This window comes from Mercenaria mercenaria, chromosome 17, assembly GCF_021730395.1.
Source record: "Mercenaria mercenaria strain notata chromosome 17, MADL_Memer_1, whole genome shotgun sequence".
Classification (NCBI taxonomy): Eukaryota; Metazoa; Mollusca; class Bivalvia; order Venerida; family Veneridae; genus Mercenaria; species Mercenaria mercenaria.
Window position 1 is genome coordinate 71,989,715 of NC_069377.1, and position 68,831 is coordinate 72,058,545.

The following is a 68,831-nucleotide window of genomic DNA, read 5'->3' on the forward strand; positions in this document are numbered from 1 at the left end:
TTTCGTATCTTTCAAACATGAATCACTGCTGGAAGGTGAATAAGCCCAGACAATTGTCTTAAGTCGAACAGCGCGGAGAACGTACAAGTAGACGGGAGATTCGAACATACAGCCGTGGAGAACGTTCTAATAGTCGAGAGATTGGAACATATTGCCTCTGGTCGAAGAGTGTGGAGAACGTTCTAACAGTCGAGAGGTTGGAACATACAGCCTCTGGTAGAACAGCGCTTAGAACGTTCTAATAGTCGAGAGATTGGAACATACAGCCTCTGGTAGAACAGCGCGGAGAACGTTCTAATAGTCGAGAGATTGGAACATACAGCCTCTGGTAGAACAGCGCGAAGAACGCTCTAATAGTCGAGAGATTGGAGCATACAGCCTCTGGTCGAAGAGCATGGAGAACGTTCTAATAGTCGAGAAATTGGAACATACAGCCTCTGGTAGAACAGCGCGGAGAACGTTCTAATAGTCGAGAGATTGGAACATATTGCCTCTGGTCGAAGAGCATGGAGAACGTTCTAATAGTCGAGAGGTTGGAACATACAGCTTCTGGTAGAACAGCGCGGAGAACGTTCTAATAGTCGAGAGATTGGAACATACAGCCTCTGGTAGAACAGCGCGAAGAACGTTCTAATAGTCGATAGATTGGAACATACAGCCTCTGGTAGAACAGCGCGAAGAACGTTCTAATAGTCGAGAGATTGGAACATATTGCCTCTGGTCGAAGAGCATAAAGAGCATACGAATAGTCGAGAAATTGGAACATACAATGTAGTCGAACAGCCTCTGAGAACGTACAAATAGTCGAGGGATTGGAGATCAGATAACATAGATTGGATTGGAACGCGGAGATAGTACGATTGGTAGAGGGATTGGAACGCGGAGATAGTACGATTGGTAGAGGGATTGGAACGCGGAGATATTACGATAGGTAGAGGGATTGGAACGCGGAGATAGTACGATTGGTAGAGGGATTGGAACGCGGAGATAGTACGATTGGTAGAGGGATTGGAACGCGGAGATATTACGATAGGTAGAGGGATTGGAACGCGGAGATAGTGCGATTGGTAGAGGGATTGGAACGCGGAGATAGTACGAGTATTCGAGATATTGGTAAATACAGTCTCTGTGCATTTTATATTTGTTTAAAATGAAAACAGTACAAACAGCGATACATCTACAACTTGGTTATTGCATAAACAATGTAAAATAAAAGAAGTAAAAGTAAAAAAAGAAAATAAATAAAGAAAATATTTACTTACGAAAACATCGAACTCGTATAGTGACAACAGGGCATAGTAGCTCGGTATTCTAGCATATCTAATTAACTGCTCCCTCCCGCAGCCGTAGTTGTGAGCAGTTATTTCTAGAAAGATACTGACAATAATTGTCAGACCAGTAAACAAAATCATGATTTTGTCCATTTTATGGTTTAATTAAAATGAAAAAAAAAGCGCGTTGTATGTTTGCTGCTAACTGTGGTAAAGATTCAATTTCATTTATTTAAGCCCCCCAGGCAGCCGCATTTTCGATGAAACAGCAAACAAACCTAACAAATCCAGGAAGTGTAACGCATGGTTCCTAGCTTTGCACTAGTGTTGAAACTTTTCGTCACGTATGCAAATTTGAGTATACATATAGAATGTAATGATGACATATACTCCGTTTCTTGATGATTTTTCGGAACAGACTTCAAGATAAATCAGATTTATATCACTTTGTCACAGTAAAAATAACAAACCGTCCAAATGCAAAACAATATTATCTTCTCGCAAGTTTACTTGCCTATTCGATATACCGCTAAATCTTGACAAACTGAACGAAAATGTCAAAAATATGTATTTCTTTGGTGGGATACGACATTTTTCAGGTTTGCTCTATTTTCTAACCAAAGAACAGCTTGGTGCTCCAGTGCAGTAGAGATGTATGTGGCTGATACGACATTTTTGGCAGTTAAATCAATAAAAGATATAAGATTAATGTAAACATGTTTAATTGCTTGCCCTTTAAAACCTTTAAAACATTCATTTTGTTACACTATTAGGTAAAATGTTGACATTTTCCTTTAAACAATATCTTCTAAACCGCCAGGCCAATTTTGATGCAACTTTACAGGGATGTTCCTTGGATGGTTTTCTTTAAAAAGTATTCAAAAAATTGAATTCCGTACAGAACTCTGGTTGCCATGGCAACCGAAAGGAAAACCTTTTAAAATATTCTTGTCCAAAATAACAGGTCCTATGGCTTTGATATCTGGTATCTAGCATCATCTAGTGCTCCACTACAAATTATCCCCCTAGGGCCAAATATGGCCCTGGGGGTCACATGGTTTATATAGACTCACATAGGAAAAAGCTTTGAAAATCGTCTTGTACAAAACCACATGACCAATAAAATAATCTCTTTTTGTCGGTTTCATTTTATATTTCAAACGTATTTCCGGTCGCCAGAGAGCGAACCGAAAACGCGTATTGCTGTATTTTTGTGGTAACGTTTCAAGCTTGTTTGGAAGTGTCAAAAATATTATACTTATGTATACATTGTATATCGAAAGACGGTCGAAAAATATTTCATAAGTCTAATGATATCATGTATACATCTTATACTGAAAAAACGGAGTGGTGCTTTTATGATAACTATAAATGCAAGTCGTCCATGAGATATGCCTTATTTTCAAACGTAAATCAGGTATAATATGTTATTATAAAAATGCAGTCAATTTACCTACTTGTATATATAATAATAATGAAGCAACGTCTTCGTTCTTGGAAACGAGGCGCAGCCGATAGAAACACCAGATGGCACACATAAATACGACTGTAGTTCAAATCATGGAACGATTTATTTTCAAATTTCATAAATCATTTTAGTTCTTTGCATTACATGTCAAAGTCATGAAGGACAAATTTAGCGCGTCGCTGTTTCCTCTTTTTTTCATTGACCTTTCCTTTTGTAAAGGATGCATAGTAGTGTATAGTCAAACAGGGTATGAACCATATTAAAGAGAAATGCAAAATCAAGGAGTAAATGTCTATTGAAACGCAAATTGAAGGAAAGACATAAAAAACGGCAAATGTTAGATTCGAATCCACATCCAAAAAGTTGAATTTAAGGTCGTTCAGCACGTTTGATAAAAGCGGTCCATTGAGTATTGGCGTAACGTCATTTATCCGGATAACGTAGAATAAAATCTGCATTCGGTAAACGGCACGAATATCATTTTGTGCTGTCATTTTTATATACCGAATTTTCTAAGTATAGTCTGAAGTTTTTATCAGTCCAGGCCCACTTTTCACGAAAAGACTTGAGAACATTTTGTAATTATTTAGTTAAATCTGTTATTATAAAATCGTGCTTTTGCTTAAGTTATTGTTATTTTATGTTGATTTTTTCTATAAGAATGTATTAATAGCTAAATTATACTATGTTAGTAGTATTTGCAGTACTTTTTTCAGTAACTCAAATATGATATAAGCATGATACTCCATATGGGAAAATTAGACCCATCGTGAAAGTAACCGCAAAAGCAAATAATAAAATTGGCCAGGTAAATCGGCCGTCGAGACTTTTCAGCATTTTTCGGTCTACTCCGTTATGTACCGTTATATAACATTGATGATCATATGAATTAAACAAATACTACAAAGGTTCATTTATATTATAATGCTTGCAACGATAAATGAGAATCAATCGGATCCTAAATATTATTTGGTGGACATTGTAACGGTTTTCTAAACAAACCGTGACATTACTATCACAGCGGAAAATCACCTTGCAAAAATAATTTCTACTATCTTACGATCAGATATGAGCTCGCAATTATAATACTTTATTTGATTATCATGATAATAAATAGTTTTGTGCGAAATCAAATAACTATGGATGCACATTTATAATCAAGTCGTTAGCCGTGACACTGTCTTCAATTTCTATACTAGCTTAGTTTAAACATATTTTATTTCATTCAATCAAATAACATAGTCATTGTGCAAAATACATTTATGAAATTTTGGATCAGAAAACAAGCAAGTAAATGCTTATATTAATTCCTTTCCATGATGGAGTTGGCCTAATTATCATTGCACTTATTCGACCGGAAAGTAAATGTCAGTGTAAATTAGTAAGAGTAGTAATTAATTGGAACTTGGTTAGAATCTTATACCAGTTCGAAGATCGAAATTCAACTTCATAGCTTGCCAGATTTCGATCACAAGCTACCCCTAAACTAAAGACTGAATTTCAAATTTTCAAAATGTATAATTTTAAAATAGCATTTAAATTCGAGCCAGATCATTGATCGAAAATTCATGATATTCCAAAAGCCGACCTGGTATTGAATTAATTAACAGCCTGTTCAGAGATTGAAAGTCGAATATCAAGCTTGCATTGAATGTCGAGCCAGCTCGAAAATCCTACAGCTGATTTTTAATTTAGTACTGAAACTGAGATCTGCTCAAGATCACAATTCCAAGTAGATCAGATATTCGGAAGTTCAAATTTTCGAAATGCTAGAAATTCTCGAAAGAATTTTTCGAAATTCAACGTCATTCATTTGTAAGTATTTCGATCTTTTAACTTGCAAAAATATGCCGCCTCAAAATTCGACGTCTTGAAACTTTTAACTTCTTTCGCCTTGCTGGCTAAAATTTATTTCAAGCTCGATTTCAGTTCCTTAGATTTCCATTTTTGACAGACTCAGTTCAATGCTGGCTCGAATTTTTCACTGAAAATTTTAGTTCCGAGCTTTCATTCAGATCCAAAGTCGAAGCATTCTCAAATTATCCTTTTGAAAATTTGAATTTCGATCCTCAAGCTGTTTAAAATTAACTATTAACTGTAAACAAAATCAGATTATGGAGCGTCCACTAATTTCTAAATCCGTACAGTCAGTGTTTACCGTTACAGATCATAATTAGATTCCGTAAGAATTGACGGAAATATACGAAAATGTTCGAGTCTTGCCGATAACGAAAAAAATACCTATACTCATCTACAAAACATTTTCTTCTTCACATAGAAAAGTGAAGTTAATATGAAACAATAGCTAAATGAATATAGAATACCAAGCCGTTTGCAATGGTCTTAAACTTTAAAAGGGCAAATATTAAACCGTTTATTCTGTTTCAAACAGAAGTAATTTCAACAAATTATCCGTATTTTACTACATACCAAATTGTAGATAGACATAAAGTATACCCTAAAAAGACCATTTTCTTTGAAATTAATTTTAAAAATTTAATATTCATTAGACAGACAATATATTGAATATTATCAAATCGTTTTCAAAACTGAAATACCTATAATACTTTTTCCATAAATATAAATAAAGTACAGGACTCCTTCTTCACGCTATATAGAATATTTTCACCTGTGCGAAAATATCGATGGGTCATATTTAACGAACTTAAGTATTTGCTTAAGTATATTTCTTATTTCTATACTTCGTTTTCTGTAGAATTCAGAATTGTTGTGTTTTGATCTCTGAAATAGTCATATACGGCTCTGATATAGATGAAAAAGTCAACACTGAAGACGCATGGAGGGCAAAAACAACCATTTGAAATAACAGACTTTGCTAAGAAATAACTTAATCTTTTTCGTGAAATTGGGGCCTGTCTATAAGTCAGTATGGTGTATGGTCCTCAATAAAATATCTTACCAATATATATTTTTACTAAGAATTACAGTTAGGAGTAACCTACTAAACCAAAACGTTTTTCTGCATTTTATACACAATTTCCTGTTCATATGTATTTGATATCTGTCTTAAATAATTTTCATAACCATTTTTAGCTCACATGTCACATAGTGACAAGGTGAGCTTTTGTGATCGCGCAGCGTCCGTCGTCCGTGCGAAAACTTTTGCTTGTGACTACTCTAGAGGTCACGTTTTTCGTGGGATCTTTATGAAAGTTGTCCAGAATGTTCATCTTGATGATATCTAGGTCAGGTTCGACACTGGGTCAACTGCGGTCAAAAACTAGGTCAGTAGGTCTAAAAATAGAAAAACCTTGTGACCTCTCTAGAGGCCGTACTTTTCAATGGATCTTCATGAAAATTGGTCAGAATGTTTACCTTGATGATATCTAGGTCAAGTTTGAAACTGGATTACGTGCCATTAAAAACTAGGTCAGTAGGTCAAATAATAAAAAACCTTGTGACCTCTCTAGAGGCCATATTTTTCATGGGATCTGTATGAAAGTTGGTCAAAATGTACATCTTGATGATATCTAGGATAAGTTTGAAACTGAGTCAACTGCGGTCAAAAACTAGGTCAGTAGGTCTAAAAATAGAAAAACCTTGTGACCTCTCTAGAGGCCATACTTTTCAATGGACCTTCATGAAAGTAGGTCAGAATGTTCATCTTGATGATATCTAGGTCAAGTTCGAAACTTGGTCACGTGTTATCAATAACTAGGTCAGTAGGTCAAATAATAAAATAAACCTTGTGACCTGTCTAGAGGCTATATTTTTCATTGGATCTGTATGAAAGTTGGTCTGAATGTTCATCTTGATAATATCTAAATAAGTTTGAAACTGGGTCAACTGCAGTCAAAAACTAGGTCAGTAGGTCTAAAAATAGAAAAACCTTGTGACCTCTCTAGAGGCCATATTTTTCAATAGATCTTCATGAAAATTGGTTAGAATTTTTATCTTGATGATATCTAGGTCAGATTCAACACTAGGTCACATGAGCTCAAAACCTAGGTCACAATGTCAAATAATAGAAAAAACGATGTCATGCTCGGTTTAAAACTGGGTCATGTGAGGACAGGTGAGCGATTCAGGACCATCATGGTCCTCTTGTTGTATAGTTAAGATACCCCACTGTTATTGCACATATAAAATTACCCGGCTTCTACAGATTGCAAGCTAACTTACTCCTAGTCCACATACGGCAAGGTAACTTACTCTGAGACTACAGATTGCATGGTAACTTACCGCAAGGCAACTTACTCCAAGTCAACAGGTTGCATGGTAACTTATTCCGAGTCTACAGATTGCAAGGTCATGAACTCTGATTTGCATATTGCAAGGTAACTTACCCCAAGTCTACAGATCGCATGGTAACTTACTCCGGGTCTACAGATTGCATGGTAACTTACATTGATTTGCAGATTGCAAGGTAACTTACTCCAAGTCTACAGGTTGCAGGTAACTTATTCCAAGTCTGCAGTATGCATGGTAACTTACTCCGAGTCTACATATTGCAAGGTAACTTACTTCAAGACAACAGATTGCAGAGTAGTCTATAGATTGCAACCGAGTCTACAAATTACAAGGTAACTTACTTTGAATCTACAGATTGCAATGTAACTTACTCCTAATATACAGATTGCAAATAACTTTCTCTGAGTCTACAAATTTCAAAACTTACTCCGATTTACAGATTGCAAAGAACATTACTCCTAGTCTACAGATTAGAAGAAAATATACTTTGAATTACAGACTGCAAGGTAATTTACTCCGGGTTTATAAAGTACATTATAACTTTCTCCGTGTCTGTATATTTCACGGTAACTTACTCCGTGTCTACATATTTGCATGGTAACTTACTCCGCGTCTTCATATTGCATGTCAACTTACTCCACATCTGCATATTGCACGGTAACTTACTCCGCGTCTAAATATTGCATGAAAACTTAATCCGCAGTGTAACTTACTCCGCGTCTGCATATTGCATAACAACTTACTCCGAGTCTACAGATTGAATGTACAATGAGATTCCCGGTATTCTCGTGGAAGTCGAATGTAAGACAAAATCACCGTTGGCACCATACACAATCATCTTTACATATTCCTCTAAAGTATATGAAAACTGTATTTTTTGTTAAAAACTTAAATAATTCAGTCTATAATTCTTTTTTGTTCTATTGCTTTTGTTAAGTTTAAAGTCATAAATTAGATACGTTTACATGACGATTTTCCACAATGTCTTGAAAAGAAGACCACGCTGTCGCATCTAGGTAAAAACATCGACTTTGCGCACACCAGCTGAAAAGCTGCCTTGTATGAAAGAACAGGGTTTGAAGTTTGAACCCACGTACTTAGGGACAAGTAACTCAAAGCCAATACATTTATCACTTGCCTTTAAAAATAGAAATTGTAAGAAAACGAATAGAAGAGATTTTATTCGTCTACGCAACGCTTTTAAAGAAAAAGAATACGTTACGTAAGAACAATTTCTGCATGCAACTGACATCTTCCCAATATGAATGAGAGGTGGAAAGCGAATAAGCACAAACAATTGTCTTAAGTCGAACAGCGCGAACAACATATGAATAGCAGAAGGATGAGAACGTACGAATAGTTAAGGACCTCTGGTCAAACAACGTAGAGAACGTAGAATAGTCAAGGGATTGGAACGGGGAGAACATGCGAGTGATCGAGGGATGGAACGTGGGAAACGTAGAGTAGTCGAGGGATTGGAACGTGGAGAACATGCGAGTGGTCAAGGGATGGAGCGTGGAGAACATAAGAGTAGTCGAGGGATTTGAACGTGGAGAACATAGAAGTGGTCGATGGATTGTGCGTAAAGAACATAGAATAGTCGAGGGATTGGAATGTGGAGAACATGCGAGTGGTCAAGGGATGGAGCGTAAAGAACATAGACTAGTCGAGGAATTGGAACGTAGAGAACATGCGAGTGGTCAAGGGATGGAGCGTAGAGAACATAGAATAGTCGAGGAATTGGAATGTGGAGAACATGCGAGTGGTCAAGGGATGGAGCGTAGAGAACATAGAATAGTCGAGGGATTGGAATGTGGAGAACATGTGAGTGGTCAAGAGATGGAGCGTAGAGAACATAGAATAGTCGAGGAATTGGAACGTAGAGAACATGCGAGTGGTCAAGAGATGGAGCGTAAAGAACATAGACTAGTCGAGGAATTGAAACGTAGAGAACATGCGAGTGGTCAAGGGATGGAGCGTAGAGAACATAGAATAGTCGAGGAATTGGAATGTGGAGAACATGCGAGTGGTCAAGGGATGGAGCGTAGAGAACATAGAATAGTCGAGGGATTGGAATGTGGAGAACATGCGAGTGGTCAAGAGATGGAGCGTAGAGAACATAGAATAGTCGAGGGATTGGAATGTGGAGAACATGCGAGTGGTCAAGGGATGGAGCGTGGAGAACATAAGAGTAGTCGAGGGATTTGAACGTGGAGAACATAGAAGTGGTCGATGGATTGTGCGTAAAGAACATAGACTAGTCGAGGAATTGGAACATAGAGAACATGCGAGTGGTCAAGGGATGGAGCGTAGAGAACATAGAATAGTCGAGGGATTGGAATGTGGAGAACATGCGAGTGGTCAAGGGATGGAGCGTAGAGAACATAGAATAGTCGAGGGATTGGAATGTGGAGAACATGTGAGTGGTCAAGAGATGGAGCGTAGAGAACATAGAATAGTCGAGGAATTGGAACGTAGAGAACATGCGAGTGGTCAAGAGATGGAGCGTAGAGAACATAGAATAGTCGAGGGATTGGAATGTGGAGAACATGCGAGTGGTCAAGAGATGGAGCGTAGAGAACATAGAATAGTCGAGGGATTGGAATGTGGAGAACATGCGAGTGGTCAAGGGATGGAGCGTAGAGAACATAGAATAGTCGAGGGATTGGAATGTGGAGGACATGTGAGTGGTCAAGAGATGGAGCGTAGAGAACATAGAATAGTCGAGGAATTGGAACGTAGAGAACATGCGAGTGGTCAAGAGATGGAGCGTAGAGAACATAGAATAGTCGAGGGATTGGAATGTGGAGAACATGCGAGTGGTCAAGAGATGGAGCGTAGAGAACATAGAATAGTCGAGGAATTGGAACGTAGAGAACATGCGAGTGGTCAAGAGATGGAGCGTAGAGAACAAAGAATAGTCGAGGGATTGGAATGTGGAGAACATGCGAGTGGTCAAGAGATGGAGCGTAGAGAACATAGAATAGTCGAGGGATTGGAATGTGGAGAACATGCGAGTGGTCAAGGGATGGAGCGTAGAGAACATAGAATAGTCGAGGGATTGGAATGTGGAGGACATGTGAGTGGTCAAGAGATGGAGCGTAGAGAACATAGAATAGTCGAGGGATTGGAATGTGGAGAACATGCGAGTGGTCAAGAGATGGAGCGTAGAGAACATAGAATAGTCGAGAGATTGGAATGTGGAGAACATAGGTGTGGTCAAGGGATGGAGCGTGGAGAACATAAGAGCAGTCGAGGGATTTGAACGTGGAGAACATGCGAGTGGTCAAGGGATGGAGCGTGGAGAACATAGAATAGTCAAGGAATTGGAACGTAGAGAACATGCGAGTGGTCAAGAGATGGAGCGTAGAGAACATAGAATAGTCGAGGGATTGGAATGTGGAGAACATAGGTGTGGTCAAGGGATGGAGCGTGGAGAACATAAGAGTAGTCGAGGGATTTGAACGTGGAGAACATAGGAGTGGTTAAGGGATGGAGCGTGGAGAACATAGAATAGTCAAGGAATTGGAACGTGGAGAACATGCGAGTGGTCAAGAGATGGAGCGTAGAGAACATAGAATAGTCGAGGGATTGGAATGTGGAGAACATAGGTGTGATCAAGGGATGGAGCGTGGAGAACATAAGAGTAGTCGAGGGATTTGAACGTGGAGAACATAGGAGTGGTCAAGGGATGGAGCGTGGAGAACATAGAAAAGTCAAGGAATTGGAACGTAGAGAACATGCGAGTGGTCAAGAGATGGAGCGTAGAGAACATAGAATAGTCGAGGGATTGGAATGTGGAGAACATAGGTGTGGTCAAGGGATGGAGCGTGGAGAACATAAGAGTAGTCGAAGGATTTGAACGTGGAGAACATAGGAGTGGTCAAGGGATGGAGCGTGGAGAACGTAGAGTAGTCGAGGGATTGGAACGTGGAGAACATGCGAGTGGTCAAGGGATGGAGCGTAGAGAACATAGAGTAGTCGAGGGATTGGAACGTGGAGAATATAGGAGTGGTCAAGGGATGGAGCGTGGAGAACATAGAATAGTCGAGGGATTGGAATGTGGAGAACATAGGAGTGGTCAAGGGATGGAGCGTGGAGAACATAAGAGTAGTCGAGGGATTGGAACGTGGAGAACATAGGAGTGGTCAAGGGATGGAGCGTGGAAAACATAGAGTAGTTGAGGGATTTAAACGTGAAGAACACAGGAGTGGACAAGGGATGGAGCGTGGAGAACATAAGAGTAGTCGAGGGATTGGAACGTGGAGAACATAGGAGTGGTCAAGGGATGGAGCGTGGAGAACATAGAATAGTCGAGGGATTGGAACGTGGAGAATATGCCAGTGGTCAAGGGATGGAGCGTGAAGAACATAGGAGTGGTCAATGGATGGAGCGTGAAGAACATAAGAGAAGTCGAGGGATTGGAACGTGGAGAACATAGGAGTGGTCAATGGATGGAGCGTGAAGAACATAAGAGAAGTCGAGGGATTGGAACGTGGAGAACATAGGTGTGGTCGATGGATGGAGCATGGAGAACATAAGAGTAGTCGAGGGATTGGAACGTGGAGAACATAGGAGTGGTCAAGGGATTGGAGCGTGAAGAACATATAGTAGTCGAGGGGTTGGAACGTGGAGAACATGCGAGTGGTCAAGGGATGGGGCGTAGAGAACATAGAGTAGTCGAGGGATTGAAACGTGGAGAACATGCGAGTGGTCAAGGGATGAAGCGTGGAGAACATAGAGTAGTCGAGGGATTGGAACGTGGAGAACATAGGAGTGGTCAAGGAATGGAGCGTGGAGAACAATGAGTAGTCGAGGGATTGGAACGTGGAGAACATAATAGTGGTCAAGGGATGGAGCGTGAAGAACATAGAGTAGTCGAGGGATTGGAACGTGGATAACATGCGAGTGGTCAAGGGATGGAGCGTAGAGAACATAGAATAGTGGAGGGATTGGAACGTGGAGAACATGCGAGTGGTCGATGGATGGAGCGTAGAGGACATAGAATAGTCGAGGGATTTGAACGTGGAGAACATGCGAGTGGTCGATGGATGGAGCGTAGAGAACATAGAATAGTCGAGGGATTGGAACGTGGAGAACATGCGAGTGGTCGATGGATGGAGCGTAGAGAACATAGAATAGTCGAGGGATTGGAACGTGGAGAACATGCGAGTGGTCGAGGGATGGAACGTGGAAAACGTGGAGTAGTCGAGGGATTGGAACGTGGAGAACATGCGAGTGGTCAAGGGATGGATCGTAGAGAACAAAGAATAGTCGACGGATTGGAACGTAGATAACATGCGAGTGGTCGAGGGATGCAGCGTGGAGAACATGCGAGTGGTCGAGGGATTGGAACGTGGAGAACATGCGAGTGGTCGAGGGATGGAGCGTGGAGAACATGCGAGTGGTCGAGGGATTGGAGCGTGGAGAACATGCGAGTGGTCGAGGGATGGAGCGTGGAGAACATAGAGTAGTCGAGGGATTGGAACGTGGAGAACATGCGAGTGGTCGAGGGATGGAGCGTGGAAACTTGCGAGTGGTCCATGGATAGAGCGTGGAGAACAAAGAGTAGTCGCAGGACTGGATCGCTGAGAACGTACGTAGAAATCGAGGGACTGGAACTTACCACATGGCTTCTTTGCTTTGATAGAGTTAGTATTGAGCATATCAACCTGAAAAGCGCCAAGCGCAGGTTGGTAACCAAATACTACACTGACTAATAGGTTTGTATTTGAATACCATCTTGTGCTCCTGCTTTGCAAACAACGTACACAAAATACATGTATACAGAATAAAAATTGTTTCTTTCCAACAATTACATTGATAAGTATGCGGAAACATAACGATTCCCTGTTATTACACTACTAAATGAAACAGAGATAATGATATGAATACATAGTTCATTGGAGATTAAATATAGTGTTGGAACTTAAGTACTCTTTTTTTTTGTAGTTCCAGTATTTAAAGCTATTTTGTTATGTAACCTCACCTGCATAGCTCAGAAAGGAGAACATAATACTTTGCATCCAGATGTCACGACTTCGATATTAAGGAGTGTGTCATCGTCCTCCACTCCACATTCGAGTCATATGGAGAAGTCGTTAGTTACTTTTGTGTTGTGTTTAATTTCACATCAAAACCTTTAGGATCATATGACGACTTTCCAACTTTTGATGGTGGAACGAGACCCCAGATACCTGTAGGGGTATCATTTCATCACGGGCAGGCACCTGGGTAGAACCACAAAGCATTCGTAAGTCAGCTGGATGGCTTCCTCTTATAAAAGAATTCTTAACCATACAGGAGGTTTCGGACCCACAGAGGTGAGGGGCAAGTAATTCGAAGTCCGTGACCTTAACCTCTCGGCGAAGGAGGACCCATTGTAAGTTACCTTTGGACAGCAATTCAGTACTGGTGCAATATCAACAAATACTACCACCTTTGTGTAAATGTAAATGAAATAATGTTGAAAACGACCTGAAACATTGGTAGCCAGTCAAAAACACAAACAGCATTGTTACGTAAATTTAGCTCGTGAAAACTTTGGAAAGTACGTATTTGTATAAGTGTTATTTGACTGTAAATTTAAATAAAAGGCAGGGCAAATGGATAAGGTCAATTTATAGCATAATTTGACGCAAAAAAAAAAAAGAGAAGGCATTTAGCTAAAATATCATTTTTTTTGTGTGTGTTTTTAAATGGTTGTCCCCTAAGATATGACATTTTTATTGCCCCTGAATTCTTTTAGCCATCAGATAAAAATGTGCTATTGTAGAAACTTAAAATTTACTTATTAAAATGTTTGCAGTATTTAAGGACAATAACGAGCCAGGCTAGGTAATTTATGTTTTTACATTCATGAACATTTCAAATTATTTGTATATGCCAGTACAATCTTTGGTCTTGAAAGAAACATTTCATTCAAATCGATACTTGTTAATTAAATCTTTCAAGCCTTAATCGGACGGCATGAGTATCAATGCCTTCAGATGTATATTACAATACAAAGTATTTAAAACCTATGTCAAATCTTACAAAATATCAAATTTCGCAAATCAATATCACAGAATATGTTAATGTATATAAACATTTAGCATAAGTCTATCCAGAAGTTCTGTGTTTAAAAACTCCAAATGAGCAAAAATCCTACTTTAAAGATACTCCCAGCCCGATGATTTCGAGCAAACAGTATTTTTGTGAGGATGATTGTTCAACCGATACTTGTATCTTTAACGCCCTGTTTTTCAACTGTAGCGGTTATGCAACGGCGTCAGTTAGGCCAGCATTTTTTAATTTTCTGGTTTACGGGAGCGCCGACCCTATTTTTTGACAAAACAAAATAAAAATAAAAGTCATTTTCAGTACTTTTATTTTCATTTTACCCGCCGACCGTCCATAATTGCTACTGCCAAAAATAAAAGTTTAACTGTAAGGTAGAGGTTTTTAATCAGGATCAGCAGACGCATGAAAAATGGCAGCCTGCATGAATGTAAACTGTGTGAAATTAAATAGGAAAAATATACAAGTTAACAGACAATAATCTTTTGAATAAGTTTGCAGAGATAACAAGTATTGTAAAGAAATTGGATCTGAGTAGAAATTACAGCGCCGAAAGCTCAACATTAGGAATAATCACATACGAAAAATGACCTTCAGTTCACTATCAACGCTGTCCAGATGTTGAAAAATCTGGCGTATCACATGTACGAGATTTGTTGTCTGTATATTATAATTGGACAACGATCAAATTCATGTGAGACTGTCAGAAAAATACCACAATTGATAAAAAGGAAGGAAACCAAAGAAATGACAAAATGGAAGAGCAAAAGTGAGTATCAACTTGCTAAACACATTTTTTTTTACTTTGAAGTCTTTGGGTTAGAGAAGAAAAAATAACTAATACCACAATATTCAGTAGTTCTGTTCAAAACTAAGTGCAATTTCAATGTAAAATGACACGTACATGTCCCTGCAAATGCTTGACAAAGATACATGTGATAAAAAATTCAAACTACATGTACATGTAGTCAAAATAAATGGACAGTCAGATTAATGGTTGTTTAATATGTTTGACAGACAATCAAATCCGAGTGGAGATATTAATTGCCCATATGAAAAGATTATCTCAATATTTCCTAGGATCGTGTCAAATTAGTTTGACTAAAGTTCTAGCTGCAGGTACTGTAACTCAAAAGATAATTATCGAACATGAAACTCCCAGCAATATTCTCATGAGTCCTGTTCACTTGGAGAAGTTGAAGTATACCAATGAAATCTGTAAGAAGACCCTTTGAAAGTATGTTTGGGACAAACATTCAGACACGGTATGTCACAATTGTGCCTTTGACATTGAGGAACACATAATGACATATCCAGTAATAAATGTTTTTTTGGACTCCTAACTTACTAAGTCCAAGTCCCATCTCAGTAAGGAGTCTTATAAATCTCCGATACTGTTGTTTGAACATCAACCGATAATGTTGTTACTTCATGTACATTGTACACATTTTAGCTGAACCAAATTTCAGATTGTTTTGGCTTGTTGTACAATATAGGTCGCACTGACAATCGGCAAAACATAAAACAATATTCAAGCCGGTGAAACTTAACCAAATCAATTTAATTTTAAAGCCAGTACGTGTGCATTTATAATTTTTATCACTTCGTAATTTTGGCTTTCTAGTATGACAATGCCTGTCTTTTAAGACTTTGCATCTACGGCCAATTAATATGCATATATGAAGGATGCAGACCTAAAGAAGTCATTGCATTTCCCCATTTTAATAACAGTTTTTATTCATGTTTATATAATAAACATTATGCAAAGTTCTTATGATATGTCAATTGTGGTATCTGTATAGTTTATGAAAAATGTTTCCATAAGTCTATTTTTACTACAAAATAGATACATACAAAACACAAATAATACATATCCTTGGTGACTTTGAAAATGGCATTATTCATACAAGCTACACATAAAGAAAACAACAGTATACTGAGATGATGAGATATAAACCAGTTCAGAATAGTTCATTTGTGAGTGTGTATGCAATTTAAGCTTGCAAGCTTTCGTTTTCTGTGGTGTACAAAAAATAAAAAAATTGCATCCTTTTGGACGTTTTATTTTTATTTATTTGGTCGACTGCTCAAAATTGGGATTTTTATTTTTATTTTTATTTCCTTCCCCCCCCCCCCCGACCCAAACTTTTTGAAAAATCTCCCGTAAACCAGAAAATAAAAAAATGCTGGCCTTACCCTATCAAATGTTCACGGATTATACACCAGTACTGACATGTTCTTTAAATGTAAGTGACAACTCCTCCACATGACGGCATGTGGAGGACGAGTGACTTGAATCACAACTGGTTCCTTTAAAATAATCAAGGGTAACACACGCTGCGCCCGGGTATCGAACTCACGACATCTGCAAGGTCTGTGGTCAGCTTACTGAGCTAACTGGACGGATTTGCTGTTTAACTCATCAATATTTCATTGCCATTATATAGTTTTAATTACTTTTTGTACAGATTTACATTGGTAAAGAATTTTATGAGAATATATTAACTAAATAGCAAGTATAATGTATAAAGATAAAATTCAGCATGCACAACGTTATTATATTGTTATTTATCAAATTGATTACTGCAAAACTTGTTTAACTCCTACGTGACACAACATTCGACTGCTACATGCCTGAAACACTCGTAGCTTTCAACAACGTTTCTATGTCATTTTACACATACCGGCCTTGAGCAAAATCAGATCGGTATGTCGGCATGCGTCGCTTTACTAACCTGAACCCATGGAAAGGGGTAATACCACATCGCTTCGCGGCTATGTATTTACGCATTGAACGTGTTCATGTTAGTAAAAAAGCGACGCATACCGACACTACGGCTCGGTATTTACTATATTTAGCTTCTAGATTGGAGTAAAACAATTCTGTTTTAGATAAAAATGGTACAAAAAGCGAGTTTAAAAGTTACCTATATTCTTACAATTTGGTTATTTCATAAAGTTACTAGTATAGAAATATCTCAAATAAAATAAGGAAATTAATAAAGAAAAAATATGTACTTACGAAAGCATCGAACTCGTGTAGCGACAACAAAGCATGGTAGCTCGGTATTCTTGCATACCTAATTAACCGTTCCCTTCCGCAGTAGGAGGTAGTTACTCCTAGAAAAATACTGACAATACTTACAAACAAAATCAAGACTCTTTCCATTTTATGACTAAAATGAAAAGCCTTTACCGAGTGCTACATGGTGAGTGTTTGCAGCTATAACAATGTTGTAATCAATTATATAAATTTATTAAGCCCTCAGGCAAGATTTAAGATTCAATAAACGTTTTGGAGTCAGTTTTATAAACAATAAATATAATCTGCAAAGACTATGATTTATATAGACAGAAAAATACGTTTCAATAACAAGAAATAAAACAAAACACGTACATGTTAAAGAAAAAAGATTGTTATAGCTAGGAATGTCAGTCACACGAATGACTGATTTCTGACGTGCCTCAATAATGCATTTCTGAGCAAAGTGTCACGGATTTCAGGACGAATTCAACAACTTATCACGATCTACTCGACCTAGGAGGAGTATATGGATCGGAGACTCCTGTAAATATGAACGTTCGCCGCAAGCATGAGAGACTACTCTTTTCACAACCCACCGAGGTCGAAACCTTAACTATTGTCCAAAACCAAGTGTTTATAAGGGATTTATCCACGGCGCGAAGCGCCTGGGATGAAAATCCCCGAGACGGTAACGTCCGTATATAGTTATTCGTTTTTGTTGTTTGCATATACTGAGGCATTTTTTTCGATGTTTTCCGGTTCCGGTTTATGTACAAAAACGCAGACTGGTTGTCTGCAAGAACATCCGAGCACCCCGAATCAGTCACAGAAATTCGTAAACCGCGCCAACATGATTCTTTTTACTTCTTTTGTACATGCAGTTGAAAAACACTTTTAGAACAGTAAGGAAGTGTAAAGGCTGTCAAGTTTCTGCGTGGAGTGCAAACAAACAATAAAATCCTAAAGCCAGTGCCAGAACGCGGTGCATGACGTCACCGTCGCGGCTTCCCGTAAATTTTGCAAAGTATGATATTCGCTATAAGAGGTATGATGACACTAAATGTAAACTGATTAGCGCGAAGTTTTATTTCTTTTGAGTGTTGAACATTTCTTCGTAAGTAGATATATAAAAGGTAAATCCCCATGCTAGGCAGTGTCTTAATTCATATTAACCTTGCACCACTGCTTCAAACTTAAAACGGAACAATATTTCGTCTCAAACCTCTGTTTAAAACATTGTCTCAAAACACTATCAAGGTTCAGCACTATGATGACATGACCACCCAGCAAGCATGAGCCGAAGCCGCAGATATGAGGGTTCCTCGTTTAAATTATCTTAACCGAAGTCCCAGTGATAATCATGGCTTAATCTTTAATTTTCAACAAATTCTCTTCAATGTGCACTCTTTGAATTCTGACGTCATTTGTATACGGATATACCTCGGCCTATCTATGAAACTATTTTATCACCTGGAACTGGCCGCGTACACTGAGGTACAATTATGTCACGGGGGACTTTTATGTGAAATGGGTTCTGTATGAGGAAGTCTGGAAATATATATATATAATATGAAATTAGGCGCTGCCTATCTGACGGGAAAACCTAGTCATACGGATTCTTTCTCTTTTTCTGCATAAATTGTTCTTTCTGATATTTTCAGTTTTGACAGTAAGCCTGACGCTTTTGCTCTTGTTATAAAAATTAACAAAGGAAAATGTTTTAAAATGTTTTGTTGAAATGAACGTAGATCTAATCATTTCTTAAAATGTGTCAAGACTAGACAGACAATGGAAAATAGTGTTCATGAGTTAAAGATAATAGTGATATTTGAGTGCACAGAATCTTGTCCCAAAATGCACCCATACTGGTACTGATGATAAACCCGGACAGAAAATGACCTGTACCTGTAACTTTTTTATTTCTGCAAATTGTTATCAATGGTTGGTATCAAAATAATGCTTAACATTTGCTGAAAACTTTACATAATTCAAATTTATATTTAGTAAGCAAACTCACACGAAGTGAGGGCCTGAAAGGGGTATGTAAAATGGGGACTGTACGAACGTTGATAAATTCGACCACTTTGTCATGTACAAAATTTTCCTCAGCATTATATTGAAACTTTCACAAAAATGCTGCAACAGTCATTCTGGATCAAATAATGAAAAGTGACCCAAAATTTACAGGCAGAACATTGGTTAACTTTACACATTATTGATTTCTGTTCCAATAATTGCAAAAATTGTGATAAACATCAATAAAAAAAATAAAAGTGGGCCTAAGCAAAAAAAAAAAAAAAGTATTTCAAGCCGCTGACGAGATTCGAACTCGGACCTCGCGCATGGAAAATATACACGCTAACCACTGGACCATGGTAGTACGTCATTTGGTGTTATAATTATGTATATAAATGAATTTTGTTAGGGCAGTGGGTCTAAATTCGTTTTACTTCGACATTTTTGAAATTATTGGCTTTTCTACATTAAAAATATAAATAAACGAAGATTTTATTATTCAAACACTGCTGTAATGTAGCCTACATTATTATTCAATATTGGAAACAAAAAGCGGGCCGCTTGAATCATTCATAAACTCGCTACATGAAGAAACCCGAATAACACCGATTTCCATTAATACCGCGAATTTTCAACTCGATAGAATAATTTATTTTGATAATGTGGCGCCGGATCGTTATAAGCAATTTTATTTTATCAAATGTCGTCCTGAAAATTATCTATTGCGCAAACTGCACGGCAGCAGTTCCGGGAATTATGGGTAAAAACAACAACAACGAAACGGTGAAGGTATAGAACATATTCCCAAGTTGAACGGTATATAGGTTTACTTTGTCATATACACGTACACATTATCTATAGACGGAAAAACTTCCGGTTTTCCCGTAATATATTTATTACAATACAATGATTATCTATCTATCTACAAGATAAATGGCGGACAACAATAACAAAGTCCACGTAAAACATTAAATATATGTGAAGTTACAGTAAGATATAAACAAAAGTAAAAATGATGTGACAGAAAAACAAAGGTTGCCGAAAAACTTTTACCAAGAAAGCCAACGCCGAAACCGGGGCGTGTAGAATAGTACTCCTATTCTCCGAATAGTAGAGCTAAAAATACAAAGAAAAAAAGAAAAACAAAGTGTCCTGACAAACTGAGCGGAATAAATATATTTATTTCTCGTATGTTAGCGGAAACACGCATACAGATTCTTTTTCTTGTCCAAGACAAGGACATCGTTGGTGAAATAGACCGGCAAATACTGTTTGAAATTGACTGTCGTAAGTAAAGTACAATACAAAACGTTTATGGAGCTTATAAGCCCAAACACTTCATCATTTCTTTATTGGATAGGCGTACAGTGTTTTGGCGAATAATGGAACAGTTTTATATCAAGTTTTGCGACTAGGCGGCCAGTGCATAATTCAGATGCATGTTGGATTAAACAATATTTCGACAATCCAGGATTGCAGGTATGAACTCATGTGCATGGATTGATAATGCAACATTCAGAAGCGGTTCTGACAAGAATTTCCTTCTCAGTTTCAAAATAGTGGGCATTTTTAGCCTGAATGCTTCGTCTTTTGCTTTGACTATCTATGTTTTTGGTGAAGCGTTTATGTCTCTTTAACGGCTGTTTGTTTCAGAGACATTTATCATACACTGAAAAATATATACATCAAGAATATTTATTTCAAATAGCCAGAGAAAAGCATAAAAATACTATATCGACAGCTTCCAAATATTTGAGAAACGAAAGTGAACGCCTAGTTTTTGGCGACTTCCGTTTGTGCGTACAGAGAGTCTGTGCACTGTGGAAATGGGAAGTAAAAAAGTAGCAATAGATAGCGGTAAATTAATCTGAATATCGAATACCGCAAAGTATGAGCATCAGATCAGAAATCATATCAAAATCGGAGCTGCTGCATAGAAATAAATATATACGGTGGTGGAGAAAGGACAGTACAATCACATTTGCAAGGTCGTTTTTTGGGGGGAAAGGGCTGTTTTCGCAAAGATTCGTGAGAACCGGCCGATGCTGTTAGGGTATTTTATCGACAAATACGGTAATGGACAACAAAATATAATCATCAGACATTTGACATATTTTATAAAGAAACAACAAGTGTGGCGATCAATTTGATTTATTTTGGAAAGTGAATATATTTTTTACGCCTATTTGGTCGCTAGACATACATTTCGTGTTGCATCAGTGTATAAAGTCGAAAAAGGGCCTTAAAGGTCCAATACTAAGGAAAGTGAACATTTTAATTTCTTTTAAAAAGCACAGAAACTATTTCATTTTATTGGAAAATGAAAGTTGGTATGTAGAAATTCGAAATAAATCGCAGTATATGTACAATTATTTTTCTATGAAGTATGAAGAAAGTTAAAAAGACCTGGGGGGTCATTCTGTCGATTCATTGAAATTTCAACATAATACACATACATTTCTTTGAGTTCCAAAGACCTTCTGTAAATTTTGACCTGCCAATCTTCATTATTTAGTGTCTTGCAGAAGTCTATGCACTGGCTATGAAAAAAATTGCCAACTCACTTTCCCTTAGTAATGGACCTTTAATTTGAAGCGTTTGAATAAATTCAATAAAAATAACATGGTTATGTCAGTAGGTTCGATCTCTGAGAAGCATAGTGTGAAATTTCCTTCCAGTGTAGAACGGGCATTTTAACAGTGAACTGAACGTGTGTAAACGGTCATACTATACATGTATAAGATTATTTCACTGGTGAAGGTGCAGATGGGAATTTCCGGCCTCGAGGGTAACTGTTAAGGCGGTAACAAGGCTCTGTCGAGTTATCGTGTAAACAGTTACCCGAGGGCCGCATATTCCCATCTGCACCTACAGCCAGTGATAGAATCTTTTTCTTGCATACTATATTCAAGAAATAAAAATAAAAACAAAGCGCGGGAAACCAACGTCCGTAAACAGGAAGTATTTTATGACATTTCGAAGACAAATAACAATTTTAGTGCCGGTTTTGTTTTATCAGTTGCAGTATAACGTTATGAAATTTTGATAAAAAAAACGTTTTTTGAATTGAGAAATATATTATCAGGAACAAAGAGGAACAGTCAAGGTATTGGATTTCTATTCCGTTTTATGAAATAAAATATAATTACTTTATAAATCTTCTACATATATGGAATTCATAATACGTCATTTACAGCACGAGGTGTAAGATGAATTTTTCCAGCACCGGTAACAATAGCGGAAATCCCCGTCTGGTATGCAAGAACATGCGCTGCTAACATACATTAGTATACACATGTATGCACAATCCAGTGCAGTTTAGCCCTGTATAGTGTATCATCGAAACAAGTTTGAGAGCACCACACACACTTATTTTATTTAGCTTCTTACCAGTCTAATGCTCTAGAATTGCTTATATAATTGTTTCCTTTTCAGAAGTGATTGCTCCTCTGTACACTTTATTTTGAAATATAACATGGTCATAAATTAATGCAGCCGTATTGGGATCCAAAATGATAAACAATCACCTTTTGATCATATTTGGAATCGGTTATCTTTGCTGGCGGTACAACATACACAATTAAACAGATAGCTATAGTGTCGCCCCATTGAAGTATGAGGGTCTTTTTACTCATACTGACACAGTTACAAAAACAACTATCTTTGATAAGCAAATCTAGTCAGTAATCTCAAAACCTCAGAGTTAATTAAAAATCTATCAATGCCCAATCATTACCAGAAATATTACAGATTCTTATATATGTAAACGGCGTGGAAACGTTATCGAAGAGGTTTAATCAAAATAACGGTTCCGGTCATAACGACCACCTCCAAAGTTCTTGAAACAGTTTCACCAACAGAAAGGACCAGCTATGACAAAGATATTTCAATTATCTTTTGAAACTAGTCGAGCCCGAAAAAAAAGGAAAATAATTAATGCAATCATTGCTTCAGATAATAAGAAAGGTTAAATACCCCTAGCTCGCAATTAAAGACCTATAACCTTAACATGAATTGCCTCTAAAATGATAGTATATATTCTAGGCTAATATCGTGTCTCACTTGACAGAAAAATACCTTCTCAACTTGGCTTCGGGTCAAAACATAGCTGTGAAACGCAACTTATAAGTTTTACACAATTATTGGCTAACAAACTAATATTGAGTTAATGGGTAGTTGTAGCTGCAGTTTTGGTCAAGGTTGACCATCAGGAATGTATACATAAACTACCCGGCATCCATGGTAAAATCCCTCATATACAACAGTGAACGACTGCAACAATCAGCAGCTCAAAACGTTTGCAAAATTGTGTTCAAACGAACAGTGTCACACAAATGCTTGTCAATACCTTGTTCATCGCTGTATCTGACCTTTTATGACATCCTACTACATATATTATACTTTTGTGTAGTTGATGGCAACTGTAACCTTCCAACGATCGTCTCTGCTTACATTCTTTGTAATTGTAGACCTTTTTAACTTTGCAATACGATCTGAGCTTGCACATTGTTTCGCAGTCTGTCTCCGAGTAATGAAACGATGAATGGATTAAATGACAAAACCCTCGACATCATATTTCTCGTATCTTCTTCAGCTTATCGAGTTATTTTGATACAATCCATACATGTGCTTTTATTGCATTTATCAAATTACAGGTAGTCTAACTAGCCATGTCTTCACTGGCCAGTAATACCTACAATAGTGACTTCTAAAACGTCTTGTCTCTATAGTTATGAAATTTTGGTATAATTTTGTAAGACTTTAGTAATAAAGAAATACATTGACAGGATGCGGACCTTTGAGAAGCAGTGAAACACAGAGTTTAACTTTGTAAATGTCAGATCTCACCGAAACAACACAGGCACAATTATATCTTCATGACCGTGTCCGCTTTGCGTGCGGGACGTCGAGACTTCGATTCCCGGCTGTATCATGGCAATGAAGTGTACTGGAAGCTTCCCTGTTTGACATTCAGTATTTAGAAGTGGAGGAAGCGTTATATAAAATCATCCTAATGGGTTTATCGTGCAAAGTGTGCTGTGCAAATTAGAAACTATATGATATATAGGTCATAAAATGTAATAACACCATGGAGAACGTAATTGTGTTCAAGATTTTTCACAGCTGGATTACGCAGTAAAATAGACAATCAGTCAAATGCAGGGATAAAACATTTTCATGATCACGCGATATCTGATTACTTTTTCGTCTCACATAGTTAGTACGAATGTTCAAATTAATATATACACGCAAACTTGTCTGTATTTGATCTAATCATATTTTGGTGTTCTTTGACATTACAATAGAAGAAAATTCAGCATACAAATCAAGGGGCAAAATGACATGTTAAAGTTTTTTTAAGGGAATACCATTTATAAGATATATTATTATTTGATAACACACACACACACACACACACACACCTTAAATGTTTAGCATAGAACAATGACTTTATTTGGTTTTGTTGTCATTTTCTTCCACATATCGTTTTCGGTAGTTTGAAATTTCAAACATTGTTTTTTTGTGACTTTTCAAAAAAATGTGTTGAAGTCGTGAAAATGAGCTAATTTAAAGCTCCTATTTTAGAATTCAAAGTTTGAAATATTATCAATAACATGTAGTTCTGACTTCACACATAATTTCAAAAATAGAAACCTTTTCAGTAGTAGTTTAGATATATGCAAAATAACATAACCAGCTGATTTTGTCGTACATGAACAAACACCTGCCAAAAATAAGAAATGTTCACTCACGAATGATTCGAACTCATCCAGCGACAGCAGGGAATTACATTACATCTTGCTTCTTCGCTCCGCAGTGAGAGCCAGTGACCAACGGCCAAATACGAGGGGCTATCAAAAAATACGTAGACACATGTAACTGACTACTGAAATGTGGCGTTGTCTATAATTGATTTGTTAATTTGTGTTTATTCATGTATAATTTACCTAATATGAAAAAACTAATAATATATTATAACGTTATAGAAATGTGTTTCTTGTGTTTAAACGACCATATGTACGCTCCTATGGCGTATTGACAGCTAAACTCACAAACAAAAGCAAAACATTATCCATTTTATGACAAACTTGTACTGCTTACAACGCGAACAAATATAATATCATTACATTATGCACCAAAAGTAGTCGTTTTATAAAGAGAATTGTTACGCTTTGTAAATGGTTTAAATTACTATGAACAAAATAAAGATTTAAATGCAGGTAAATTTGATTTTAGTAAAAAGCATTTCTGAAGATTGTGGTCTGTTTAACTGAGCACTTGATTCACTGGAACTCCGTTATATAGCGTAGTAGAGGAGTTTACAGTGTATTCAACGTTGTGTGCGGTTTTATTCTCTATTTTGTCTATATCTTTGTCTATCTTGGTTAAGAAAACAAATAAGTTTTTAAGCTATAAGGAGTGTTTTGAATTTGCTTACTTTGGTTCGCAATATGAAAGAGTTCAGTTCCGAATTCGTTTCTTAGATTCGTTTTTATGGTCTATGACCTCTTCTTTCTTTCTCACACTCACCTGTTTACTCTTGTTTGTATTTTGATATTTCTATTAAAAGACAACGTGTTACCACATGTTGAAGGTTACTTTCGTTAGTAAGCTGCCCTGATTATTAGTATATAAAATTCATGAAGCTGTGTGTGTGCTTGGACTTCCCTTTCGTTTACATACATATAGAAGTTATCATTATAGCTCCCGATTAAAACATTAAAATGGCTTTTAAAGACCGACTATTTGATATTCTGGGGGTCAGGAGTGGGAAGTGAGTGGGGGGTGGGGGCAGGGACAGGGACAGTCCGAAAAATATAAAATATCAGTTTCAGAAAAAGGGTTATTTGAGCCAAAAAAGATGCTTCTGGGTAAATAGAGACAACTCCGCTTAAACTTTATTGTTGCATTATGTGACTAGGTATCTATTCTCCTCCTGACTCTAGACATGAAAAACGCATGCATAATAACTACAGTTGTCAGTAATGTAAAAAGAAAAATATACAAATATCAAATTAAGACACACCCTTGGGAAAGTGTGACATATTTTGCATAAAAATTTGTCAACAAACAGACGATTGATTTACAAAAGTTAAAACCCACAGAATTTTACAAGGTAAAATATTTTGAGAAAGCTACTACTGTAAACCGAACCATCTCTTCTAGACATATATATGCAGTAAAGTATGGGAAAATATTAATAAAAGGCAACAATTTCAAGACTTGTACATGCATGTGTTATCCTCTATTGCAGGTGACATAGATAGATTACTTTTCAATTGCATTCCCCGATATAACACGGATAGGATTAGGATTAATTTTACTCTATAAACAGATTGCTGCTGATGTCCAAGAGAGACCAGTCAACAGACCCATTGTTTCTTAGTTCAACAAACTTCTTCTCCCTTCCTCTACCTGTCAAGATAGTTATGACTTTCGTTTTACCTGAAAACAATTATTATTTAAGTATATAGGTGGACTTGATCAGACATTTTAGCTTGAATTTACATTAGATAAACACACAGGTGTATTATCATTAATTCCAAAGGGTGGAGGAGGGGCGAGATTATATTTCCAAATATACACATAAATGCACCAGAGTTGTTCTACAATTCAAATATTTCGTGCGCAGCATGTCCCCAACACTCCTTGTCCTTTAACATCCATTTTGACTGGCTATGCTCCTTGTGACTAATTTATTTTTAGGTATCAGTCATGTCATTAATAATGCATTTATTCTTTTAACCATTTTGCTTACGGTGATCAAATTTAGGAACGAGAATTTAGATCAAACTGTCGCTTATTGATACATTTAATAAAAGAGACTTGCATTTAACTGTTTATGTGTACTTAAGCATATTTCCCAATACAGAATGTGTTTATTAGTTCTTGTTTTGAATAACAAAAGTATAACAAACAAGCAAATTCGATGAATTGGTATCCCCCGCCGAAAGGGTTTGTGGTGAGGATTGGCAAAAAAATATATCAGGCAAAAAGTTAAGGATGTTACTAAGAAGCAAATAATTTCATTAGTCAAAATCAAGTTAACAGAAAAATGAATGCTTTGTTTTGGGCGGGGGGGGGGGGGGGGGGGGGGGGGGGTTCAAAACTTCACATGTTGATTATAAATATTGGGGGAAAATGAAAAAAATGGGGTGGGGGATGCATGATCGGGGTGGTGGGCATGCCCGCTGGGTGGAGAAGTGAGGTGGGGGAACGGTACAACTTTGCATGTTGATAAATATTCATGGAAGGTTTGAAAAAAAAAATTAAAAAAGGAATGAAAAAATTAAAATTGTTTTTTTTTTTGGTAGTGGGGGGGGGGGGGGGGAATGGGGGGGGGAGGGGTGTGACCAAGGTTAGATGGTGACTTCACATGTTTATAATAAATGTTCATGGAAAAGAATGAAAGAAATTTAATGAAATTCTACCAATTGGTTGGTTTGTTATGTACAAATATGTGGATTTTTAAACAATTAAAGGGCAAAAACTCTAAGGAAAATTAACCAATTAAAAAATAATAACGGGCATCAACGAAGTATATTGGTTAATATTTATTTCAAGTTTTATGAAATTCTACCAGCTTGTTACTGAGAAATGGCTGCATACGTGGATTTTTCATTAAATCAAGGGCAATAACTCTAAGGGAATTTGACCAATCCAAAAAAGACTTGACGCGAATCATCGCAGTATGTTGGTTCATGTTTATTTCAAGTTTTATGAAATTCTACCTGCTAGTTACTGAGAAATGGCTGCGGACGCACGCACGCACGCACGCACGGACAACGCCATTTCAATACCCACTCCCGATTTCATCGGCGGGGGATAAAAATATATTCAATAATAAAAAGAAATTATCCTTGGTTTACTCTGAAAAAAATCTTCTGACTTTCAAGTTTTGAAAAAAAATCTGACTATCGTAGAAGGCTCCAAAATCATAGCACCCACCCCCACCCACTGGCACCAGATCAGAAAGAAAATGCCTCTGTACATGTTATACCCTATCCCTAGGTATACTATAAGAACCATGGTCATGAACGGGAAAATATACTAGCCAATTTCGATCACGCATTTCTCCCCGTACTTGGATTCAGTGTTGTTATATTTTCTGGCCCTTTGGGATCATGGAGCCCATTCAATGAATGTGTAATAGAGTTCCGCTTAAGCCGGTGCTAGGGTGCGTGAGAGGTGTTGCATATTTCATTACCTCTAATGAATAGATTCAATCAAACCGAGTCTGCTTTTATTATTCTTTTTGGTTGCATTCTAAGCTTCCAAGGGATCTTTTCACAGGTTTTATTAACTGTCACAACAGCAATCGTTAAGTGCAGTGGCGGCTGTAAAATGTTTCTCCGTACTTGGATTCAGTGTTGTTATATTTTCTTGTCCTTTGGGACCATGGAGTCCATTCAATGAATGTGTAATAGAGTTCCGCTCAAGCCGGTGCTAGGGGGCGTGAGAGGTGTTGCACATTTCATGAACAGATTCAATCAAACCGAGTCTGCTATTATTATTCTTTTTGGTTGCATTCTAAGCTTCCAAGGGATCTTTTCACATATTTTATTTTTCAACGGTCTTTTTACAGACATACGAACATGAATTTGCAGATTAAGATGAAGCGGAGTATGAACTTATAGCACGGTCGGTATTTCAAGGGGCTCATTTCTAAACAATTTAATTATATTATGTGTATGTGCAATAGGAAAACGTGATAATGTCTGTCTATTATGCAATTGCTTTGTTGTTGTGGATATAGATTTGTCATTGTCCGTCCGACAGAGTAAATTTGTGTTACACATATCGCGAAACATAATGTGACCTACCGCAATGGAATTTTGTAGGAATGGTAATACAAGTTGCACTCCTGAGTTTATTCAGCTGACCTAAGCATACATTGCTCAATGTCAGCTAATGTGATACCACTGTGTCCACCGTCAGTCGTCCGTCGTTTACAACTTCAATATTTGAACTCCAGATGTCACAATTTTACATCTATGGTAATAAAGTGAAGTAAGAATAAAGCCACTCATATACCTTCATCATAAAATAAAATAAATGATTCATTCACACATTGAACGACTGACAATCGTATTATAGAATATCATACTTAACAATAAATTTATTCAATTGATACTTCGTTTTGTTTTAGCGCCTAGCGCTATTTTAGAACAGAATAACGGCAGGCATTTTACGTAACCAGTGGTTCTGGATTCTGTACCAGAATTAACCTGTTCTCCAAAAATAACTGCCAACTTCACCACACAAATCAGAGGTGGAGTACGAATGCTTTCAGACACAATGTCTTTTATCAAATCGTCACAAAGAACATATGCCTCACCTGGGGATCGAACTCTCGATCCCGCGATCCGTAGTCTACGCTCTCCCTCTTTACTTATTCTGGCGGGCTTTAATGCTCATGAGAGCTTAAAAAAAGTTGGCGGAGAGAGTATATTATCCCTGAAACCCATGCGAGTGGTTTAGGGCTCTACTGGTTTAATACTTATGATAATAAACTATATATAATGATTGTACTTGCTATCTATGAAATGATACGAAAGGAAATCAAATATCTTGAATAATATGACTTAAACAATTGGACAAGACAGAAAATATTTAATATTGATTTGTTGTATTTATTTCAGTTAAACAATTAACCGTTTTTACAGTTGTTAGGAAGTTTCATTCAATAACCGCACTACTTTTTGTATACGAATATATATTTGCTACAATTATCCATTTACATAATTATACTAGTAAATCTAACAAGAAAACAAGAGCCATGTCAGACATGGCTAATCCCCCCACCGGGCATATCATAATTGAAGGGTGTGGTCCGCATCAGGGGTTTTAAGATGTGGAAGAAAGAATAAGTCAGTAGTGAGGTGGTTTACTGCTAAATTTTATTAATTTTCATGAAGAGTATAGCTATGATGTTTTTCTATATGGCTACTGTAAAAAGAAGGAATGGAAAGCTAACAGGGAACAAGAGTGCCAGAATGTCACAATATATGCCCGTCAAAGCAAATTTCTTTACTCTAGCAGCTGTATTTGTAAATGGAATGTTAATTTCGTGGTTGTTTAGTAATCATTGTAAGTCTTTTGTTTTTTAAAGTCCACAAAAAAAACTCCTTACTAGGTAGAGATACCTTATATATAATAAAATTAATAAAATACACCTAAAACTGGAGAGTAACATCTATGCTGTACCACAGAAAAGTGGTCTTGTTTTTTCCCTAGGGTCAATTAAAAAAATGTTACAATATAAGTTATTTATAGTAAAAACTAAGGGAAGTTAATCTTTAAAAAAAAAAAAAAAAAAAAAAAAATTGCAAGTCCACACAAAAATCTTTATCAGGAAGAGACTGGTCAAAATACACCTCAAAATTGGATTTAGCATGTTTGTTGTACTACAGAAAAGTGGTCTCGATTTTTCCCTACGACTACTAATGAAAAAGTTACAATAAAAGCTATTTAAAGTAACAACAAAGGGAAGTAATTCTAAAGAAGGGAACTGCGCATGGCACTTCGTCTCATGATGGTGTATAATTGTGCCAAGTTACATCAAAATCCCTCCATGCATGAAGAAGAAATGCTTCGGACAAAGTCATTCTTGTATCTGACCTTTGGCCTCTAAGTGTGACCTTGACCTTAGGCCTAGTGACCTGGATCTTGCGCATGACACTCCGTCTCGTGGTGGTGAACATTTGTGCCAAGTTATATCAAAATCCTCAATGCATGAAGAAGAAATACTCCGGACAAGGTTTTTATTCTTGTATCCTTTGACCTCTAAGTGTGACCTTGACCTTAGACCTAGGGACCTGGTTCTTGCGTATGACACTCCGCCTCGTGGTGGTAAACATTTGTGCCAAGATATATCAAAATCCCTCCATGCATGAAGAAGATATGCTCCGGACAAATTTTTTTAAGAAAATATGATAAAAGGGAATAACTCAAAAAATAGGCAAGGTAGAGTTATTGTTCTTGCACACTGCACTTCCTCCCAATGTGTTCTATCAGTGTATGAAGTTTGAAGAAAATCCCTCCAGTACTTTTGGGGTTATGCTCCGGACAAAATGTTTTAAGAAAATATGATAAAGGGGAATAACTCAAAAAATAGGCAAGGTAGAGTTATTGTTCTTGCACACTGCACTTCCTCCCAATGTGTTCTATCAGTGTATGAAGTTTGAAGAAAATCCCTCCAGTACTTTTGGAGTTATGCTCCGGACAAAATTTTTTAAGAAAATAAGATAAAGGGGAATAACTCAAAAAATAGGCAAGGTAGAGTTATTGTTCTTGCACACTGCACTTCCTCCCAATGTGTTCTATCAGTGTATGAAGTTTGAAGAAAATCCCTCAAGTACTTTTGGAGTTATGCTCCGGACAAAGATCGTTGCGGACGCACGGACGGACGGACGGACAGACGGACGCACGGACGGAGAGCATTTCTAATATCCCCTTCACCTTTGGTGGGGGGATAAATAATCTATTTAAACAAAGACACTTCGCTTTTAGTAATGAGATAGTTCGATGATATCATAAGGCCGCTGTTTCAAAAGAAATACAGAGCGGCCCTCTCCCAAAGGGTGTTGCTCTACAGAGATTGCACTGTTGTTGTAGTTTCTGCGTGTTCTTGTGTCTCACCAAAGGATCATTTATCCTATAATTTGCTTGTTGTATTTGATACGGAAGATGATATGCTCAAAAGGTTGGAAAAAAAAGGAACAAAATGTAATAATTCACAAATTTCGAACATTGAAAATGGCTTATTTAAAGTAGTTCTGTATTGAAACATAAATAATTGTCCGGAGTCATTGAGCAATCATACCTATTCTAGAAACCGTGTGATGTCATCCACGGTGTTATTTATGTATTGGATAAGACCATGTGCTTCAACTTATCAAGATTTTTTTTGTTCGGACAATGACTTTTTTTCTACAACAAATTTTATTGGATGACTCAAGAAAAATGTTAAATGTAAATGATTACTACATAACAGCATTCTGACATAATTTTTTCCACGTTTGCAGAAATCAGTTTTTTGAGCTTGCACAAGTAGAAGCCAGTTATAATACTTTTGTTGTTTCCAACATCATTTTGTTGATTTTTTCTTTCATTCTCGAAGACAATTTCGGTGGCTGCTGTTGGCGTTGTCCGTTCCTGTATGTATCAGCAGAGAGCTAACGGAATAGAAAAAACGCAACCATCATTTTTATCTTAAATAACAAAAGAATTTTAGATAACATGATTTTTAGTTTCGCATTTCACATAATGAAGAAATGATCATTGCAAACGTTATGTATTAACAAGAGCTGTCAGTAGACAGCGCGCTCGACTATTCTCAGTGCTTGATAGTATGATATAAGCTATGAGTAAAACTTTAACATTACAATAAGCATATTCTAAGTCGAAAAGGGGCCATAATTCAGTCAAAATGCTTGATAGAGTTGCCTCCTCCTTTTTACAGACTGGGGTCATGATGGTAAACAAGTATGCAAAATATGAAAGCAATATCTCAATGGACTTTGAAAATATTTGGGGTGGTACGCAAACTTTAACATTTATTCTAAGTTGAAAAGGGGCCATAATTCAGTCAAAATGCTTGATAGAGTTGTCTCCTCCTTTTTACAGACTGGGGTCATGATGGTAAACAAGTAAGCAATATATGAAAGCAATATCTCAATGGACTTTGAAAATATTTGTGGTGGTACGCAAACTTTAACATTTGTGTGACGCTCACGCTCACGCTAACGCTCACGCCGGGGCGAGTAGGATAGCTCCCCTATTCTTCGAATAGTCAGCTTAAAAAATCTACAATGTGAAACGAGTTTGATCTGGTTTAATTAAAACTCTGTTTAAGGTTGTTTTCTGATAATTATATAGTAAATAAACAGACAGAAAATAACATGACTTTCTTTCATAAAATGCCTTACTGTTTTCACCAAATGAAAAGAACCATTTGAAATTTTCCATGCCAAATCTGATTCCAGTAGCCCGGCAAAGGTCTTGAACTATGTCATCCATCGGTGCATCATTCATATCGCCATGTATGTAAACACCTGAAAATTGTCAAAAGAGACAGATCAAGTGTTACAGTGAGACTAGTGTTCTTTTCCGGGTGTGTATGTGCGCATGTCAATAACACGAGGACATGAAACGCATCACTGTTGTAACATGGTATAACTGATATGATGATATCCTTGTTTTAGACGTAAGTGCAAAAAAAGCATTGAAAGAATAATTATACGTAACAAGACATTTCTCAAATTATTTATAAAGTGCAGATTGTCGTCGCCATCTTGTCTGATTCAATTAAGGTATTTAAGAATTCGATTTGAGCAGATCTAATGTCATTTTAAACTGATTCTGTAAAGCTTACACTGATCAAGTGGATGGTTTGACAACTGAATGAAGTTTTGGGCAATTGCGTCAACCATTGACGTCAGTAAAACAAGTTTTCTTACAGGAACAAATAAAAAAGAATAACATGTTAAAATATATAATACCAAAGTAAGTTTCACTGAGCAGGCATTTTCTCTTGCCAAATACAAAGTTCTCACAGCGCATGCTCCAGATATATTTGGAGGGACAACTTGACCACATGGCTTGTACAACTGTGCTTCCTAAAACATAAGAATACATAGTTCAGCCAGAATACACATTCTACGCTACGTAGTTCTGAAATTGATGGAATCCAAAGTGCTGGATTTTCTTTTCCCTTTATCTTTTATAAGTCAACATATATTTTTCATAAAACTTATTGATCTAGCTACTAAAATCTCTAGAATATTTCTGTAGAAGAATTGCACTGTCATAATTATCATACTAATATACAAGTGATTCTATTTTCCGTGTCAGAGGCTGGTCTTATTGGACTAACGGTGAAGATATAGGGCCAGTACAACTGTCAGAGCTCTAATTAAGTTAAATGATAATGACGACATCAGTCAGGTCCGTACTGGCCAAATCATTATACCCAATCACAATGTTTAAACGCAATATTGGCCTCGTCATTATAATCTGTAAAAATATTTAATTCCGGTATTGACCAAATCGTTATAACTTAATCAATCAAAATATTAAACTCCAGTATTGGGCAAATCGTTATAACTTAATCAATCAAAATATTTAACTCCAGCATTGACCAAATCGTTATAACTTAATCAATCAAAATATTAAACTCCAGTATTGGGCAAATCGTTATAACTTAATCAGTCAAAATATTAAACTCCAGTATTGGGCAAATCGTTATAACTTAATCAGTCAAAATATTAAACTCCAGTATTGGGCAAATCGTTATAACTTAATCAATCAAAATATTAAACTCCAGTATTGGGCAAATCGTTATAACTTAATCAATCAAAATATTAAACTCCAGCATTGGGCAAATCGTTATAACTTAATCAATCAAAATATTAAACTCCAGCATTGGGCAAATCGTTATAACTTAATCAATCAAAATATTTAACTCCAGCATTGGGCAAATCGTTATAACTTAATCAATCAAAATATTAAACTCCAGCATTGGGCAAATCGTTATAACTTAATCAATCAAAATATTAAACTCCAGTATTGGGCAAATCGTTATAATCATCCCTGTATTGGCCTAATTCTTACAACTAATCAAATTATTAAAATCAAGTATTGGCTCAACTATTAAAACCAAACGAAAAGTTTAAAGCCAGTATTGACCATTCAAAATGTTTAAATTCAGTATCAGAACTGTTTTCATATGTTCACACTGATTTGCTTATACTTGCTCAATTTGTTTCATGTGATATGTACAGTGTATCTAATTTGATGACAAATATATCATAGTTTAATATTAGCGGGCCAGTCTTGAGTATTAAGTATTTTAAAACAAACTCAAAGTCGGAGAATTTTGATAAAAACCGGACCAGATAATTCTAAAAGAAATTTAACAATAAAACTCTAAACTTCTCTCAAATTCGTTTCATATGTTGATGTTATCAATATATTTTGAAACCATTAAGGAGTTCTGGTAAAATGTCGTTTTCCTTCACAGGGTTATAATGGCTATGTACATAATGTGGCTGTCACATTTTTGGCTATGAACATGAAATGTCGTTTCTTGTTAAATTCTATCTTCGATAATTGTTTTCTCATATAAATGACAAAGGTTTTAATATTTTAAATACATAGTAGAAAGTCTTATTGAATATATAGTTTTTTTGTTACCTCCTTTTATGACTGACCATATAAGTTCATGTACAATATTGACGGAAATGCTTTTCTATAGATGTAATTAGGCACACTCTCTAATTGGACAGCTTCTTTATCTATTTTAATATTAGATTTTAAGCATTATGGGAATTTGAATATTTGTAAATGTACAAATATAATATTCATTCTCTGAATAATGTTTCATATATATTTCATACCATCCCCACGAAAGAACAGTGTTTTATCAAGACCATACATCGGTGTTAAAGGGGTATTACCACGCGCACACTGCGAATTTGCAACAGGCGACCTGAAATTGAAAAGAAACAAATTGTCATACATGTATTTTAAAAATCTTAAACGAAAGTAAAGTTTCCCGTCTTTTTTTAACTAGGCAGTACTCGTCTTAATCGTGACATGCAAAATTAATACCAGACGGTGTAAAACGTAACCCTGAACTCTTTTTATTATTAACCCAGTATTTTTATCAGCATTGCATTTTTATCAGCCCTGTTTGTTTATTACCCCAGTATGTTTATCAACACTACAAGACGATCCCAACCCTGCACGTTTATTAAACCTGCATGTCTATCAATCCTGTATGTTTATCAGAGATGTATGTTTATCAACCCTACATATTTATTTATTTTACCTTATACTAAAGCCTCGACTTTTATATTTTCTTCGACTTCACCTAATAAATTTAGATTTATAAGACTGTAACCTAATATCCTCTATTAATCCAGAATGTTTATCATCCCTGAAAGTTTATTATCCCTGTATGTGTTTCAACACTGAACATATATTAACCATGCAAGATTATTTAATAGTTAAGGTACATGTATCGTGCAAGTAACTTCTATGAAATGTTATGATTTACTTACTCATCTTTAAACGATTATTCACCATTTTTGGCTAAATCAAAACGCGAAAAAAATGGTTCATACAATAACGTTTCAAGATTAAGTAAAAACTTAAAGGTTGATCAGCCTGCACATCCGTGCAGTCTATCAAGATATGCACTGCTCGGCATTCAGTCAGTATCTTTTTGGTAAGCTCCCCTTTTTACAGTAAATGGTACTGTCCAAATTGAAAGATGGAGAAGTTCACTGTAGAAATTTAACAGGATAAGGGTTAAATCGAACACTGTCTTACTACAACCGTCAACAAAAACAATGATCTTTGTCACGGAAACATAACCCTGTGGTATATAATTGTAGCCTGATATCTAACTTAATTGTATTTCACTGGGTCAGATCCTGCAGATCACGATTAAATTTGATTCCTTGTTCATTTCAGTTTAAGTGCATGCAAACATCCTTTCTAAATCAAATACTCAAAAGACAGTGGAAGAAACATTTTGCAGTAACAACATTTTTGAAGCTGTGTATGTTATGGTTACATGCGGAATGTAGTTAATTAGTCGATTATGATTTTATATACGGGAAAGAAAATCACAAAGACAGATGTACAGTAACGACAGTATGCATTCAAATATTACTACAGGGTTGTACGTATTTGCTAAAAATTCATTAGAAGATACATAAAAAGGTCTTGAGAATAAATAATTCTTAATAATATTTATATGTCTGAGATTTCTTACGATTTTAGTGGATTTCTTAGTCCCATGACTTAAGTTTTGTTCTTTATATATTATCCTTGTTTAACAGAAAGGAAACTAGTACAACAGTACAGAATTTATCGATTCCCGCGTAGAAATCTTTGAAAGAAGGTGTGTTGCCGTCAACCAATGATTCCGCAGTTATTCTCCCGCTAACCAATCGCTAGGTGCCGTCAGATCAGTTACTCAGCAACTACTTCGCCGTACAAGACAAAGATCCGTAAATGTAAATATAATTTCGTGAAACGTTGATTCAACATAACGGCTTACTCTGTCTAACTTAGGATGCCTTTAGAAACCCTGAAGAATAATCACAGTTCGTTTCTTTAGTTTATTGCAAGGTTGGGACGGTTGAAATAAGCATTTATCGAATCCGATCGAGAGGTGACTGTTCTATGTAATTAATCAGGAATGTCCTGATTTTGGACGAAATTGGGTTATTTGTGATGTAATACATTGATGTAGTGCACGAATAAAATAGGGTTATTATAACAATAGCTCGATCTGGGATGCTGTATTTGGCCTCAGATCGGATATCAAGGGGCGCGTAAGCGCCGAGTGTGATCCGACCTTGCAAAATCCACGACAGCCGATCTAGCTACGTTATAATTACCCTATTATTATAACCTTAATACTTTGTGTTTGTTGTTTGTTATGAACGTATATCATCTTTAAACATTATTACTCGATATTGTAAATCAAAAGCGAAATAAATGGTTCAACAATTAACGTTTCAAGATTTAGTAAAACTAAAGGTATCAGGCTAGCACATCTGCAGTATCAAGATAACTGCACTGCTCGCATTCAGTCAGTATTTTTTGTAAGCTACCCTTTATTACTAGTAAATGGTACTGTTCCAAATTGAAAGATGGAGAGTCACTGAGAAAATTCAATAGGATAAAGTTAAATCGAACATCGTCGTTATCTACAACCGTCAACAAAACAATGTTCTTTGTCACTGAACATACCTGTGGTTTATTGAAGCGATATTAACTATTTATTCTGGTCATATTCCTGCAAGAATCACGATTATTTGAATTCTGTTCATTTCAGTTTAAGTGCATGCAATCATCCTTCTAAATCAACATACTCAAAAGACATTTGAAGACACATTTTGCAGTACTATACTTTTTGAACTGTATTATGGTTACGCGAATTAGTTAATTACATTATGATTTTAAACGAAAGAAAATCACAAAGACATGTACACGACAGTTAATGCATCAAATATGTATAACAGGATTGTCTATGATTTGTAAAATTCATTAGAGAAGTACTTAAAAGTCTGAATAAATAATCTTAATACTATTTGTTGTCTGAAATTTTACGATTTTAAGTGATTTTACCCATGATTAAGTTGTTCTCTATATATTATCCTGTTTAACAAAGAAACTAGTACACTGACAGAATTTATCATTCCGCTGAATCTTTGAGAAGGTGTTGCGTCAACCAATGAATTCGCATTATATCCCGCTAACAATCGCTAGTGCGTCAGTGTACTCAAATACTTCGCGTACAGCAAAGTCGTAAATGTAATATTAATTTCGTGAAACGTTGATTCAGATAATGGCTTACTCTGACCAACTTAGGATGCCTTTAGAACCTGATGAATAATTAAGTTTTTCTTTATTTAATGCAAAGTTGGCGTTGGAATAACATTAGCGAATCCGATCGAGAGTCGACTGTTCTATGTAATTAATCAGATGTTCCTGATTTTGACGAAATGGGTTATCTGGAATGTAATACATGATGTAGGCACGATTAAATAGGGTTATTAAAATAGTCTTGGGATGCTGTTTGGCCTCATCGGTATCAAGGGTCGCGTAACGCAGTGTGTCCACTGCAAAATCCAGACAGCCGAACTAGTACGTTAATGACCTTTATATATACATAGTTTTGTTTGTTTTTTGTTATTGAACGATCTTAATTTTATCGAATATTCAAAATGGAACTAAGTGACGTTTATGTGCCTATTTATCAGACTATGTCAGGTCTGCACATTAATGAAATAGTCGACAGCAACAATGCTGTCATATTGCGATCTTTTTACAGATTTATTAGCTTATACTAAAGATTGTTACGATCGCTGTATTAGTCACAGAATGTACCATTCGAAATAGTTAAATTAGATACTCCTGTTCAGGACCATGGTACAACATTTGTTCATAGTTATACTTCTGTCGTTTTTGAAAGGTAATGACTGTATGTTGCAATTTTAAGAACTTTCAAAGCAATCAGTTGTATCAACTTGCAATGACCATACTTGATTAAAATTGATGACATTGCACGACTATACTATTACTGATATAGCCTTTATTTCACAAAGTTTGAAAACTCTTACTTACTCTCCAATCGTAGATTGCATGTACTTGGAGCTTGCCGGGATTTTGGTTATAGTTGATTTGTAATTCACATCAGGCGTGAAAGCTGGTGGCCTTTCAAGCGCAAAATACATCTCTCCCATCTGCTTGTCAACAATCTGTTAACAATTTAAAACAAATTCATTTGAAATGCAGGAAAATCCCCCCCCCAAATGAGCGAAGCGGCAAGGGAGATCACTGCGTTGGAGTTTGTCACCTTAAGTGGCAGTGGCCAGTTTCGCTTGGCCCGGTACGTTTATTAAATAAAATAGACAAATGCACTTTAAAGGCATTTATATTCAACTGGTTATTTATGATGTTAATAGAACTGAGGATTCCTGCGTACGAGTAGTTATTGTGTAAAGTAAATATGTACTTGAATCGATTTTCCTAGCTCCGTGTAGACGGCCGGGTCTAAAGTCTTACCTGAGGTAACGGAATTCATACGAAATGGAAACGGTCATTCATCCATCCAGATTCAGCTCAAAATAGCGGAAAAAGTAAACAGTTATGAGACACTTTTCTTCCCACCATTATTTTCATCTGGCCATATGCTTTAAAAATAAAACTATGAGAAGATCCTTCCGAAGCAAATAATGTAAATAAACAACATAATTATTAGGTTGTAGACTCGATTTCATCGTGTATGTCTTGAGCTAAAGATTCCCACTTCCTCTGGAGCCTCTATATACATATTACATTAAATGATTTCCATTTTATGTCCACTTCTCTGCATTTAATTAAAGACAACTGTGATAGAACTGCTTATACCTTACTGCACTTAAACATTGCTTTGTTAGCACTGGTTCTTGTTTTTTGTCTATTTTTGCCCGTCCGCTTAGCTCAGTAAGAAGAGCGCAGATCTATGGATCGCCGGGTCGTGAGTTCGATCCCCTGGCGAGGCGCATGTTCTCCATGACGATTTGTGTCTGAAATCATTCGTCCTTCACCTCCAATTATAATGGGGAAGTTGGCAGTTATATGTGGAGAACAGATTTGTAAACTGGTTAGGTTAACTGACCGCCGTTACATAACTGAAATACTGATGAACAAGAGCACCGCCTTGCGGGTGCTGACGCTCATCTGATTTTTTTTGTGTAATAGAAATATTGTCCTACCCATGATTTTCTAAGTCTAAAAAGGGCCATCATTCTTGCAAAAAGCAGAATAGAGTTATGTTTCTTGATGTACAGTGTCCACTTATGATGGTGAAAAACTATTGCAAGTTTTAAAGCAATAGCTTTGATAGTTTATGAGAAAAGTTGACTTAAACATAATACTCAACCAAGAAAATGATTTTCTAAGTCCAAAAGGGGCAATAATTATTGCAAAAAGCAGGATGGAGTTATGTTGCTTGCTGTACAGGGTCAGCTTATGATGGTGAACAAGTGTTGCAAGTTTTAAAGCAAAAGCTTAAATAGTTTAAGAGAAAAAGTTGACCTAAACATAAAACTTAACCAAGAAATCTGATATTTTCTAAGTCCAAAAGGGGCCATAAATCTTGCAAAAAGCAGGATGGAGTAATGTTTCTTGCTGTACAGGGTCAACTTATGATGGTGAACAAGTGTTGCAAGTTTTAAAGCAATAGCTTTGATAGTTTAGGATAAAAACTGACCTAAACATAAAACTTAACCAAGAAAACTGATTTTCTTAGTCCAAAAGGGGCAATAAATCTTGCAAAAAGCAAGATGGAGTTATGTTTCTTGATGTACAGGGTCTGCTTATGATCGTGAACAAGTATTCCAAGTTTCAAAGCAATAGCTTATAGTTTAGGAGAAAAGTTGACCTAAACATAAAACTTAACCAAGAAATCTGATATTTTCTAAGTACAAAAGGGGCCATAAATCTTGCAAAAAGCAAGATGGAGTTATGTTTCTTGCTTACAGGGTCAACTTATGATGGTGAACAAGTATTCAAGTTTTAAAGCAATAGCTTTGATAGTTTAGGAGAAAAGCTGACCTAAACATAAAACTTAACCAGGACAACGCCAGGCAGACGCCGACTGCGGAGCCGTGTACAACGCGCTAAGTGTGACAATAATCTCACATTTTTTTCAAACAAATCTGATGAGTCTTAAAAAATGGCGTTAAACCCAAAATTAACCAAAAATCTTATTTTTCTACTCATGCACTAATTCTACTCATGGCACTTAAAGTCCAAAAAGCAAATGGACATTTTAATTTCTTTTATAAGCACAGGGTAACATATTATTTTTTGAAAATGAATAGTTTGTATGTAGAAAATCTGAACTAAATCAGTAATGTACATTATTTCTATGAAGCTATGAAGACAAGTTAAAGACCTGGCGAGGTCATTCGTCGATTCATGAATTTCAACATAACTCACATCATTTCTTTGTTCCAAAGACCTTCTGAGCTAAATTTGAACCTGCCAAATCTCTTATTTAGTGTCTTGTTCAAAGTCTATGCACTGGCATGAAAAAAATTGCCAACACAATTTCCCTTAGTAATGGACCTTTAAACACTGTTCTGATAGTACTAGTTAAACCTCCTACTTTTATTTGGGGATAGTGGGTTATATGAAATCACCCTTACGAGTTTGTCCTGTAACGAGTGCTATACAAAGGACTTCGGACACTTTCTATATGAATTTGCCTACTCCAAAAGTGAAAAATAAACCACTAAGAAATAAGTATTTAATTACATATACCATCAAAATACATATTTGAGATTATTTCTTAAAGTCAAATTTTTCAATATTTGTTTCATAAAATGGTAATTTTTGCTCTAAATAGAATTACATACCCTTTTATATACATATAAAAGCTATTTTGCTTTAAAGAACATTGTTCCCCCCCCCCCCCCCCCCCCCCCGTGCATCAAAACCATATTTGGCCAGCATATGTAGATATTAATTATACACATTTTCTGTGACTATTGTGTTGATGCAAGGGGTGGAGCAGTACTTTTAAACAAAAAATATAACTACAGGGTGTTCCCAAATGTAAGGTAACCAATACTTTTTATATTAATTTTTAATAATTTGATAGTCACATATTTTTACATTTGTTTGTAACTAAAATACTACACAAATGTTTGAATGGGCACATATTGGAATGTTATACATGTATAGTTGTGAGAGAAGCAAATACTGTTTATTCATTATTATTCGTTGGGTTAACTTTTCATTGGCTTATCCAAGTTCTTTGTTGTAGTAGATTGGCAAATGTGTGCTGTAAAGTACTAGCAACACACCAGGTAATCTTCTGCATGCCCTCCTCGCGACGCGCACGCCACTAGCGATGAGGATGTAATTTGTTTTCCATTTTGTTTTTATTATTTTTTTGTTTTTTTTTTTATACATAAATATTTCATTTCTTTATTTCTTCATCTTTTTCTGTGCAGTTATATTTATTTCTTTTAGACACATACTACATGTGACACGCATTCATTACTTCATGTTCTTCCTTCAGTGAAACTGAATTGAAGATTGTTCTTTGCGGCGGACTAGGCCTAACACAACACAAAAAGGGGCAATATGTGTACAGCAGTTAATCTGATCCTGACTATATTCTATCCAACAGAAATAAAGCTTGGCATTGATATGTCTGTGATGCCTAGGTCAAGAACAGTAGCTTCTTGGCAGGTCATATCAGTGACGGTTTCACATTCAGTCTGATGCCACGAAAGTGATTTGTCAAGTCGCTTTCCATGCAGATGGCATATACAAATACGGCTAGACGCGGAAACGAACTAAACGGTCCAGCCGACTTTCAGGTGGAATTTTTATGCAGTGACCTGTTTCTACTTTAGCCCTACAAATGTCACATTTCGAATATGTTTTGCCCACAACTTCAGCCCTGAATAGACAACATTATATATAGATGGGTTGTTGTCAGACTTATCCTGATTTAACTTTTTCCGATCCAGATTCCTTAGGCAAGCCTCAGAAAGAACTGTCATTTCGGATACATTTTATTACATGTTTAAAATGAGCCGTGCTATGAGAAAACCAACATAGTGGCTTTGCGACCAGCGTGGATCCAGACCAGCCTGAGCATCTGCGCAGTTTGGTCATGATCCATGCTGTTCGCTTTCAAAGCCTATTGGAATAAGACAAACCGATAGCGAACAGCATGGATCCTGACTAGACTACGCAGATGCGCTATGTTGGTTTTCTCATGGCGCGGCTCAAATATTATGTGTGCCACTGGTACTTATCCCAAGCAAGAACCCACCCTACGGCCTTGATAAGATTACTGCCTTTTCTTAGTATTAATGTTATACATCACACAAATATCTGCCATCACTTATAACAGAGCTATACAGACATATACATGTACTTAAATAACTACCTGAACCACTGTAATAAAACTGACCGGTCACTTATACATGTATACCTATTCACACATGTAATGCGTCAATAACTTTACATTAGGAACAGTGTATAGATAAATCAAGTACAGGTTATTTGCAAAAATATAGTTCTCTTATTTATTTATTTATACGATTTTAATCTTAAAATGTTATTTGTTCCTTAAATAAACAGATTGTGTCACTTTTTTCGACTGGAAATCAAATACTTAAAACTTCGGTAAAGTGATGACATTATATTTTAACGGAAATTAAACATTTTATTTTTTCAAGAAACTATACCCTGGCCCAGATAAAGTAAGAAAAACATCTTGATAGGAACAGATACAAATCAGTTTCTGCTGTAATAAATTAACTAATACATTGGTTTATCATTGACTCGAAACGATTTGGGTATTGTATAAATACTTAAGGAGAGATTTGCATTTAAAATGTAGGCTAGAAGCATATGATAGTGTCCGAAGTCCTTTGGCATTATATAATATACAGTTCATAAAATGTAAAAGCACCGCGTAGAACTTTATTTTGAAGATCTTTTCATAGATTACGCCAAATAAAAGACTGAAAATGTTTCTGATTACGTTTTCGTCAAACCTATGTCTCAACTACTTAGTATTACGTCTCACCTAGTTAGTACAAAGGTCGAAATTAATACATACATACAAACTTGTATGCATTTGATCTAATGATATTTTGTTGCTCTTTGACATTACAATAGAAGAAAATTCATCATTATGTTAATAATCAAATGGCGAAAAAGTTTTCAGGAAAATAGGTAATAACATTTATAAGATACGGAGGCGTATATTTTGACGGTTTAATATCTCACACATATTAAATCTTTAGTAGATTTTTGTTGGACACAACAAAGACTTGATTTTGCTTTTGCTGTCATTTCCTTCCCCCATATATTTACGTTTTCCGGTAGTTTGAAATTTTGAGCATTGTAATTTTCAACAAGGAGCTGCGTTCAATAAACGCTTGATGCCCCCGGTGGCATCCTTGTCGATAGATTTTGCACCTAAGTCCAAAACGAGGTCAAGGTCAAGGTCAAACTGAGGTCAGGTGATGTTTGAATATGAGAATGGTCACAGTTTACATCCGTATTAGTATCAATTCATTCTTGTAAGGGGTATTGATGCTAGACGAAACGGTCCCATTTGGTTAACCAAGAGATGGCCCATATAAAGCAACCTGAGTCCAAAATGAGGTTAAGGTCAAGGTCAAACTGAGGTCAGATGATGTCTGAAGATGAGGAATGGTCACAGGTTACATCTGCATTAGTATCAAGTCATTCTAGTAAGGGGTATTGATTCTAGACGAAACGGTCCCATTTGGTTAACCTCGTACGGACGGACGGACGGACAGAACAATGGCTATATGCCTCTCGCATCAGTAGATGCCGGGGGCATAAAAATGGGTTGAAGTCGTAAAATGAAAATTTTGAAGTGTTATCAACAACACGAGTTCTGAGCGCAACTTAAGGTACTTCCGCAAATTGAAATAAGAAATTCATGTGAAAAATCAGAATCCTCGAAACAGCTTTAGAAATGCAAGGACACAAAAATAAATGATAAAAGTTTGAAAAGATATATCTGTAGGTAAACTTGCGAGCATGAAAGCTACGCTGAACCCTATCTCCACCGTGCTTTGGAAGAAAATGAGTGAACATTTTTGGTGCAAAATTTTGGTATCGTATGCAACCTAAATTGCTATAAAATATTTATTTTCAAATCAAAGAAATGCCAAAATAGTGCACACGAGCGTTACTTTTTCAAGAAAATGTCGTTAAACATTCCAATGCCCAAAACACGTGCACAGTTTTACTAAAATATTTCGCCGCCATGTTTATTTCAAGGAATTAAATATATGATGGTTCTTTTACCTCAGATTTCCCTAATGAAATATGTATGTCTCCTTATTCATGGTTAGAGATATCCATTTAGTATAGTTTTGCACTGTCAGACCTCCTTAATCTGTTACCGATCCTTTACATTTAAAGAATAAACGCAATGTGTAATGATAGTTTTTCGCTTTACACACCTCTCTTGGACAAGAAAGCCGTTTCACTTAAAATTTGTAAGCATCCGCTGGCAAAATATTAATGAAAGATCGGAACTTTTTCTGAAATAAAGTTCAATTTCAATCATTTTCAAAAACTGGAAATATTGCACATTGTATTGAATTTATAAATAAAACAAAAATCCCAAAAATAAACTTTTTTAGGAACTATACGTTTCAGCCGAACAACGCATTTCAAGAGGACACAAAACTGATTTATTTTTGTAAACAATGTCAAAGGTCACCTGAGGGACATTGCTGAAAAAGTAAAAGTGCTTACTTGTTTCAGTTTTACGTCCTGTAGAAAACAATCAACTTTCAACTTTAAATGCATATTCGTTCTATAATTATTCCAATATAAAAAACCGTCCGATATAAAACGAAGCAATTTTAACTATTTGTTTACACTTCAACCATGTGAAATTAAAGGCAAGTACTATCACGAGACTCCCGGGCATTTTGAACCTCGTGGTGAATAAATTGAATTTACTTTAAAGTATGGTGTCTCAGTTGAGCCAGTTATTTGTTAATTTCAGAGAACATACATTAAAGAAGTGTTTATGAGATTATGCATGTGTACGAATATTTCAAAGTCTACTTTATATTAACAACGATAGAAAACAAGTGTGCACTCGGCAAATAGCAAGTCTATTATTTTCAGGTGTATACTGAACGTTCGTAATTTTCAGAAGAATTCTTTATCCTTGGTTTCGTAGACAGTCTTAGTACTGGACCGCTGCTTCCGCTGTCAACACCGCTGTAATGTAAAGTCAGTGTCCATTTCTATGCCGGAATGCAATACACATTTTTATCAGTTTAAATCTATGAAAGTGTGAAAAATATCATTCTTTAACGAAGAACCGAGATACAAAAAGTCACTTTTGAGATATTTCTGATTTTTATCATCAGGTTTTCGCGCGAAAAGGTTCAGCTGATTGCATTTTGTATGCTTCGTAGTTATCTACAATTGTGTACAAATTGTATTACCTCCTAACATGTTTGGCTGTTTTTTTTTCTCTGCGATTTATTCGCACTGTGTTTTTAAAAACATCCTACATAAATTCTCATATTGTATAAAAATCGATAGATTACGACGCATGAAACATCTAATAAGGAATCACTATACACATCTAACATGTCCCGGACCAGTATGCGGAAATTCTGTGGCCCAATGTTTCAAGATTGTCTAAAAATATTTGCATATATCATGATAAAGCAAATATTTCGATTGTTTATATAATTTATAAATATACAATCACGTATGTGTGAGAAAGTTACGTTAAGTAATTTCGGTAGTTACCGCAGAAAGTGCCGAAAATTCCATTTCCACCAAATTTTCCGTGAGATAAGCAGCGCGTAAGAACATAAATTCCAGTATAATAAATTAAACTTTTCTTATACTTGCACAATTCTTGAAACGAATTTTGGATCGTTGCTAAATCTTGTTCACATTAAGTCCGAGACTTGTCTTTACAATTTTAGGCAGTTTGGTACACCATACATAGAAAAAAATCACTGTCCGCACATTGCAATACTTTTATGTATGCTGAAAATAGCAACATGTACAAATGTATTTTCGTTTTAATAAATGAAGTGGTCAGATTTGAAAACAGATTTTGTAATAAGTTTAGTTCTATTCAGTAAGACAATTCTCCTATGCATTATGCCATTAATTGAAACTTTGAACTGACTATTGCCATTCATGAATTTTTAATAAAGTATTTGGAAAGGATTTATAAATCTAACCAAAAATTTGGAAAAAATACAGGTAAAATATCTGCTTTGTTTATTTCCAAATTTCAGTATTACTTTTTATACAGCTACTTTTAGTACAGGTCTTGCAAACTGAGCTGTTTTGTGCTATGGAACAGCTGCATTTGAAAGCTTTGGTTCACTATATTTTCACACCGCAAATGAATGTCACTCTAAATTCAAGATGGCGGAAGTACCTTAAGGTTCATGTAAAGTGTTTGAGACTACCCCTCGGTTGAATTTTCGCTTCATGTCGTTAGGCCTCATAGGCCTTTGTTTTTCATATATTGTATACCAAACTGTTCAGAAAGAGTAGAAGTGTCTTTCAAGAGAGGTTGTTTTGTTCGGTATAATAACATTTCTCTTATATCACATGTACTTTGCTTGTCCACATTCTGTTTTGTAAAAAATATCAAACTTCTTTTTCAAAACTATTTTGACATTAGGTCTATACTTATTGTGTGCCGAACATATTTCTCCAGGTATTCCCAGTGTTAAAATTGTTACGATACATGCACATTTTAAAACGTTGCAAAAATTGCAAAACGAAAGTGAAAGTAGAGCTGTCAAAATGACAAAAAAAAACTCATATATTCCAGAAAATATGTAAGTTAACTGTATTTCAATACTGGGAGTACCTAGATAAATATGTTACAGACAAACAAAACACATTTAAAGAAAAAATACTTTTGAAAAAGAAGTTTGATATTTTCTACAAAATAGAACTGTGACGATCGGAGTACATGTAATTTTACACAAAATACTTATTCTTAAAGTAACTTACCTTTGTATAATGTATTCCCTACTCATTACCAACTTTTAGTAACATCGATATATTGGAAAATCGATAAATTTGCCTATATAAACAAAGAAGGAAAAAAATACTTAAACTTAAATAGAAAAAGTTCTATTTGGAAATCAAAAATTCGATACCCCACAAATTAAAGTTTAATTTATTCGGGATATTATGAATATTTTTAAAAAAATATATTATAATATTTGGTTGGTCCTTTTGACTTTAAATAGACCCACCTCAGTTCATATAGACTCTGAAGGAAACGGGTAAAAAAAAAACTGACTTTTTCAAATATAACAGATAAAATGAGATATTTTCCCGAAAAAATCAAAAATTCGATACCCCTAAAAATGTAGAAAAATTATTCAATTTTCGTTATGTGTAATTTGTTTTAAATTTTAGAATGGTTTGTTTGGTCCTTTTTGCATTTTAGTGTGTACAGTGAACATTTCTTAAAAAAATCCGGCTTTTTCCGCCGTCATCCGTAAGTATTCGGAACCGGTTACGGAAAATATTGTCGTCTGCTAGTCTGACTTTGTCGGTACAAATTGTTATAGCTCAAAGCCTATAAATTGTAGGCAACTTCACATTGACAAAAAAAGCAAAAAAAAAAAAAAAAAAAACAAAAAAAAAGATTGTAATTAGACAATTTAAAACAAATTAATTGTTGAACTCAGAAACGCCGAAACCTAGATCCGCTGTCGTTTAAAATAACGCTATGGAGGATTTAGTGTTCAATTCGCGTTAAATATACAAATGCTTTTAATTTTCATCGCAAAATATACTTAAAGCAACTAATTCTCATGTGTTTTCGTAAAATATAGACTGTCAGTAATTGAGTTTCAAAGCATTTTTAAGAAATATAACGATGATTAATCTATTAATTTCCAGATACCTATATTATTTTTTTGCCGAACGATCTGGAGACTTTTTATTGCGGTAGCGGTCCGGGTCCGATCTCCGACGCAGTCATCTTTTTTTTCTTCATATGGGAATTTTTTAATAATTTAAAAAAAAAAAAAATCATTTTGTATTAGTTATAATATGACTAAACTTTAATTTGAAAGATAGCCTTGATGAACTGATAATTCTGCTTCTTTCCGAACCTCCTTTGTATATATTATTCTGTACTCTTAAATTAATGCATGTTTTTGGTAAATTCTTTAAACATTCGTTTTAAAAAATTGCGATATCTATTATTTGATTTAGTTGTAACAAATATCTTAAAATTACCCTCTGACTTTTATTGTGTATTGCCTAGGGGTAAACAATATCCGGTCAGTGTTGTTTCAAGGCGGGTCATAAAAAATATGTTACCCCATTTACTATAAGTGATAGGTATTTTTATGGTTTTATGTTTTTTTTGCGTTGTAATATATGTCTTTCACTTTCTTCTGTCTTTATATAGTCTTTTCCCTTTCTTTCATGAAATTTGTTTTTACGATTTTTACCGTTATTTCATGAATCGTATGACAGTAGAAAGAATCAGTACAAATTTAGAACTCACATCGTTAACTTAAGTCTGCTATTCTAAAATTGAGATATTGATGAAGTTATTGTTATTTAATGTTGTTGTTTTTTCCTGTAACAATATATTTATAGTTAAAGTATTCTATGGTAGTAGTATTTGTCAGCAGTACTTATTCAAGTCACGCAGATATGATATTTCACGATAGGCACGATATAAGAAACTTAATCCTTACCATACTAAATTACAATAATGAACTTGTCTATCTTTCAATTTGGACAGTACTATTAATTATGAAAAGGGTGCATACCAAAAAGTTACTGGCTGAATGGCAGACAGTGCAGATCATGATCAGTCTGCACGGATGTGCAGGCTGATCATGATCTACACTGATTGCAAAGGAAGAACCAATCGTGTCCAGCATGGTAAGGGTTAAGTATTTCCTTTTAAAAGTGTAAGTCTTATTTCTATACTTCTTTTTCTTTAAAGCGACCGGCCTCCAGATCGTTCGACAACAAAAATACTTTTTAGATATCTTAAAAAAAATGCTATATTTCTTATGAAGGCTTCAAAACTTAATTACTGACAAACTTTATGTTATTGAAATACATGAGAATTTGCTGTTTTTATTACCTTTTACGATGAAAATCGATAAACGTTAGTGGTTTAGAATTTTGAAAATATTTTAGAATCAAAAGCTCATATTCTAATGTTCATAATATGTGAAAGAAAGCGCGTATAGAGGAAGTATATACGCTTCCTAAATATTTTAGATAACATATTCATATTCTTGAATATTTATTTTATTTACAGACAGTTTCTTGTGCGTAAATATTTCTTTTCTGTACATACATATACGTTAGCATGATGTTTCATGTATAAGAAAGAAAGTAAATCTATGTGTTCGATGTATAAAATGTAACGATTTCTAAATATTTTAGATAATATATTCATATTCTTAAATATTACTTTTATTTAACAATTAATAAAGTATTATATAAATTTTCGACTTGTTCCGATTTTCACTTTAATAATTATCAAAACTTCATTCAATTCAAGTATATCGTTTAGCAAACCGCCCGCCTGTAAATGCATCAGATAATGGCCAAAGATGTTAACAAGTCAAAAGATTTCCTGCGGCCAGAAGTTAAACAGACCAGAAATTGTCATTGATGTTTGTGTGACCACAGACTAAAAAGTAATTTATGGGTGAAAAGCGAGCTTGTTTTTTTTTTATTACGCTTTAATGTAGGAAATATTACTCCATTCTACGTGTTTTACAAGTAGATCTATGAAATATACATTTCCAAATAAGTATGAAGTACACGGAATCGCAACAGGAGATAATCTATTTTTAATCTAATCTAAATTTATTTTTATAGCTCTTTGGTATTTCTAAATTCTGAAAGTCATTGTTTTGAGCAAAATAACTATATTTCCCTTTTATGTATAACATAGCTTTTATCTCAACTGGTCACATTCCTTGACTATTGAAACACTTTACTAGAGCTATCACAAATGTGATTCATGCCTTCACCTCGACGTCGTTGATATATAGTGTAAAACAACACAGAACCATAATCCAGGAAATTAAAGAGCATTTAAAAATCTCTTATGCACAACTAAGTATCAATAATTATCATTGCTAAAAGTTTGAATAAATTATATGAAATAATGAATGAGGAATTCAGATCACAAGCATTTCTCTATATATATCATATAGCTCGCCAGCTATATTGCGAAAACGGCGTTCCATAAATGAGGTAAACCAATCACATATCGGTAAAAAATCACGTGATATCACCCATTCCCCATGTGCTACACTACTTGTTGCATTCCAATATACCTGCGGCCTTCAGGCCGCAGGTAATTATCGATTTTTCCCCCGTGTTACTACAACAACAACAATTAGTACGGAAATCAACGAATCCGTCCGGTAGCGATGATATTGGATTATTAGTTTTATTGATTTTTATGATAGGTAGATCTGTCCCGCTTTATCGGTTTCGAGATGTTACTAAAAGTTGGTAATGTCCTCTAAACAATTCAGTGTATTTATAATAAATTGTAACGGTCTTTGAGGAATAAATTTCCAAAATCAAAATTCACCTGAGGGGTGTTCTCCAAACACTTTTGATGAACCTAATTTTAAAATAATTAATTCGATCGGTAATAATTCAGATGTATGCAAAATAACATATGGCGGTTAGCTGATTTTGTCGTACATAAACAAACGCCTGCCAAAAATAAGAAATGTTCACTCACGAAAGATTCAAACTCGTCCAGCGACAGCAGGGAATGGTAGTCCGGTATTTTAGCATACATTACATCTTGTTTCTTCGCTCCGCAGTAAGAGCCAGTGACCAACTGCCAAATATTGACAACTAAACTCACAAACAAAAGCAAAACCTTCTCCATTTTATGACAAACTTGTACTGCTTGCAACGCGAACATATATAACAGTACTTCTTTATGCACCGAGCGTAGCGCGTTTATAAATAGTTTTGTTACGCTTGTATAAGTAGGTAAATTTAATTTTGGTAAAAGTCGGTATTTTTTAATGGTCTGTAAACTGAGCACTTGATTCACTGGAGCGTAGAACTTGGTCAAAGTGTCAGGCAACCGGTTAGTTCAGTTAATACAGTTGGCATGATCCAAATTATTTGAAATGTTATTTGTTTCTTCTTTGTTAGAGAAAATAAAGTTATTTTTAGTCTATGTTGTAAACATGCCAATTAAATTTTGTTTAATTCAGCAAAAATGTTACAAGTTATTTGAAATGTTATTTATTTCTTCTCTGCTAGTGAAAATATAGTTCTTTTTTGTTTAGATTATGTTGTAAACATGTCAATAAAATTTTGTTCAGTTCATCAAAATTACTGTATGAAATAAAAGATAAGTTTATATAAATTACAAAAATTGTCCATTTGACACTATATGCTTGAGGTATTATTACAAAACTCATACCACAATTGTGTATTTTCATTCTACTTTAATTACATGATAAATTTCTGTATTATTTATCACGCACACCTCAACATTCTATAAATAGAAATGTCTTTTTTCATTGTACATTAATATCATGATTAATATCTGTAATAATCAATATGTATTCCTCTACATTTGATAATTGGAACTTTAAATTAATCTGTTTCGAGTATCATTACAAAAACACACCACATTTCTTTTTTTTTTTACATTTTAACTACATGATAATCATTCGCATACCTCCAATTTTTATGAATTGATCTATGAACATACTTGCAATCTTTTGAGTATTATTACATTAAACATTATTCCACGTTTGTTTATTCAACATCACAATAAATTATACGATAAATAATTTGTATAAGTTTATGCATAGCAAACCTTTACATTCTATAAAAAAATAGTTCTGCTTAGAGTATTATTAATTAATCTCATACCGCATTTGTTTGTTTACAATGTGTATGTTACATGACAGATTTTTGTATAAGTACAAGCATACCTCTTCAAATATACTTCGGTAATATTACAAAAACTCATGCCTCATTTATTTATTTACATTTTAACTATATGATAACTATTCGCATACCTCTACTTTCTATGAATTGATCCAATGCTTTGAGTATTATTACATGAAACATACCACATTTGTTTGTTTACATTGTATATGTTACACGAAGTACACGCATAACTCTTCAGTCTGTACTAATTTATATACTTCGGGTATTTTTACTATAGTTCATACCACATTTGTTTGTTTACAATGTACATGAAAGATATATGTATTAGTACATGCTAAACTCTACACTCTATGCTAATTAATACAATTCGGGTACTATTACAAAAGCTCATATTTTGTTTGTTTAATTACATTGTATTTATTACACTAAGTCTTATGTTTGTATTAGTAAACGCATACCTAGCGCATTCCATAATAAAAGTGAAGACCAATGATATATCAAAATGCCCATTCTCTACTTTAACAATTCATTAGCTGATTAGTATATCTGCACTAATTTAAACATGCACATGCGTGCCTAATTCGTCCTGAATATATTCAACTATGTTTAGCTTTGATAGAGAAACGACTTTTAACGCTATTTTGTATCACTGTACTGTGCAGGGTTGTATACACTATGGTAGTCAATGTCTAGATTTCTTGACATTTACTGAAGTCGTTTCGGAGGTCAAGGTCGAATAAGTAGAAGCATGGTCATAAATTTGCTCTGTCGGATTTTGGTTATTTCTATTGGATTTCTATTGGATTTAGCTAGTTTCACGACATAAGAATGGATTTAAATGGTCAATAAAGTACTTTATCGATGAATGGTGGACAAAAGAGTGGTAAATTATCGCGTAAACAACGGAATAAACGAAAAGCAACTTCGCCTCCGGTTACAACCGCTTACACGAGTTTCACTACACATGGCGGACATGACACTGTGCATAGCGTGTATTGTGGCGGTAATGTAGGACAGAATATAAAGCGGACAAAAAGTGCATTCGAGGAGTCCAGTGTTAAATCTGAGGGATTTTATTTCGTGTACCCACCTATAAATCCGAGCATGACTTCTCAATATAACGTTACACCTGGTTTCGGAATGCCGTTCATGATGTCTACGTCCCCGACCCCGGAGGCCCCGTTCGGACAGCCTCAGCCCCAGCAATCAAATCCTCAACCTCCGGATTGGGCTATGGAATTACTTAGTGAAATGAAAACTATCAAGGAGAGACTAAAAGTAATGGATAATATTGAATCTACAGTGAAAACAATCAGTGTGAGACTTGCAAATCTTGAAGGTAATTTGAAAAAGGTCGATTCACGTGTCATTGAAACTGAGAAGTTCTGTGAGTTTTCGACGAAAGAGATTGAAAGTCATAAAAAGGAGCTAAAATCAACCAAAGAGGAGATTAAAACTCTGAAAATTGGAACCAATGTAGTTAATTCCTCAATAAAATCTATTCAAGAGAAAAATCAGCAACTTCAGGACGAACTACTTGATATTAAATACAGAGACATGAAAAATAACCTCCTATTTTAGGGGAAAACTGAAGTTGACGGCGAAAACTGTATTGATTTGGTTAAATCTGTCATTGTTGATGAATTGTCGATCACAGACACTGAGCTTGATTGTTCCAAAATTAAAGATGCTCGCAGAATTGGAAAGAAAAAATCTAAATCGATTCGACCGATTCTCGTCAAATTTAAAGATTTCACGGATCGTGAGAAAGTTAGACTCACCGCTGTTGATAAATTTGAGGACTTGAAAGCTAAGGATCTCGGGATCGGGCAGCAGCTACCGAAGGAGTATCGTGATGCCAGGAAACCCCTCTACGCACCCATGAAGGATGCCCGGAAAGATGGTAAGACAGCCAAGTTCATAGGCAAGAAACTTTTCATTGATGGCGTCGAATACGTCCCTCCTGCGTCTAAGTCTTAGGGGCGTCAGCGGGAGCTTAACATTGGATTCTGGAATGTGAACGGACTCAAACGTAAAATTGGTGACAGTGACTTTGTTGAATACATCTCTAAATTTGACCTTATTTTTCTTTGTGAAACATGGATATCTCCAAAGGAAACTATAAATCTTGATATTCAGGGATATAATTGTGAACATATTTATGGTAATAAATTTAAAATTGGATCTAGAGGTAGATTTAGTGGTGGAATAACTTTATACTATAAAAAAAGATGGAATAATTTTATAACTGTTGTGGACAAAAATGATGCAGGTATTTTCTGGCTTAAATTGTCTAAAGACTTGTTTACTTTCAATATTGATGTATACTTATGTCACTTATATATTGCTTCCAAATTCATGCAATGTAACGATTTTGATTATTACGATGCACTCGAGTCAGATGTTTTAAAGTATGAAGCTTTAGGTAAAGTTATTGCTACAGGCGATTTTAATAGCCGTACAGGCAGTGGCAATTTAGATTACATAGAATTTGACAAATATCTTGATCAAAATACTTTGTTTATTGACAATAGCACAGTCCGCCCACGTATTAGTAAAGACTTAGTCACAGATCACATGGGACGTCGTCTGCTTGAATTTTGTCAATGTACAAATTATCTATTAGCCAATGCACGGTTGGGGTTAGATGAAAATGTGGGCGAGTTCACCTATGCGGGAGATAGGGGGGTCAGTGTCGTGGATTACATGCTTTTGAAACATTCAGATTTTTGCCATGTTTATGAATTCACGGTAAATGAATTTACCGAGTTCTCCGATCATGCTTGTATTTCATTTATGCTTAAACTTAGCGGAAACAGAAATTCTGAAGAACTCCGCACGCTGCAGCAAAATGCTGACCCACCCACAAGCAAGATAGTATGGGACAGTCAGAAAATTCCCGCGTTTTGTGACGTGCTCATGAATAATAATGAGACGCTCAATCGGCTAATAGGAGACGTGAACCGCGAGCCTGTTGACCACGTGGTGCGCGACTTTACCGACTTTATTCACACTTCTGCGCAAGTTGTCTTTGGGAAAACCCAGTCATTCAGCAATACACGTAGTACACCAACAAATAAGGCTTGGTTTGACAAAGCATGCTACGACGCAAAGAAAGAATTCAAATTGCATCGGAATAATTATAATAAATTCAAATCGGAAGAAAATCGATTACTTTTCGTAGGCGCTAGGACGAAGTATAATAAAGTGAAGAAAAAGGCGCGACGTGACTTTAAGCTACGAGAGGGTAAACGTATAAATAACTTGGCTTCTACACAGCCTAGAAAATTCTGGCAAAACATTAAACGGACTTACAAGAAATCTACAAAAACTCCGGATTCTTTAACACTTGATGATTTATTTACACGTTTTCAGGGTTTATTTGGGGCAGATGTACCAAATAACGCGGACGATCAAATAGGGAATGATTCGAACCTGTTAAATCAAGAACTTGATGCAGAGATTTCACTTTCGGAACTCCGAACAGCTGTCTTTTCCCAGAATAATAATAAAAGTCCCGGGATCGATAATCTACCTGCTGAAATATTTAAAGCTACTTTTGATATCTTATCACCATTTCTTATGGTACTATACAACAGACTTTTCATGAATTGTGAATATCCAACTTCATGGGGCGAGGGTATAATTACCCCTGTATATAAAAAGTGGGATCCAAATCTTGCACAAAATTATAGGGTATCACTCTTATTAACATTTTAGCAAAAATTTACTCGCAACTTTTATTGAACAGACTTACAAAATGGGCGGATAAGTATGATAAATTAACAGACTGCCAGTACGGTTTTCAGAAAGGAAAGTCTATAACAGACTGTTTATTTATCTTACAAGCAATTATTACAAAGACACTTAATTCCAAACAGAAACTTTACTGTGTATTCCTTGATTACGAGCAGTGCTTTGACCGTATCGATAGACAACACCTTTGGCAAAAGCTTTTAAGGGAAAACGTCAGCGGGCGCTTTGTCAAAGCGCTGAGGTCAATGTACAGTACCGTCAAGTCATGTGTCCGTTATAAAAACTTTGTCTAAATTCTTCAGTTCAGACATCGGATTTAAAACAGGGTGATCCGAGTTCCCCGTTATTATTCATGTTCTTCGTGAACGACATTCTTGAAAATATCAATTCGAACTTGAATAACATAATCACAATAGACGATGTCAAATTATTTCTTATAATGTACGCAGACGACATGGTACTGTTTGCGACCTCAGTAGAAACTCTCCAATCTATGCTACACGACGTTGAGACCTATTGTAATACTTGGGGTATGCGTATCAATGTTAACAAAACCAAGGCAATGGTATTCGAGAATGGAAGATCGAGTCCCTGTGACGTGTACATATATGGTAACAAATTAGAAACCGTTCAATCCTTTAAATATTTGGGGGTTACACTGTTCAAAAACGGTAACTGGTCGAGGACGCAAAAACTGATAGCGCAACACGCATCAATTTCATTGTACAATCTTTTCTCTATTATGGAACAAATTGAACTTCCAATTTCTAGAAAAGTTGCTTTATTTGACACCTTAGTAGGATCTATACTCAATTTCGGCGCTGAAATATGGGGAGTGCATCCTGCGACTGACGTTGAAATGGTGCATCTGAAATTTATGCGTCGTCTGCTAGGTGTTAGAAAGTCGACAAACGTTGCGGCATTATATGGGGAACTCGTTAGACTGCCTATGCATATTTTTCGTAAAATCATTGTCCTTAGGTATTGGCAAAAGATATTAAAGGAGGATACCTCATCAAACTTACACAAAGTATACAGTGTTCTTAAGATCGACGCCGATAACAATATAAGTTACAATAACAAAAATTGGGCTTCGTACGTCAAACAAATTTTAGAACAAAATGGGTTTGGTTTTGTTTGGAACAACCAGGCAATGGATAAACTTACCTTTTTGAAAATTAAACAAAGAATTTTTGATACATACTGCCAATCTTGGTATTTCAACATTAATAACTCCCCACGCCTAGAATCGTATGCATTGTTCAAGTTTGAGTTTTGCCAAGAAAAGTATTTGGATGTTATACCAGATAGAAAATTACAAGTAGCCCTAACACGATATAGGGTGTCATCCCACAAATTGTTCATTGAAACAGGTAGATATAATAACATTCCAAGGGAACAGAGATTGTGTAAATCTTGCAATATGAATAGGGTCGAATCAGAGTTCCATTTTTTATTAGTCTGTCCGAAACATACAACTCTTCGGAGAAAGTTCTTGCCACGTTATTATTGTAGCTGGCCAACACTCAACAAGTTTGAATCTTTGCTAAATTGTAAAAATAGAAAAACAGTTATAAATGTTGCAAAATATGTTTATTATGCAAATATCCAGAGAATCGAACCATAGTAGTCTGCTGGTTAATATATAAATATATATATGATATTACCACTAATAGGGATGTTATAATATATTGCTCCTGGAAAAATCATTTTCTTGCTTCTACGTATTGGATTTTGTCTTGTAATGTATATTTGTAAATGTTAGTTGTCAATTGCTATAAACATTGGTGTGTTTAATGCAATAAAAGATTTTGTATTGTAATTGTTTTTGTCATGAATATTTAGATCTCTTATTGATGTAAGCTTTATTATCAGTGATATAAAACACCCTATGCTTGATAAACGTTAAAAATCATACTGTGTTCATTCAGGTGTCATAAGCGGGTATAGAGCAAATGACTTCTTTATTTTTCTTCAAGTGCACGTATACGGGTACGTGCTATAAATACACGTACTGAACACCGAACATTACAGTAACCTTATAGCGAAACTTATAGCGATAAGTAATTACCTCCCTGACCAAAATAGTATACATAATTGTTACTAATGAATTTTTATCTTTTTTCATAGAGTGCACGTATACGTGTACGTGCTGCAAATACACGTAGTGAATAATGTACATTAAAATCAACAGAGTTACCCCATTACGATAATCAATTATCTCCTTGACCAAAATTGTATACATAATTTTTACAAATCAAGTTCAAATCAAATGTCCGTGTAACAACATATTTACATTACTATTTATGTAAAAGAGCATTATTTACATCCATGAGAAAACCGTACTAGTAAAAGTATTAAGAAGGGTTAGGTCACTATGCGATGTGCATGTTTACACACATCATAAAGTGTAAGATATATGTCAAACTCCACACGTATTAGTAAACGTACATGCATGAATACCCGAAAACCATACAAAACATCAACAAGTAAATGAGTACCTTTATAATTCCAAGAAAGCATTTTCCCTTTATAAATAATCCTTGATTCCATTTCTAACACACTCAATATGTAGAGCACTTTTAAAATCTTCATCAAGATTATTCCGTGATATCCATGCAGATTGCTGATAGTGATATATACAAAGAAAACTTTGGTCCATCAATTATTACACTTCAAATCTTGAACAGATTTATAACCCTTCCTTGAGTTAAGATAGATTTTACGTATATGAATATTTTAATACTATAAAGTACACCAAGCTATAACTTTAGAATAGGTATATGTGTATGATTAGTAAAATATATGTAAATATGTTTATATGTATATTTATATACGTGTGTGTATTAAAAGCTTGATCAAGATTTGTCCCTGATATCCATGCAGATCACTAATAGTCATATATTTAGAGAAAACTCTGGTCCAAGGGAGGCTAATTCAATTATTTCACTTATAACATTAAACCGATTCATATCCCTTCCTTGAATTAAGCTGGAACTTGCGTAAGTACATCTAGCTATGAATTTAGTATAGGTATATTTGTATGATTATGTAAATATATGTAAATATGTACAGATGTATATTTATATATGTGTGTGTATGTATATTTGTATGTGTTGGTATAAGAACGAACGAATATGTTATGTGTTTGAGATAATATACAGTCGTCAAATTGCTCATTTTATGTATCACTTGTAATGTTGTATTTTCCAACTGTTGCAGTTGCTGCTTATTCATAACATGCGACATCTGTGTATGTCGAATGAGCTTATTTTCATGTACATTTTTTTCTTATATTATTCTCTCTATATTTTCTGTCTGTTCTGCTTGTCCAGCGTCTTAGGGCCTACGATCATAAAAATGTATTACGACCAATACGCCGCTACAAACCACACTTTCTACATATTTCTATATCCATTTAGGTAATGAATGAGCTATGTGTCTATCGAGCGGCAATAGGTCCTTTTTACAACAGTACTCAGAAAATTAAGGGAAGATGTCGTTTTTACTGCCAGCCAATTCTAACCATTGTTAATGCCTTAATACAAATAATACGTGGTACCTTTTGTCTAATAAGACAAATAATGACAATAATTTTTCTTAATTTTGTTAATCTACAAAATGGAATTTTAGTATCCTTTGGAACTATCCATGCTGCTATCAGAGAATTTATACCAGCAGACGATTATTTGTTTTTGAATGTTGAACATGTTTTTATCTTGATAAAATTATTGATATTATCAGGCGATGTTGAAGAAAATCCTGGTCCGATAAACAATGAGAACTGTCTGTCGGTTTTTCATCAAAATATGAGAAGTATCAGAAACAAACTCGATTTTGTAAGAGACAACTGGTTAGATTTTGATTTGCTCTGCTTTACCGAAACTCATTTAGATATTTTAGTTGACACAGAAATGTTGAAGTTAGAAAACTATAGTGAGCCTTATCGCAAAGATAATACCAATCATTCAGGAGGCCTTTTATTATATGTCACAGAACATCTCATATCTAGTAGAATTTTTGATCTTGAAATAAATCTACCTGAATCATTGTGGATTAAAGTAAAATGTCGGAATGAAATATATTTAATTGCTACAGTTTACAGACCGCCTAATGCTACTGTCGATTTTTGGGAGAGACTTAATATTTCTATCGAAAAAGCTTTTGATTTAAGCAATAAGATCTTAATTGTAGGTGACATCAACGAGGACCAACTAAATTTGAATAATCATAAATTAAGAGATATACTAATGTTAAACGACATGGTTAATGTTATAACAGAACCAACGCGAATAACTCCTCTGTCTACAACTCTTCTTGATCCGATTGTTATTTCAAATGATATTTCAGTTTTGCACCATGGTACATTTGATACTCCGCCAAACATCAGTGATCACTTAGGTACTTTTATTTACGTTAGATTTGACCGACCCTCCTCAGTCCCGTATAAACGGCGTGTCTGGAATTATAAACGTGCAGATTTCTGTAAATTAAATGATTTGATTAGAAATACTGACTGGTCATTTATAAATTCAAATACTATTGATGAGGCGTCATGCCAATTTACTAACAAATTTATTGAACTTGCGAAGAACTGCATTCCAACCAGTTATATCACAATAAGACCCAATGATAAACCATGGTACGACTCTGAAATTCGTCGTGTGACTCGTCAAAAAGACCGAATGAAACGAAAAGCTCTTACTACAAATAATATATCTGACTGGAAACAGTACACTAAATTACGCAATAAAGCGAGTAACTTAATTAAGCACGCGAAAGAACAATTTTTCAGTAACTTAGAATTTACTCTTAATGAAAATAGTTCAAGCAACCCAAGGTTTTATTGGAAAATGGTGAAAATGCTAGTTAAACAAAACAAAGGTAGTGAAGTTATTCCTCCCCTTGAAGTATACGTAAACAACAACACTTTATATTTTACATCTGATGAAGAAAAAGCAAATTGTTTAAATGATTTTTTTGTTTCAATCTCTGCAGTCGACTCTTCTAAATCTAAACTTCCTCAATTTACATTGAAAACTAGGAATATACTAGAAGAATTCGTTATAACTGAAGAAGAAGTTACTGATATTATATCAGTTCTGTTGGTTAACAAAGCGTCAGGCCCGGATGAAATTAGTCATAGGATGTTAAAAGAATGTAAGAATACTATTAATAAGCCATTAAGTATGTTGTATAACAGGTCACTACGCGATTGCCAATACCCGAACATATGGAAGTCGGCTACAGTTATGCCGCTTTTTAAAAAAGGTAACAAAAATACACCCTCCAACTACAGGCCAATTTCGCTTATCAGTTGCATTGGGAAAATTATGGAAAGAATCATGTTTAAACATTTTTATAACCATTTACATCTAAATATTTTATTATACCCAAAGCAGTCAGGTTTCATACCAGGTCATTCGACAGTGTATCAGTTAATAGATATTTACAATCAAATTTGTCAGTCATTCGATTCTAAAATACCGACATGTATGGTGTTCTGTGACATATCAAAGGCGTTTGATCGAGTATGGCACGAGGGTCTGATTTTCAAACTTAAACAAAATGGTATTAATGATAATCTATTGCTATGGGTTAAAAACTATCTTAAAGAACGTAATCAAAAAGTGTTTGTTGGATCATCTTTTTCTGATACGAAATATGTTACAGCTGGTGTTCCCCAGGGCTCAGTGCTTGGACCTCTCTTCTTTTTAATCTATGTTAACGACATCACCGAAAATTTATTGAGTGTTACACGTTTATTTGCTGATGATAGCTCGTTAGCTGTTTCATCATCAGACATAAACTTTATGCAAAATACTTTAAATTCTGATCTTCAGAAAATTAGTGACTGGTCCCAGCAATGGCTCGTTGAATTCAATCCAAACAAAACTGAAGTAGTATTTTTTACCTTAGGATCAGAACGCAAACCTTCGTTGATATTTAACAATGTTCAACTCGATTTTGTCGAAAGTCATAAACATTTAGGACTGACATTTAGATCAGATGGAAAATGGCATGATCATATTACTAACATCATCTCATCAGCATCGAAAGTTCTTGGATCTATGCGAGCTTTAAAGTTTAAAATAAATCGTAATTCACTAAACCAGATATATATTTCGTACTTGAGACCCATATTAGAGTATGCTTCTGTTGTATGGGATGGGTGTACTGAATATGAGAAGCAGTCTCTAGAAAAATTGCAGTATGAAGCTGCAAGAGTTGTTACGGGACTAACACGATCTGTCTCCATTGAAAAATTAATAACAGAAATAGGCTGGGTTTCATTAAAAGACAGACGTATTATTCAAAAACTAACTACTGTATACAAAGCAAGACAAGGAAAGCTTCCAGATTATCTTGCTGATTTATTTCCTGGAACTGTATCCGAATCAAACTCATACCGACTTCGTAATAGCAATGACTACGTGACATTAGCCCGCCGCACCCAGATATATAATTCATCTTTTATTCCATCTGCTACTTTTCTATGGAATAATCTTGAAATAGATATTAAAAACTCAGACTCATTGAATATTTTCAAAACCAGATTGAAAGCGAAATACAAATCAGATACAGTTCCTAAATATTTTTGTATTGGTGACCGAAAATTTTCTGTATATCACGCACGCTTACGCAACGGCTGTAGTAACTTGAATGCTGATCTTTTTAACAATCATTTACGCAACAATTCTTCATGTGAATGTGGTCATCAAAACGAAGACGCTAATCATTTTTTCTTTAACTGTAGAAATTATCATACTCAGAGAACCGTCTTGTTTCACGAGACACGTAAATTTCATCCGCTAAACCTACAAACAATTCTGTTTGGGAATGATCGATATACGGAAGATGAAAACACGTTCATCTTTCTACAAGTTCAAAAATATGTAAAACAGACAGGCAGATTCTAATGACACTTTCTTATATATGAAAATATCTTAACTAATAGACGACACTTTAAAATGCTGGACAAGCCCCAACTCTCTCTCTCTCTCTCTCTCTCTCTCTCTCTCTCTCTCTCTCTCCATCAATTAATTAACAAATTATTTCAATATTATTAACACAACTTCGCATATTTATTTTGTTTTCTCCGCCGAGTTATATTAAGTTATTTCTATTGGGAAGGGCCGTTTACTGATGTTGTGAGAACTTGTGGCCCGACCCATTTGCTTATTTTCTTGGCTGCACATGTACATTTTTAATGTTTGTTGTTATAAATGTAAATATTAATAAGCAATAAAATATGATTAAACTAGTTCAGTCGGTACAGCGCTCGCCCTGTAAGCGAGGGTTCCCGGGTTCGAGCCCCGGACTGACTGCACATTTTTCTCACCCTGTGACTTTCGACACTATCTTGATGGTTCAGCCAAATGCTTGTTGAAACGAGTCGTCTGATTGGTTCAAATAAAAATAGATTTGCGAAAATAAAAAATCCAAATATGCAGAAAGATGAATGTGAATAGGTCATACTCAGATCTTCGTTTAGAAGATCAAGTATTTTAGTCAGAGTGTGTGCGGAAACAACTTGTCAAAGACTTGCATTTGAAATACTATTTATACAACGGCTTCCTAAAATTATGATTAACTCCATTTTGTCTATCTTCGTTACGTAACTAAATAACTTCTTAAGTTACAGTGTTTTGAACTTGCTTGCTTTGGCCAACAATTTTGAAATATCCCATTAACAACGTATCAAATGAATACATTTTAACAAAACATTCTACTGAAATCAAGAAAGTATAAATAAGCGTAAAAGGCAAAACAACATACTTTTCTGATAGGAATCTGTTTCTATGCAACATACGTTTTATGTTTTTGTCATACATATATATATAATAGAGCATAGAAAATGCAATAATTTATTGTTCTCTCCAAGCACTTAGGCCTGATGAAGACTCTAACCATTGAACAATTGCATACCATACTCACAGTTGGTTTTGAGCAGCTGTAGCTACAATCGTAACAATGGGCAAAATACTACAAAATACCGAACATAAACCGTAACAAAGAGCCAATTCCTACCTACAATATATCCTGGCTTCTTATATTTTCGACGGTGTAAGGAAATCGGGCACTATATTCATTTTAAATCTTTGCATAATGGGATAATTGAAGCATTATCATAAAAAACATTCATTTTCCCAACAAACTTACAATTTTTAATCGTACACAACAAATATTTACCTTCAAAGTTCAGAAATATGGCCGCATACCAATATCCGCTTCCCTCCAAGTGACGTCATTGTTTTCGACGGTCCTGATTGGTTGCCATTTTACAGGTAAAGGCAATGTTCAAAAGTTTGATAAACACTAAAAATATTAAACGTAACGTTCTGTGCACAAATTTCTAAAACAGTCAAATTTTTTTTTGCTATTTTTTTATGTTTTTATAAAAAATACAACAGCATAGTTGTGCTTCAACTACTCCTCCTCTGTGCATTTTGGGCACAGAAAGGGGTCGTTTCTCCTCAGAACTTTCACGGGGGAGCAAAATCTCAAGTGAACCCATTTGTCGCATTTATCGCAGCATCCCCACTTTACCAGTGTCAGATTTACACAATATTTCAACTCAGTTGGAGTGAACCTACCACAAACTGAGCATACTTCAGTGTCATCTTCATCACCAGAATCGGAAATTATTGAGGCTGGGGATTCTACATCTGCCTTCCGATTATTGCTGGATGTGCTAGGTTGTTGTACAGGCCTAGGAGACTTAGGTATATTCAACAAAGGTAAGTCTTTCTTTTGATGTTTTTTAGGTGTTTTTGACCTTGAGCTTGGTGTTTTCTGTTGGGCAACGTGGTCTTTCATGTTTTCAAACACTGTGTCTTCAGTTATTGGCTTTCCTCCCACGACCTTACTAAGTGTCCTCCTGACCTTGGCAACAGTGACGTTCTCTAGGATTTGACCGCCCCTTTTCTCTAAAAAGATCCTAGCTTCAGACATGGTTGTTTCATTTTTTGGATCAGATTTGTCACCTTGTAGCTCATCAGGACATGTGCTAGATTCAGGACGTGGGTGAAATGTCAATGACGGAGCTATGGATTTGTCATTGATGACATCAGGATCGAAGGGGTATATTCCACATCGCCTGAATGCTGACTGGATGTTTAAAGGTGTCAGAGTAGAGCTGTATACCTTGCTCGCGATGCGGCCCACCTCGTACCGTGTGACTACACGACCACCTGACTCCCTCATGTGGTGGTGGCAAGCTGCGTTCCAACCAACTTCAAATGGACCAAAGCATGATACGTCCATAGGCTGTAACAAGTGTGAGCAATGTGGCGGAAGTACGAATAAAACTATGTGCTGATCTCGTGCCCACTCTACTAATCCAAGTGATACATGGCTCTTATGACCATCATAGAGTATCAATACTGGGCTGTCATTGTTTCGTGCTGGCAAAAGTGGCTCTACATGCTCCTTCATATATTTTCCGAAGATCTCTGTGTTGGACCAACCGGATTCTGATACAGTTCCATCGGCCTCTGGTGCTGCCCCTTCCATCAGTGCTGGCTGCATCCTAGCTCCCGGAAAAATGAAAAATGGTGGGATCTGTTGACCTAGAGCATTGCCACCGCCAATAACAGTTACTGTTTTGGACCTTCCGGCTGTTACGGCTTGCGTCTTGTAGTGAGCACCTGCAACAATCTTTGGAGGTTTGTGTTCCAGATTAAGGCCTTTTTCATCAATGTTAAGAATGTGGGAGGGCTTATCCTTCAAATTGTACTTAGTAAGTATGGAGTTAAGTTCATTGAAATACCTGTCAATAGTAGGACGTGTTGCATATTTTGCACGAGCAATTTCTAGACTGCGTGGCTTTTTCACCTTTAGTTCTGGCCACCTATTAAGAAAACTGTAAAGCCATGTAAGGCTGAATGGTTTGCTTTTCTCCCGGATTCCCAAATGTACTGCATAGTCTGTTGCCAGATTGATTGTCTCTTGTCTTGAATAGCCAAAACCTATCTTAGCCATTGTCATCAAATGTTTGCAGAGAAAAGCTTCTTGCTCTAATGTAAACATTGTTTGAGGACCAGACCGAACAGTATCAATGTGTACTCTGCCCTTCACTCTATCTTTCAGTGTAGTGATTGGGATATTAAAACGTTTGGCAACTCTCTCAACAGGTAATCCTTGTTCCACCACTACAGCATATGCCTCATGCAAGTCACTGGCAGAGTATGACCTGTACTTGCCCCGAACATTTGCCTGGGTCTGCAAACAAAACACAAAAAGCTGACAATGCTCGTAACAAAGTACTATTTACGGAACAAACTTTTGGGCACACCCTGTATATAATTTTTGACATATCACGTGACCAGTTATGAGCATTATTACTATAGCAGACGTACAGATGTTTCTTTGAAGATATTTTAATGAAAAGGTAGAGTTATCAACATTTTTTGTAACAGTTATTTTAGGAATAGTAAAAGTAGTAAAATTTTACATTATTGTCTCAGAAATCGATATTTTACCTGTCTAATTTCCATTTTGAACACTTTGACAGCTCAGCGTGTGTAGTCGGTGTTTGTTTACTTCCGGGAGGGCGGAGCTTCATGAAATCACGCGAGATCTCGATTTTAAAGGGGAATAACTAACACCGTCGAAAATGTAAATACGTCGAAAATGTAAGATGCCAGGATACCATACATGTAACAATAACGAAGTGCAAAATCCTACAATGTAGCATATATGTACCTGCATAAAAGGGACAAAATCCTAAAATGTATCGAAGATATAGCAAAAAAAGGCTAGTTAATGAAGAGAAAATCTTTTAAAATGGCGTGCTACAACGTGTCATCCATATTGCCGTATCATTCAATGTTGCGTATATAATTATGGCCGTAAAAAAGGCACTATCCTACAATGTATCGTACATGTGTTAGTTACAGAGGACTAAATCCTTCAATGTATCGCAAATGTGTTAGTTACAGAGGACTAAATCCTTCAATGTATCGCACATGTGTTAGTTACAGAGGACTAAATCCTTCAATGTATCGCACATTAAGATGTTACAAAGGAAAGATTCTACAATGCGGCATACATGTTGCCGTAACAAAGGGCAAATTACTAAAATCTGTAGATTAGGGGTCATCTTTGATGCAAGAAAAATATTTTCAGTCAAACACACACACACTGCAAAATCAGCTAAAAATGAGACCCAAAATTGTGGTGGTGGTGTATAATCTAAGTTTTCATTTCTACTACAACAGTCTTTTTACGGACATGTGCACATGGACATTTGCGAAAGAACATGAAGCGGCATGTGAACTTCTTGGACGACAGTTATTTCAAAGGGTTCAATTCAATTATTTGATGTACATGTGCGATAGGAAAACGTGATGATATCGGTCTATTATGCCTCCACTTTGTAGTGCAGGGTATATATTTGTCAATGTTTGTCCGTCAGAGTAAATTTGTGAAACTGTCTTGGAATTCATAGGAATGTTATTCGGTATTTTAAGCTGCGCTCCGGAGTTTGTTTAGCTAAGATCAAGAAAAAAATGTGACCTGTTGAGTGTTTACAGTGTTTTAATGATCGTACTTAGTTACCTCCTTCACGACAGAGCTGTCCCTCACAATAAGAAGTGAATATTTTTACTCCCAAACCATTTTCGGTGCATATTTTATTTTTAAATGCATTGTATACTTCACAGCTATCTCACGCCTATTCGGTTTGCTTCTTAATATTAGTTAAAATGCAAATATTTGACAATAAAAGTACTTTCATGACGAAACGGCCAAATTCACTGCTAAATCAGCTTGCAGGTAAACATCACCACGACCAAAAATTAAGAATAAATTAGCTATCTTTAGTTCTCTGTAAAGTTAAATCATATTTACATCGCCTACCATTCCCCGATTTTTGATATTCGGTACAATGCTTGTAAAAATGCAAAACATACGATGACACTCGTTTTGTTGATGTTCTTTTATCGCGGCGTGCACTAGCTCGGAAGTTGCGACAGAGCGATTTACCGTATACCTCTGAAAG

At 35.5% G+C, this 68,831-nt stretch overlaps 2 protein-coding genes across 3 annotated transcripts; both read right to left on the reverse strand.

Moving 5' to 3' along the window:
- Window positions 1-30,786: 30,786 nt before the first annotated feature.
- LOC123536101 (uncharacterized) lies at window positions 30,787-59,575 on the reverse strand. 2 transcript variants are annotated; one of them, XM_045318921.2, is made up of 6 exons: window positions 59,329-59,575; window positions 39,200-39,333; window positions 35,452-35,543; window positions 33,556-33,672; window positions 32,983-33,108; window positions 30,787-32,229 (listed from the first exon to the last, which is right to left on the reverse strand). In XM_045318921.2, exons 2-6 carry the CDS (start codon window positions 39,316-39,318, stop codon window positions 32,219-32,221), a joined length of 465 nt encoding a protein of 154 aa, XP_045174856.2. In that variant the 5' UTR covers window positions 39,319-39,333; window positions 59,329-59,575; the 3' UTR covers window positions 30,787-32,218. The 2 variants fall into 2 exon arrangements, with proteins under 2 accessions (XP_045174856.2, XP_045174855.2); XM_045318920.2 differs by lacking the exon at window positions 59,329-59,575 and adding an exon at window positions 51,891-52,097 and having other exon boundaries at window positions 30,788-32,229.
- Window positions 59,576-65,257: 5,682 nt separating this feature from the next.
- Window positions 65,258-67,326, reverse strand: LOC128550038 (uncharacterized). The gene is made up of 2 exons (XM_053527902.1): window positions 67,312-67,326; window positions 65,258-67,051 (listed from the first exon to the last, which is right to left on the reverse strand). The coding sequence occupies exons 1-2, from the start codon at window positions 67,324-67,326 to the stop codon at window positions 65,258-65,260; spliced, it is 1,809 nt and encodes a 602-aa protein (XP_053383877.1).
- Between the last annotated feature and the right edge of the window lie 1,505 nt (window positions 67,327-68,831).

What these genes read in the sequence shown, in the direction of transcription:
- LOC123536101 (XM_045318920.2), bottom strand. Translation starts at nt 52,079, where the DNA reads ATGTTCGCGTTGCAAGCAGTACAAGTTTGTCATAAAATGGAGAAGGTT. An exon ending in TGGACGAGTTTGAATCTTTC is followed by an intron (nt 39,334 to 51,890) that starts GTGAGTGAACAT and finishes AATTGTTAACAG; the next exon opens with ATTGTTGACAAGCAGATGGG. An exon ending in ATGCAATCTACGATTGGAGA is followed by an intron (nt 35,544 to 39,199) that starts GTAAGTAAGAGT and finishes TTTCAATTTCAG; the next exon opens with GTCGCCTGTTGCAAATTCGC.